The 72,089-nt window shown below is 37.8% G+C and overlaps 1 protein-coding gene across 1 annotated transcript; it reads right to left on the bottom strand.

Annotated features, from left to right (window-relative positions):
• Positions 1–19,046: 19,046 nt before the first annotated feature.
• Positions 19,047–55,902, bottom strand: LOC100979783 (peptidyl-prolyl cis-trans isomerase FKBP1A). The gene is made up of 2 exons (XM_034953869.3): positions 55,752–55,902; positions 19,047–20,638 (listed from the first exon to the last, which is right to left on the bottom strand). The coding sequence occupies exons 1-2, from the start codon at positions 55,900–55,902 to the stop codon at positions 20,196–20,198; spliced, it is 594 nt and encodes a 197-aa protein (XP_034809760.3). The 3' UTR covers positions 19,047–20,195.
• Between the last annotated feature and the right edge of the window lie 16,187 nt (positions 55,903–72,089).

Genomic DNA, 72,089 nt, shown 5'->3' with positions numbered 1-72,089 from the left:
TTATTTTTCAGAAATTAAAAAATATGCATCCTAGCCTTAAAGTTCTGTATAAAATGTCAGTTCTAAAAGTTTTTTTTTTTTTTGTGAAGCTCTTTATTAACTGGCTTTATACTTTGAAAATTCTCGCAATGATCTCTAAGTCTGGCTTAAAACTAGGACTGGCTTCATTTCCAACAAAAACAATAGTATTAGGGGAAAGAAACTAGGCTTTCCCGTAAAATTTCTTAATTGAAAGGAAGACAGGAGTTTCAGGAGCAGACAGAGTTTTTAGAAAGCGATATTTTGAATACAAGGAAGAAATATCCATTCCACAGACATTTAGGAGGAGCCAGCATGACATTAATATAACTCTTATTTCAGTGAAAGATAACTTAGTTCAACAAGTTTTATTATTTAATTATTTTACTTTCAGTATTGTGGTCGAAAAGAAAGTGTTATGTGTCAATGGAAGTATCAAAGACAATATAATCCTCTCCTACCAAAAAAGGCTTCTGGTATTCCAACCAGCACTCCATCAGTCAGCAATATTTGTTTCTTATGTGCTTCATTAGCAAGATGCTGTGCTAGATGCTGTGGGCAATAGAGCAAACTTTAAGGCACCATCCCTCCTCTCAAGGGGATGAATAAAGCAAACTTTTGATAGATAACTAAGAACACTTGGTGGTATACAATAAGTTTTCAAGAGCACAGAGGAGTGAAATTCCTCTGATAACAGAGAAGTGGTCAGAAGAGAGACTCATTGGTGGCTGAATTGTCCTGAGAACCTCAGGTTGGAGGACTGGAAGATCAGTCTTGAAGTGAGCAGGGTTAGATGGGTGATGGAGGGGGTTCCAGGAGAGAGTTCCTGGCTGGAGGAATGGGGGAACTGAGATGAACAGAAAAAGATAATCTCAAAGAACAGTAGTCTCTTGAGGGAATGAGGAAGATGAGCAAAGAAACGTGTCAAGGTGTGTGAGGTTTGGAGAACCCAGAAGGAAGCCTGGCTTTTGTCCCAGGTCTCTGAACAGATATGCCTTTGCATTCTTCAGAGAACTCTGTAATGTCCTTATATTCTTATCCTCCCTAAACGCCTTGCAAAACTTCTATGCTAATATTCATGACTAAAGAGGAAACATTGATAAGAGTTGCAGAAACTGACTGCACCTAGCCCACTGTTAGGGGGATGGGAAATGATTAGCCTCTGGCAGTTATCTAGAAAGTCCAGAAATACTGACTTTTTTTGTTGATGTTCTAGATGCCAGTGTTCTGGGGTAGGTGGAGCAGGTATTGCTGTCCACATAACTGAGCCTCAGAACTTCTTCCGGGGTTATGTGACTCATAAATCCAGCAACAAGAACTGACTTTTCCTGGCTGTCGTTTCAGGGTTCTTTTCAGAAAACCAAGCAGCTACTGGATACTGACCTTATTCTAAAGGCCAACAGAAGTGGAATAAGGTGCAATTTGGAATTCAATCAATATTGAAGGATGATGGTGACCTTTGGGAAATAGGATTCAGCAATGTCTTTTTAAATTCTGTTATTTGTACAAAATGCACACTTACAGACTTTAAAAAAAAATCCAATTCCAGATGAAAAACTTTTACACTGAATTTATTACATTTTTAAAAATACATAAACTCAGACTTTATTTTTTATTTTTTCTTATTTCCCTTGCTGCTGCCTATAGGATCTTGCACACTTGTGGCCAGTCACTCTAAAAGCAGCAAGCATGTCTCATGGGACTACAAACAGAGAGGCATGCATTTGTATTTTTGTGGTCCTAGGACATGGGACCAGTGCTCATGCTGTAGGGGTTTGTGCCCAGGAAGGCTTGAGGATGCCTGAGAAAAAGTGATTGGGTGTCTAAACTCCATGTCAAAATGTCGCTTCCTAAATATGCCATCTGAGTCCTTGAGAGTTGTAATTACTCATGGTGGCATTCTAGCCCTGTCCTCTTTCAGCCTTAATAAAAAAATCAACCAACAAGCAGTGAACATGAGACCTAAAACGTGCTCCTTTGTGTTGATTATTTCTTGGCAAATCATGTTTTAGAAGCTCATTAGCAGTATGTTTTATCAAAGAAATAAAAGAGTTTCACACTTTCTTTTCTCTCAATTATCCTGTGATATTTCTATTTCCTTTTGCTGATATCTCAGTGAGTAAATTTACTCCTGGACATTATTTTAACTCACTTTGATGCAAACTGACTGAGGGATAAGTAATTGTGAATTACTGAGGTCAAGCAGGAGGTTATGCATATAGCTTTTAAATGTTACTGACACATCTGCCATTTTCTTATGAGAAGTTTATTGTTGGACCGTGTTTTCTTAGTACTTTTAATTAATTTACCAATTCAATGTAAGGGTCTTGGGGAGAAATATGAAATATCCTTTAAGAAGTAAATTTTTGATTCTTTCCTTTACAAAGTTCTCAGAAAACATTGCTCTTTATAAATGTTGGCAAGGGGCTATACATTAGGTTCTTGAATTTGAACATTAAGAAAATACTGTAGTTTGATATTATGTTTCTTGTTTTGTTTTTGCTTTGTTGTTTTGTTTTACCTACACTTAGAGTCCTGGATTATATCTGGAAACCAAGAAGCCTGCCGTTATTTCTGTTGCCCTCTCAAATTCATTGTTTTCTTAGAGCTTGGTAACCATTATCATTGTTGTGTTTTTCCTTCACTGGAAACATCATTATCCCCGGGGATATTTGTTTATGATTTCATCCAGTGACTCCTTCCAGTGCATAAACGCTCTTAGTCAGTAGGTTGCCCTCTTCTGCTCTCATGTGCTGGTTACTACCCTGGGCAATGGAGCTATAGACATGGAGGAAGGGAGCATACTGTGGGACCAGAGGGCACAGGTAAGCAGACAGTACCCAGTAGTGGGAATCACCCTGGAGAAGGGTGCAGAGCCTGGCAGAGAAGAGCAGAAACACAAAGTGTAGACAGGAGGCTTTCCCGTGGAGGTGAGGTGGCTGGTGTGATGGGGCTGGGAGAAGAGGAAGAATAGACAAAGCCTAATCTCAGAAAAAGATGTAATACCTGAACTGAGTCTCAAATCAGAAAGACTTTGCTCAGTAGACAAGAGAAAAGGGCAGCCCACCTAGAAAGTGTAGAATATGGAAAGGTTTCAAAAGGTATTTTTGCTTGTTTGGGAAGCTTGTTGGCTTGAAATGATTGGATCACCCTACACAAGTGAGCACCTTGTCAAAGAAGAGAGTCAGGAGAAGGAAATAAAGGGTATTTAGTTAGGAAAAGAGGAAGTCAAATTGTCCCTGTTTGCAGACGACATGATTGTATATCTAGAAAACCCCATCATCTCAGCCCCAAATCTCCTTAAGCTGATAAGCAACCTCAGCAAAGTCTCAGGATACAAAATCAATGTGCAAAAATCACAAGCATTCTTATACACCAATAACAGACAAACAGAGAGCCAAATCATGAGTGAAATCCCATTCACAATTGCTTCAAAGGAATAAAACACCTAAGAATCCAACTTACAAGGGATGTGAAGCACCTCTTCAAGGAGAACTACAAACCACTGCTCAAGGAAATAAAAGAGGATACAAACAAACAGAAGAACATTCCATGCTCATGGATAGGAAGAAACAATATCATGACAATGGCCATACTGCCCAAGGTAATTTATAGATTCAATGCCATCCCCATCAAGCTACCAATGACTTTCTTCACAGAATTGGAAAAAACAACTTTAAAGTTCATATGGAACCAAAAAAGAGCCCACATTGCCAAGTCAATCCTAAGCCAAAAGAACAAAGCTGGAGGCATCACACTACCTGAATTCAAACTATACTACAAGGCTACAGTAACCAAAACAGCATGGTACTGGTACCAAAACAGAGATATAGATCAATGGAACAGAACAGAGCCCTCAGAAATAATGCTGCACATCTACAACTATCCAATCTTTGACAAACCTGAGAAAAACAAGAAATGGGGAAAAGATTTCCTATTTAATAAATGGTGCTGGGAAAACTGGCTAGCCATATGTAGAAAGCTGAAACTGGATCTCTTCCTTACACTTTACAGAAAAATTAATTCAAGATGGATTAAAGACTTAAATGTTAGACCTAAAACCATCAAAACCCTAGAAGAAAACCTAGGCATTGCCATTCGGGACATAGGCATGGGCAAGGACTTCATGTCTAAAACACCAAAAGCAATGGCAACAAAAGCCAAAATTGACAAATGGGATCTCATTAAACTAAAGAGCTCCTGCACAGCAAAAGAAACTACCATCAGAGTGAACAGGCAACCTACAGAATTGGAGAAAATTTTTGCAATCTACTCATCTGACAAAGGGCTGATATCCAGAATCTACAAAGAACTCAAACAAATTTACAAGAAAAAAACAAACAACCCCATCAACAAGTGGGTGAAGGATATGAACAGAAACTTTTCAGGAGAAGACATTTATGCAGCCAACAGACACGTGAAAAAATGCTCATCATCACTGGCCATCAGAGAAATGTAAATCAAAACCACAATGAGACACCATTTCACACCAGATAGAATGGCGATCATTAAAAATTCAGGAAACAACAGGTGCTGGAGAGGATGTGGAGAAATAGGAACACATTTACACTGTTGGTGGGACTGTAAACTAGTTCAACCATTGTGGAAGTCAGTGTGGCAATTCCTCAGGAGTCTAGAACTAGAAATACCATTTGACCCAGCCATCCCATTACTGGGTATATACCCAAAGGATTATAAATCATGCTGCTGTAAAGACACATGCACACATATGTTTATTGTGGCACTATTCACAATAGCAAAGACTTGGAACCAACCCAAATGTCCAACAATGATAGACTGGATTAAGAAAATGTGGCACATATACACCAGGGAATACTATGCAGCCATAAAAAATGATGAGTTCATGTCCTTTGTAGGGACATGGATGAAGCTGGAAACCATCATTCTCAGCAAACTGTCGCAAGGACAAAAAACCAAACACTGCATGTTCTCACTCATAGGTGGGAATTGAACAATGAGAACACTTGGACACAGGATGGGGAACATCACACACCGGGGCCTGTTGTGGGGTGGGGAGACAGGAGAGGGATAGCATTAGGAGATATACTTAATGTAAATGATGAGCTAATGGGTGCAGCACACCAACATGGCACATGTATGCATATGTATCAAACCTGCACATTGTGCACATGTACCCTAAAATTTAAAGTATAACAAAAAAAAAAGAAAAGAGTCAAACTCTGTAAAACATTTGAAGAGATTGATTCTGAGCCAAATATGAGTGACCATGGCCCATGATGCAACCCTCAGGAGACCCTGAGAACATGTGCCCAACATGGCCGGTGTGAGGCTTGGTTTTATACATTTCAGGGAGACATGAAACTTCAATCAAATACATTAAGAAATACATTGGTTTGGTTCAGAAAAGTGGGACAACTTGAAGCTGAGGAGCTTCCAGGTCATAGGTAGTTTTCAAATTTTTCTGGTTGACAATTTGTTGAGTTTATCTAAAGACCTGGAATCACTAGAAAGGAATATCTGGGTTAAGATAAAGGATTGTGGAGACCAAATTCTTATTGTGCAGAGGAAGCCTTCAGGTAACAGGCTTCAGAGAGAATAGATCATAAATGCTTCTTATCAGACTTAAGGTCTGTGTTGATCTTAGTGCCAGAGAGGTAAAATGAAGCATGTCCGACCCCTACTTCCTGTCATGGCCTTAACCAGTCTCTCAGGTTAAATTTTAAGAGTGTCCTGGCTGAGAAGGAAGTCCATTCAGATGTCTGGGGGGCCTTAGAGTTGTGTATTTGGTTTACAACCTTGTATTGGTGCACCTTACACAAGCAAGAGGCAGGACAAAGCCTTGGGGGCTCAGGGACAATACAAGTCAAAGCAGGTGACCTTTACATTTTCTGTTTTCAGGGCAAGTGGCCACTCTTTTTAGGCAAACCCATGACATCGCTCTTTCTGGGCAGCCTCTGAGACTGACAGAATATTCCAGTGAGAAAGAGGTAGTGATGAGAAAGAAGGGGTGAAAGGCAGTAAAGTCAAAGAGAGAGGAAAGAAAGCTGGACTCTGGGAAGCAGAGACATCAGAAGCAGACTGTTGGAGTAGGAAAGAAAATCTTTTCATTTGAACACAGAGGCTTATGTGAGGTCTATATTGAACATATTTTTACTTCTAATGGTACCGTGGAAGAGAAACCTGATAGGGGATGCTATGGTATTATGAGCAATGTTTCAGAGTGATTTTCTCTGGTGCCCTGGTCTTCCTCAGTCTTCTGACCTTCTGTGAACCCACCATGCTGGCCCCGTTCCTAGACCCACTCTCCTCTGCTCCATTTTGAGTTCTTTGAAGTCGGGCCTCTCCATTCATCTTGAAATCACAACCATAAGCCTGGCTCAGAAGTTCAGAAAGTCCTCCAAGGAATTGAAAGGACTTCAGGGATTCAGAAGCTAATTGAGAAAACAATTTTACATACAGGGTATTTTGACCACAATAAAACAGACCCATTGGAAATGGGCAAGAAGGCAGCATGAGCCAAAAGACACAAATTAGGTCCAATGAGCAGAAGCAGCAAGCTGAATCTTAGACTCTGGAAAGAGGCAGGTGATCATTTGGCATCTGGAATAATAAATGTGAAAAACAAGGATGAAGGAAATACTTCATTGGGAAATAGGATGAGGGGAATATGTTAGAGAGTAAAGAGAGATGAAGAGAGGCAGCTCAGGTTCCTGCAGGGGTGGAGGGAAAGAAGCATCCAGACACACCTCTGGAAATACACCAGGGGAGTCCAGACCCCCAACTTCCCACCCAAGTTTCCAACAGCAGGTTCTGTGTAACCTTCTACCCACACTTCCCTGGTGTTCAAATAATCTGGAGCTCTGTGATCAACCTCTGGCAGGAGATGAGAAAGCCTCAGAAATAAAACGATAATGCTTCCTGCATGACTCTGCAGATTTTGCTACCTGCAGCCACTGCCCTCAACTTCTCTGTCCTGCCTGGAGAGTACTGAGTGAAGGCCTCTGTGCCCTAGGCTTTTAATGGTAGCAATCGTTGCAAAGAGACAGGATATTTGAGTCTTTGCTCTGGTTTCTGTCCATTGTAGGTATGAATAGGGCTTTATAATATGAACTCATAAATGCTATGATCAAATTTTAAAAAAGATTTGTCCTTCACAGGCATTAAATATGCTGACACAAAAATGAGCAGAAGCTTTCAAAAGACCAGATCATAAACTCAGTGCTTTCTAAAGTGTTTAAGTTTCAACAAGAGTTATATATCAAGCTATTTTAAACATTTGTTTTATGTCCCCACCTTTTCTTTCAATTTTGCTACCATGATTTTTGTGCAAAATATGACAGAATGGATCATCAAGCTCTCAAAAGCATCATTAAGTAAAATGTAAAAGACAGGGTTTATCAGACTTAGTACTGAACAATATATATTGATATAAATATATATTCACTATTCCCAAACAATCTGTCTTGAGTATATCAGGGTTCTCATTTCACATTCTATGATGGGCCTTTCATCTCACTGGGTAAATCACTTATTTACTTTGATATCACTAACAAGACTATTGAGGATCCTTAAATTTGACTGAAGAACCTACCATATTTTTTCAATGATTCATCAAAAAAGAAAAAATTAGGAGATATACCTAATGTTAAATGACGAGTTAATGGGTGCAGCACACCAACATGGCACATGTATATATACATGTAACAAACCTGCATGTTGTGCACATGTACCCTAAAACTTGAAGTATAATAAAAAGAAAAAAAAAGAAAAAATTAAAAGGTATAGACATTGATAAATCTGTTTGCCTTGGCTCACAGTTGAAGGGTAGGGAGTGGCTTATCATTTGTCCAAATGCTAATGCAATGACAAGACAAGACCCACACAAGGTCTCCAGCATGAAAAAGAGATGAAAGTATAAATGATTGCAAATGTATTCATCTTGATTCAGGTATTGGGTTACTGCTTTTTTAGCTGCTGGGAGTTTCCACTTCAAGCTGGGGAGGATAAATTAAACAGATGTAGTTTGGAAAATGTAAATAAAAATCTAACCCATACAAAACTCTACATTTCAGATTTCTTATACCCTGATGGCTCTTCAGGGGTCATGTGCCTCAGTGGAAGGCAGGGCTTCAGCACCTAGGAGATAGTGAGGGCTCAACACATATCTGTTGAATGCCCTTCTCTTCTCTCCTTCTATTAATGGAAGAAAAAGTAAAATAAAAATGCATCCACCAGAATGAACTGTACATATGTTGCTTTTAGATAAAAGACCCATTACTGGTTTTAGAACCTATTTACATTTATATATGTATGTATATATTTATATAGGCAAATATATTCCATTCTACTAAATTTTAGAAGCATGAAATGCATTGCAATATAGTTGAGCAATGTGAAAATATTTGTGGCCCTATATGTCAAGCATTCTGAAAAAAGCTGTTGATTATTCTTTGAAGATTGAGTAAGACAGCAACCCTTCCCTGGAGATAGGATGAGATGAGATAAGGTATGACTTATATGCAGTCCATCCCTCTAAGGCAGTGATTTATGCCTTAATATGCATAGAAATCCAACCAGGGTGCTAGGAAACATGAAAGTCATCCACCTCCACCACTGGTTCCAGGTAATCCATTTCACTACATCTGGGGTTAGGCCCAGAAGTCTGCATTTTTAGTTGAAGCCTTAGGTGAAGGTGAAACCAGAGTTTTGTAACTTGTCCAGCAGTTTCCAAATCTATGTGCAATTAAAATTCTCTGGAGAACTTCATTAAAATTTCAGTGCTTGATCCTAACACCCAAAAATCATAAAGAATTGCTTCTGATGTAATATTTTTGAAAGATACTCAGATTATTTCAAAGTGCAGTCAGGGCCCAGAAGCACTGCCTTAGAGAACCAGAGGATTGAGATTAAGAAATTCTGGCAAATCAAAACAACAGTGAGGTATCGCCTTACTCCAGTTAGAATGGCTGTTATCAAAAGTAAAAAAATATAACAATTGTTGGAGAAGATATGGAGAAAAAGGAATCCCTTATACACTGTTGGTGGGAATGTCAATTAGTACAGCCATTATAGAAAACAGTATGGTGTCACCTCAAAAAATTAAAACTAGAACTACCATATAATCCATCAATTCTACTACTGTGTATGTATCCAAAAGAATTAAATCAACATGTCAAAGAGTTATCCGCACCTTCACGTTTATTTCAGCATTATTCACAACAGCCAACATATGGAATCAACCTAAGTATCGATCAGTGAATGAATGGATAAAGAAATTGATAAATTTATGCAATGAAATACTATTCAGCCATAAAATAGAATCAAATCCTGCAATTTGCAATAATGTAGATCAACCTGGAGAGCATCATGCTAAGTGAAATGAACCAGACACAGAAAAACTAATACTGCACGATCTCACTTACATGTTAGAGTCTATAAAGCTGATCTCACAAACTTAGAGAATAGGATAGTGTTTACCAGAGACTGGGTCGGGTAAGGAGGAGGGGGAAATGGAAATAGTTTGGTCAATGGGTACTACATTACAATGATATAGGAAGAATAAGTTCTGGTGTCCTATTTCACAGTAGGGTGACTATAGTTAATGATAATGTATTAAATATTTCAAAACATCTAGAAGACAAGATTTGGAATATTCTTACTACAAAGAAATTTTAAATATTTGAGGTGGCAGTCATGCTAATTACCCTGATTTGATCATTACACTGTGTATCCATGCATTGGAACATCATGCTATATCACATAATATGTACAATTACTACATATCAATTAAAAACATAGAAAGAGTGGAATAAAAATTCGATGTGAAAAGAAAAATAACAAGGGGATTTATCTTATAATACATATTATTATAGCATAATGGATATCTGCTGAAAATATAAGCAAAACTATTAAACAAAGTCAAATTGATGTATTTGCAAATATTGCTAATCTTTTTATATTGTTCATGGAAACATTTTATTCAGTCAATTTTTCTAAGTCATTGACTTGAGATCCCATATTTTTGAATGCCAAATACAACATTGAAAAGAAGACAAAGAAAAAAAGACCCTCTGGCAGATGGCTTCCCTGGACAGGACCTACCTTTCCAGATGTGACCAGGCTTCTTGAATCCCAAGTAGAGAGTCAACGTCCTTGTCACCATCACCATAGAAATCACCATCAGCAGGAGAGCAGCTACTTTTTATTCTACTTTGCCTTTTATATTCCAGGCACTTTCATGCTTTACTTAGAGATAATTTTGTTTAATCTCAACCATAGTCTCTGGAAGAGAGAAAGAAATCTTCATTTTAGACACGCATTCCAGGTGACTGCTATATATATTAACTTTGAGGGACATTCCCTCCCACTCCTTTTTTAAAAAAACACCACTAGTGTGTGTTTTATGCCGTTGTGATCTTTCTAAAACTAAGTCTGAGGATAGATTGCCTTGCTCTTCCCTCTCAGGGGCTACCCATCACCATGAAGTGGATCACTCTGTCCTGTCCTCAGAGACTATGGTTATGAGACTTCAGAGCATCATACCACCTGCTCTCTCTATGCTTTAAATTATTTCTCACAGCATCCCCTACTTTCCCTGTGGCCTCAGCTCCCTTGTCAATGTTCAACCTCCTCTCACAGCCATGCTTTCCATCCATTCTGCCCAGTGTCTGGATCCCCGAAAACTGTGGCCTGCTAGGTATGAGCGGAGAGCAGGTCCCAAACAAAAGCCCAGAGGTGGAGCTTCATGTGCCGTGTTATGTGTACGCTTGTGTGTATATATGTATGTGTGTGTATATATGTATTTATGTGCATGCTCATGTGTGCTGATGCCAGTGAGGAGCACTGATTGATGAAAATGGAAAGCCTGTCTTTGGAGAAGATTGATCTCCATGAATCCACTGAACAGTAATCACAAATTCCACTGGATAAGCAAATACTTTACTCTGACAATTGCTCTTTTCCACGTCTGATGCTGCCTGAGGGCCCGGGTAATGCGGCTTCTCACTGGCCTGGTGTTGCCTTTGTTTTGCAGGGAATATGTCCACTCCTTCTCCTAAATCTGTGATGGGAGTGGATGGCTAGGGCACAGTGGTCATGGGTTGTGAATGCTGCTCTTTTCAGGTGGATCCTAGGATGAACATGGAGCAACGCAAGTAATGTAGTCTCGGACAATTACAGACATCAAATTGAAAGCAATATTTAGGTTCATCCAATTAACCTCCTTCTACAAATAGAGAACCAGGTCCACCATGCTAATGGTATCATGGGACTAAGTCATGTTGCCCCCCTGCCTGCTGCACTTGTGTCCAGATAACAGGCAAGCTTTGTCCCAAAAGAGGTCCTTATTGAGGAAAGGAGATGAAAATGTTGCATTGGATCATGAGCTAATAATATTGGAATACACGCAACAGTTACTAAGTTCAAAGATCCTAGGGCTCTCAGGTCAAGGGAGGCTGGGCCACCGGGAAAGGTGGATTTTGACTTGTTCAGATTGTTTTCTACTGTAGTAGCCAGAGTTCCTCTGCATGTTTCCCTGTTATTCTTACACCGTTGAGTTCATGTGGTCCCTTTGTGTTTTGTTTTGTTTTGTTTTGAGACAGAGTCTCGCTCTGTTGCCCAGGCTGGAATGCAGTGGCGCGATCGATCTCCGCTCACTGCAAGCTCCACCTCCCGGGTTCACGCTATTCTCCTGCCTCAGCCTCCCGAGTAGCTGGGACTACAGGCGCCCGCCACCACGCCCGGCTAATTTTTTGTATTTTTTAGTAGAGACGGGGTTTCACCGTGTTAGCCAGGATGGTCTCGATCTCCTGACCTCGTGATCCGCCCGCCTTGGCCTCCCAAAGTGCTGGGATTACAGATGTGAGCCACTGCGCCCGGCCATGTGGTTGCTTTTTATAAAAACAAACTGGTTCCCATTCCTTCTGCATATTCTGAAATATTTTATCTAAATACTCAGAGAAACTCCGTTTTTTAAAAAATACTTTTCTTACTGGCTAAATGAGCTAGACTACTACTGTTTAGTAAAGGTAGCTTTATTCTTTGCAATCTTCTGGAAAAGAAAGCAAAGTATTCAGCTAGGAAAGTACATATAAATTTAAAAGGAAACAGAAATTCTATATTTTAAGGTGTGACACAGGTTGTCAAACTGTCTACTCCAATCGGAGCTCTGATCCTTTCTATTTAACTAATTTATTTATTTATTTGTTTATTTATTTGTTTATTTATTTTTGAGACAGGGTCTTGCTCTGTCACCCAGGCTGTAGTTCAGTGGCACAATCACAGCTCACTGCAGGCTCAATCTCCTGGGCTCAAGTGATTCTCTTACCTCGGCCTCCTGAATAGCTGGAATGACAGGCGCACGACACCATACCCAGCTACTTTCTTTTTAACGTTAGTAGAAATGAGGTCTCACTACATTGCCCAGGCTTGATTCTTTATTTTTCACACGAAATGTTGAATGTCATAAAGCCCCAGGTCTACACCAAAACACAAGATGGGTCCATCTAAGCCTGGGGATTGTGGAGGCAGAGAGAAATGGGGAATGACTGTAATGGGTATAGGGATTCCTTTTGGAGTGATGAAAATTCTAAAGTTATATTGTAGTGATGTTTGCACAACTATGAGAACATATTAAAAACTGTTAAATTCTACACTGTATATTGTTGAGCTGTATGGCATATAAATTACATCACAATAAAGCTTTTTTTTTTTTAAGGAGGTATCTTTGAGATTCACATGCATAGAGACCAACAGCACTAGGTTGAGACAAGCACTATTCATGTTTCTGATAAACTCCAGCAGTGTTTTATAACATCGTAATTTTCAGTAACTATTGTTGTATACCATTTCTCATCTACGAAGCTGCCTCCAAGTTGTAACTGACTTCATTTAGCCATTGTGCCTTTTCTATGTGAAGTAAATACATACAATACAAATTTCCCTCTTCTCCAAGTCACCCCAGATTTGAAACCAGAGGGAAGAAGTGATCGCATTTAACATAAGTGGTTGTTTCAACAGCTGATATATAGTTACACATTTTTAAGGGCAGATAGTTCCATCTACTTCCATATGTGAGTGTTCTCTTTTAACCAAATTTATTGTTTGGTTACAATAATATCATTTACCATTATTTCAAAATTATGGATGGATTGTAACAAACAGCAGATTGTAATGAGCTCACATAAATAATTGTTAGGTATTGCCATTAATTAAATGTTGCAGAATTCTTTTCTTTTTGTGTGTGTGCCTGCCTCATTGTGCCAAGAGATGGTATCTACTGTTTATTAAGCAACAGTAAATGCAAAGAAGTGATGGTGATAAATGGTTTTATAGAAATTCTCAATATTGTACTGTCACTTGTATGTGACTCGTGAGTTTGCATGAATAATGAATATGGTGAAATGGGATTTGTTACCCACATTTTAATTAAACGTAAGATGAAAGACCACAGAGAAGGGAATATTCAGTAGGGGTATGATTTATTTGAATTATCAGCCCTTTATATGGTGGGATTTGAGAAGCAGTGTGGTCTGCTTACTTTCATTTTGCTGTTTGGCCTGTGTCAGTGTGAAGCTCAATATCGCTGAAGCTGTTTTATCAATGGCAAGTTAATTAACCTCTCTGAAACAGTTTCCAAAGATTCAACAATAAAAATAAAGCAATAGCCTCCTGGAGTTGTTGTCAGGATTACATAAAATAATGTGTCCAAGATACCTATGACAGTATAGTAGGTGTCAAAAAAGGTGAGTTGGATTTCATTAGAAGGCTGATCCCAGGGGTGTTCTTTGTATGAGGTAATTTGTCTCTTCTACAAATTACAATGTACTTGAAAGACCATCATTAAGTCTTGTCTCCTTTTTGGGTCTTTAAGTCATTTTAATTCAAAAAGTACCCTAAAGAGTTCCCCTAAAATGTGGGGAAGCACACGCATTAATAAACCAGTGGTGATGGTGTAAATTAAAATATATTTTCTAGAAAATGATTTGGGTATAAATATATTTAGTATATATTACATGAAAAAGTGTATTTTAAAATATTTATTATAGGACATAACAAGACATGTTGATAAGGATTTAGGCTTAAATACGGTAACAACTGCATTGTTTGTAATGTAAACATGTAGGAATAGCTGAATATCCAACTATAGGGGAAGAGTTAAATACATTTCAGTAGCTCATTTAGCAGCCATGCGCTCTCTAGCCCCATGCCTTCCTTCACACTTAGAGCCAAAGCTGAGAGAGAAGGAATGTAGGAAACCACGCCTGCCATTGACTGGACCAAGCAGGAACCACAAATCAAGGTGTTAAGCACCCAGGAAGAACATTTTTGTAATAGTTATTGGGTTATTCTCAAGATTACTGCCTCTACTGGAGAGCTTCAGAAGCAGTGGAGACCTACACGTGTATCTACATCTATGTCTATGTCTATGTCAATATCGAGAGAGAGAGAGAGATGATGAAGACAGTTATGTATAAATTGATATATAAAAGCTTCCCTCAGATTTTATATTTATAAAACTATTTTGAAAGTTTTATTTATAAACTTTTTCCCAGTGTGTCTAAGATAAAACTGCTCTGAACTTTAAGACAGATTCCATATTGAGATATTATTTATTGATGCTTTGCAGACAACAGAGAAGACCTATGAGGTAGGCTACTGTAGACATCAGTCTATACACTGTTGATTCCACAGGTGTAATTATTGCTCCAAAGCTGCTACTAACTGCCCATGTACACAGAAAACATATCTGAGCTCCACACTGGTGAGAATCGTGCCATAGCCAGTTAAAATTATACTTTGTCCTGATGATTTGTTCTGAGTAATAGATATTTCTACCTAAATGTAAGATTAGAAATGGAAATAAAGGAGGGGTAGAATCAGTTATTTAGAAGTTGTTTTCTCCTCTGATATTTTCATTTACTTATCAATTTTAAATATATAAGGCATTTAAGGCACTAAAGCCATCAGTACCTTTCTGAGAATGAGTTTCAGAAATTCAGCTTCATAACAGCTACAAATAAACCTGTTCTGGGCAAATAAATTTTATTATGGCAACTAAATAGTGCTTCGGTGTTAATTTTATTTCCAAATTGATTCTCCCAATTCAGTATACTTATAACTAATTTGTCCTGCAGAAAGGTTATTTTTAATGTCTGTTTTGTATTATTCATGTAAATTTTCTATATTAATGTATACATTCATAAATACAAAAATACTCATATGACAAAATATTATACAAACATTAAACTGCACACAATAAGTGAAAATAACAGGATTAATGATTTAAGGGTAATATGTAAACTGTATAAAATACATCATGCATATACTGAGAAATGTTACAAGTAAACACACAAAAATAATAGCTATTGCCTTTACGAACAAATTATGTTTTTTAAAATGTTTATATCAATACTTTTTTCATTTTTCGTAATTTTGATAGTGAGTATATGGTAGTAAAAGCCAAATAAAATACAGGTACTTTCCTTTAGTTGTGTCGTGAGAATTAAGTATGATTTTTTATGTGACAATACCCATGATAGCACAATGCTCAATGAATGATGGGGCTCAATGAATGCTCCTTTTCTCAGATTATATTTGAAGAAAATCAGGATCATTTCTTTCTTCAACATATCTTTTCCACAGTCTTTCATAGTTCTTGAATTTTCACCATGGTGAATTTTCCTATTTGAGTCTTGAAGTTTTTAAATGATGAGCAATCCTATAGCAATTCAATTTATCCTGGGATGAATCCAGGATAGGAAAGAATCTCCAGCAACTTCTAGTTGATTTCTTGGCATCAAGAATGAGTTCCCCATCAGCCGAGGAAGAGTCTGACCAGACTTCCTTTCCCTCGGCTGTCAAGTCAGTGTTTAAAGATTACCCCTCCCCTAAGGGTACTCCTGAAACTGGCCTAAACAGTCCAAATTATCACCAAGAGAGAGCTTTCTTTGACTTAAATGGTTATCTCCTGCTAAAATGTAATTATTCTTCTAAAGTTCTCATGAACTTATTATAGGTCAGATGCACTTAAGTGCAAATGAATTGTAGCAGAGTAAAACTGGCCTGAAATGTTGTTGGGCCTTCGCTAGGGAGGGCATTAGAAAGTGGACACATTTCATTCCCCTTGGATTTCCTTCATATGCTGAAGTTGGAAAAGAGGCTTATTAACTTTAGAATAACTACTGTAATTTAAAATTACTACTCCATTTATACTTTCTGTAATCATCATGACAAGACTTCAGGGCAACTATTATTATTATTATTATCATTACTATTGTGAGTTTTTATATTGTTTTACTACCATCACAGAGACTGAGACATCAAGAGTTTGGAAAACTTATCCAAGTATTAAGTTCACGTCTCCTGTTGCTTAAACTCCCGGGTCCTCTAGGGGCAGAAGAGAAAATAGATAAAAGCAGTCATTCCTAGAACAGTTGCTGTTCTCCAGGATTCTCAATGTTGGCTACATCTTGCATGTGCAGCCCAGGAAGGCGCATGGGGAGAGTCCCTTGCTAACTCACACTCCCTAGGATGTCAGCTGCACACATCACACGCTTCTTTCATTGTTAAAATATGTGTAGGTCTCTCCTGGCTCCAGGCTCCTTCTTTATTTCTACACTAGTGAGAAAGTGTCCTGACATTGATCAAGAGCATTTATCATGCTAGAAGTTTCCAATGAGAATTTGGAAAAAAAATTAAATTAAACAGTGACTTTTGTTTGACCTTCTCCCTTCTCTGTGCTGATATTTTTGGATGACAAGTGGGGAAGATGGTTTTTATTTTTCAAGCTAAAATTCAAGGGTTTAAGTGGATCTCTGCACATGTAGTACATTGTTATCATACATACCTACATAATGTTTACATAATGTCTACATAATATCTACATACATATCTCCATAATGTTTTTGCCTGTGTGTGTGTCTTTATAGCTCTTGGTTTCTTTGTCTATTGTTGTATCTCTCTATGCTTTATTCTCTCTAGTATTTGCCTATCTAAGTCTATTATAAGAGGTGAACTGTTATAGTGAAAGGCAGACTCTGAAGCCAAAATTTCTGAATTTGAGTCCCAGATCTATGACTTCTATGCTGTGTGCTTAAAATAGTCTCTGTAACGTCACTGTTAGGTTATAGCTATTGTCATTATTATTAATCATTATTATTAATGTTTGTATCTACCTAAGCCAGCAGGCGTGACTCGCCAGAATTCTTATTTTTTTAAAAAATAAATACCTCTCTGCTTATACCTATTGTGGAACAGGAACCACTGTCACTCATGTGAAAATCAGTTAGACCTGTGATTTGATTTAACCTAGCTGCAGAAAAATAGAGGCAGCAGATTTGAATCGACTTTGTTTCCTTCCCTCAGTTGTATCTTATTAGTATGTCACATACTTCAATTTCAACTGTTCTGAAAGTCAGCTACCTATCTATGAGCAATCTTTCAGGGCTACTCTATGTAAATATCATATATGTGAAGTACCATATCTTTTAAGTTGGAGTTCCCAAACACTTTCTCCACATTGGTGGGGAATGATTCTTTGAATGGCTGACTGCTGACCACCCACAGGGGTCTGTTCCAGGCTGCCATGAAGTGCATGTAACCCACGCTACCTAGTAAGTCAGGTGACGATTGCTTTACTGTATTAATTCAACAAACAAATTAAATGCTAACAAAAAGAAGATTAAATTATAAGTTAAAATGTTTACTAACATAAAACAATACCCCAAATGAGGTGATACAAAAGCAGTCAAAACAAAACAAAAAGAGAACTTTCTTCCTATTCTAAATTATAGTTGACCCTTAACAATATGGGAATTAGGGGTGCCAACCCTCCTTGAGGTCCAAAATCCACATTAACTTTTGATTCCCCTAAAACATAACTATTTATAGCCTACTGTTGACCAGAAGCCTTACCAATAACATCAACAGTCAGTTGACATATGTAAGACTAGTATCTATTTATATTGTATGCATTCATGACATAGCTAATGTTTTCTTAATTTTTCAATATTTCTAGGCTATGTGGTTTGTCTAACAGTTTTTCTTCAAATTGCTGCAAATCTCAAAAAAAACAACCATATTTATTGAAAAAAGTATGTTTAAATGGACCTGTACATTTCAAAACCATGTTGTTCAAGGGTTAACTGTAATCTCTGCTCAGTCCAACACTATTTACCAGCACCAACACATTTAGGTGATAGTTTTCTTTTATATTTTAAACACTATCCACTGATGTGAAACTTGTCCCTTCTTTCTTTGTAAATGTTTATTTCTATTAAATATAGAAACAAGAATTTATATAACACATAGCATTAATAATAATAGTAACACCCATGTGGCTGCATAAATTTTATTGCTGCATAACAAACTACCCCAATACCTAGCACCAAGAAACAATCACATTATGCTGATGACTCTATGAGCAGGAATTTGGGCCTGATATAATGGGGATAGCTTGTCTTTGTGTGCCAATGTCTGGAGCTTCCTCTGGGAAGATTCAAAGCTTGGGAGTAACATAGCTTTGGTCTGAACTCAGAAGAATAATCAGTAATTTTAAAGACTGGTGCCTGGGCTGGGAGGACTCAAAGACTATAATTACTGAGTGGAGCACCTACAGAGGGTTTGGCTTCCAGACCTCCCAGCAGCCTCTAGGTCATCACACTTTTTGCACACAGCAGCTCAGAGGTCCCACAAGCTCTGTAGTGAACAGGGGAGAAGCTGCAGCTCATTTTCTGACCTCATCTTGGAGGTTTCAAAAAAAATGCTATTGGTTGAAGCAATCCCAAGTCTACCAAGTTTTAAGTGTAGGGGATCCATAACTCACTTTTTAATATGAGGAGTGAAAAAGTAAGAAGAGCTTGTTGGTTGGGAGATATTGTTGCAGATGTCTTAGTAGAATACCCACCATCCAGCTCACAAAACAGAGAAAGATCAGTCTGTCTGAATTATTCCATGATTAGTTTCTCTTCCCTTCCAGAGAGGTAACAACTTTTTCTGTGAATCTCCCCTTAGCTGTTTTTTAATCTCCAAATAATATATTATTTTGCTTTTTCATTTTTTTTTTTTTGAGAAAAGCCGGCATAAAGCACTTTTATTGCAATAATAAAACTTGAGACTCATAAATGGTGCTGGGGGAAGGGTGCAGCAACGATTTCTCACCAAATCACTACACAGGACAGCAAAGGGGTGAGAAGGGGCTGAGGGAGGAAAAGCCAGGAAACTGAGATCAGCAGAGGGAGCCAAGCATCAAAAAACAGGAGATGCTGAAGCTGCGATGACCAGCATCATTTTCTTAAGAGAACATTCAAGGATTTGTCATGATGGCTGGGCTTTCACTGGGTGTTAAGTCTACAAACAGCACCTTCAATTGAAACTGTCAATTAAATTTCTTAAGATTTAGGAAGTGGTGGAGCTTGGAAAGTTATGAGATTACAAAATTCCTGAAAGTCCATTAGAAAAACCACAGGATGAAAAAAAAAAAAAAGGCCACAAAGAAGGCTTCAGAGGTCCCTGCTGGCCCAGGGACAGATACCTGTAGTGTCCAGCATTGCAGTGAACATGATCTACTTTCAAAGGCAGAGGGTTTAAGGGGAGGGTGGGTGGGAATGGTGGAGGCAAAGGCTCTCCCCATCCCCACCTCAGTTTTAGGTAGGGCTTTTAATTTAACCCAAAGACATCTCTCAACTTGGAGAATAATTCAGTCCTCAACAGCGCCTCAAATCTGCTATGGCTTTGCAGCGCAGCAGCAAGAATGTTTAATATATAATAGATAAAAATTTCATCCAAAAAATTAAAATAAAATATTCTTGCAACCCCCCCCAACACCAATTCCTATTCTAACGTTAACCTACCACTTGTGCTGTTAATACTTGACCATGTACTTAATTGGAAACCTATATCCAAAAGACTGAAACTGAATCTTCACCCCAAAATGAAAACAAAATAAAATGAATAACTTGAGGTTTATGGCATATAGTTTAGGTAAACACACATACGAGGAGAAAGGGGAAGAGGAAACAGAGGTGTCGGAAGCAAAGCTGAGTGACAGAACACATTCAGTCAGGGCAGACGTCTATACAAAGTGGAGTGGAACATCAGGAAAAGCTCCATATGGATTCATGTGCACACGTCTGGAGGCACCAGATCCCTCCATGGCAGATCCAAGAACAGGGAGCTGAGGGAGGAGGCCATTCCTGTCATTCCAGTTTTAGAAGCTCCACATCGAAGACGAGAGTGGCATGTGGTGGGATGATGCCTGGGTGCCCAGTGGCACCATAGGCATAATCTGGAGATATAGTCAGTTTGGCTCTCTGACCCACACTCATCTGGGCAACCCCTTCTTCCCAGCCTCGGATCACCTCCTGCTTGCCTAGCATAAACTTAAAGGGCTTGTTTCTGTCCCGGGAGGAATCAAATTTCTTTCCATCTTCAAGCATCCCGGTGTAGTGCACCACGCAGGTCTGGCCGCGCTTGGGGAAGGTGCGCCCGTCTCCTGGGGAGATGGTTTCCACCTGCACTCCCATGGCGGCGGCGGACGCTGAGCGGGCGGGCAGCGCGACGGGCGGCGTGGACCAACAGCGACCTGGCGGCGGTTCCACGGCTCTGCCTAGTCCCTCGGCGCGTCGCCTGCGCACCTTTGCTTTTTCATTTATTAATCTGTGTTAACTTTGTTAAAATGGTGGATGGTAGTTTTAAAACATGCCTGCAAATTCTCTTTTGCATGCAAAAAAAGAGTTGGAGTCAAACCCTTGTTCTGTGAATATGAGCTGGTTTACAGACCTGCTTCCAATAAATTGAATGTGGAAGAAATGGACAGTGTGATTTCTAAGGCTAGTTCATAAAAGGTGATGAAACTTCCACCTATCTTTCTTGGAACATATGTTTTTGATGCCCAGAACTGTCATCTAAGAAGTCCAGCTATCCTGCAACCACTGTGCTAAAGACATCATGTAGAGAAACCACATAAAGATGGCTGAGATGACCAGCTATTCAGCTCTCAGCCATTTGAGTCTTTTAAGCCCAGATATCAGTCACGTGAGTAAGAGAGCTGTTGAGTTACTCAAGATCTAGTCATTGTTATAACTGCAACCTTATGAGAGCCCCTGGGCAAGAACCACTGAGCTAAGCCCAGGCAACCATCAGTACTGTGAGGGATAATAGTGGTAAATAATTGTTATTTTATTAGTTCATGTTTGGTCAAAATTCCTCTACAAAAACATTGGATCTGATACACACACACACACACACACACACACACACACACTATAATATATATAGGAGTAGATTTTTAAACTATTTTTTAAATTAACTCCATGTTAATTGGGCTTTTTAATTTTCTGTCTGTACTGGGGTAAATTTTTCAAGATTTTTTTTCTACACATTTCTCCATTTCATCTAGTTTTTCAAATGTATTTGGACAAATTTTTGTAAATTTGTATTTTCTTTGTCTTTTATAATTTTATTGGTATTTTCCTTTTACTTGATTGTGTAGCTAATGATTTTCACACATATTTAAAGAGCTTTGTTTACATTTATTTATGGATTCTATTTTTTAATCTCTCAAATTAATATTTATTTACATATTTATAATTTCCTTTCTTCTTATCTCATTTGCTTTACTCTTTCATTATTGTCTGAATTTTTCGGGTTTCATACACTTATTTTTACTCCTATTGATATAGCCATATAATGCTAAAATATTGGAGCTAGAGATAGGTATGTCACTATGGCATAGATTTCTTACTGTTTTCATTTTCAAACTTTAAACATTATGAATATTCAGTCTGTGTTTCACTTTATTTACAGATGTCTAATAGTATGTTATATTATTTCCAGATTTATTATCTTCTAAAAAATAGAATGTTGTAGTACATTGTCCTGTGGTCAGTCAAGAGTAATATTTTCTGGTATACTACATTTTAATAGTCAGATAATTCTATCCGCATTACTTTTATTCTTTGGAATTTATAGCAGTATTCTTTCGTGCTATCATCAATTTTCATAAATATTTCTCGTGTATTTGAAAGAAGGTATATTCTTTATAATTTGGGGTACAGATTTTGATGTATGTCTAAAAGATTCTTTTTTATTTCTGTTCCTATGTCTTCGATATCTTTAGTGATTTTATTTGCTGTTATTGAATGCCCTGAATTTGATTAAGGGAAGTTTATTAAAGTTTATTATTAATATGCTTTTATATATTTATTTTTACATCTTCTGTAATTTCTGCATTATGAAAATTATTTCTCCATCTTTGAACAAATAAATATTTAATATTTTCATTGTGATACTTTAACATTCCAAAAGGTCCTGTCTTTGATAACTCTTTTAGTCTCAATCTTCGTCATAGATCATGACGGAGAAACTACTTTCCTTTTGTTTTCTATGCCTCATATACCATTTTTTTAACCATTCTGTCTCTTTCCTTTATGTGTATTTCCTGCACAGTGTTTGATTTTACTTTCTAAGCAAATCTGAAAATGTTATTTTCAGTTGGTGAGTTTGACCCATTTACATTTATTAGTGTGATTAATATGCTTGCCTTCAGGTTTTTTAAATGTTTTCATGTTACAGTCTCTATATGAATATATGTATATACAGTAATAAACCTAGACACTCACACACAGACACACACAAAATCACACATATATTATATATATTATTTCACTATGTAATCTACGTGGTTTACCTTTGTTCATTTTTGGTTTTTATTTCTATATTTAGGAAGCTATTGTATCTAGATTTTTTTTTTTTTGAGACAGAGTCTCACTCTGTAACCCAGAATGGAGTGCAGTGGTGCAATCTCGGCCCACTGCAACCTTGGCCTCCCGGGTTCAAGCAATTCTCCTGTCTCAGCCTCCCAAGTAGCTGGGACTACAGGTGCATACACCACGCCTGGCTAATTTTTTGTATTTTTAGTAGAGGCGGTGTTTTACAATGTTAGCCAGGATGGCCTTGATCTCCTGACCTTGTGATCCACCTGCCTCAGCCTCCCAAAGTGCTGGGATTACAAGCGTGAGCCACTACACCCGGCTAGATGTTTTTTCATACATTATGTTCTTACAGATTTCATTTACACTAATATCCTTATAACCCTCTTTCTCTATTTCACTAGACCAATAGATGCGGACTAGTGGTTTCCTATTATGAGTAATATTGAAAAATGAGCAATAATGAATGCTCCTTATTTTCCTCCCTTAGCATCCAATTAGAGACTACATTTCTCCTCCAGTTAATACCTATAAGCAAACTAGGGAGCTTATTCTACTTTCAAGAGGACAGAACATTTGCTTTTTATGAGTATTTGGTCCTTCATATTTACACAGTAAGTATTTTTTCTTTGTCTCTTTGTTTTGAAATTAGTCCTCTCTTACACTTTCCTGCTTCTCTGAAGCCACTCAGAAGGGGAGACAGGTGGCAGGACGCACAAGGAATTTTGCCGCACTGGGTTGAAAAGCATCATGAAAGCATTTCAGGTTCTTTGGCAAGTGCCTCTGTTCCCTCCAAGGTAAATCGTGAAGAACACTAACAATCTCTATTAATGTTATTCAAATTGGTTTCGGTAGGCTGTTATTCCATATTATGTTAATTAGCTTGTTTTGAAATTTGTTTTCTAAATTAATCCCAAAAGCAGTGGGTTACGGAAGGATATATGAGAGCCTTTAAGACTCTGAGGAGTCTTAAATAGGCTAATGTATGTAGTGAATCTCCAAGAGTAGTATTTTGCATCCAGTATACCACAACGTTATATGACTATGAATCCCCTTTCTCCAGAGTACTCACTAACCTCTTCCCAAAGTAGTGTTTTATGAACATGGATTTGTAGAGGCTGGTCTCCATCAAGAGATTTAAGAGATGGCATGATAAAGCCACCTATTCTGTATTCCATCTGTGAAACAGCAGAACTCAGATATTCTATTGAGAGGAGGTAAATGATATTCTTTTCTGAACATTTATTTGTATCTTTTGATTTTTACTGGGGCTGAGTAACTTCTTGGAAAGTAAAATGCTCAAACCTTTTTAACCTTTTCTGTTTAAATATTGTCTCAATCAAGGTTTTGTGCTCCAAGCAAGAGAAACTGACTTTAATTGAGTTAAGCAAAACAAGAAATTTATTAAAAAGCCATTGTAACTCAAACACTGATGGTAGTCAGGAAGCTGCATTTGGTTAGCTAGCAGAAATCACAGAAGACCTGGATGCTCAAGAACGTAACACAACATCCGGTTGTTACTAGAAGTTGTCTGGGCAGTATGCAGCCACCACTAAGCGAGCACCACTGCTCCTGCACATTCATACACCATGAGTTCTAACCAGCCTGCGTCTCACTTAACTCCTGATTCTACATCTCACGGAGGAGTGTTCGGTTGGCAAAGTCTATGCTGCTATCTGTCCTTTATCTTTGCTGGTAGAGCTAAGAAGAGAGATGGCTTGGCTCCTGGAGCCTTATGATGGTGGAGGATGCCTGGCTTTCACCAAGGATGTGGTTCTGTATTTCCTCACAACTTTCTGTTTAAGCATTTGGACGCCAAATGAACAAACAAATATACAGTCAATTGTCCTCTGCGGATATATGCAACTATATCTGAAGGATTTGGGGGATCTGACAAAGGCCTTATTATAAGAAAAGGCAAGAAAACCCTCAGATAAATTTTATTAAGGAATATTATCAAGTAAACCAAATGCTACAACTATTCATGAACTTGGAGAGTACCACTGAGAATATTTGAGATGGAGGCTCCATGAGAAATTAGACTACATAGTTAAGTAGGTAGTAGTTCATAGTTATTGAGATATGGATGTATGTATTAACACATGTGTTAATATATCCATGTGTTAGTACATACATCCATATCCATTTTTCCACCCAGGGCTGTGAAATATAAAGAATAGTTTCTAGGGGCCAGACACGGTGGCTCACCCCTGCAATCCTAGCACTTTGGGAGGCTGAGGTGAGTGGATCATCTGAGGTCAGGAGTTCGAGACTAGCCTGGCCAACATGGTGAAACCCCATCTCTACTGAAAATACAAAAATTATCTGGGCGTGTTGCCATGCGCCTGTAATCTCAGCTACTCAGGAGGCTGTGGCAGGAGAATCACTTGAACCCGGGAGGCAGAGGTTGCAGTGAGCCAAGATTGCGCCATTGCACTCTAGCCTGGGCAACAAGAGTGAAACTCTGTCTCAAAAAACAAACAAAAGAAAATAAAACAGTTTTTAGAAAATGTATTCAGTCACTAATTCCCTCATTTATTTATTTACTTGTTAATCCAATTATTCAATCTGCGAATACTGTCAAGAAGATGAAAGACTATCTTTGAGGAGCTTGAAGGAGCTGACATGAAAGCACATCATTATAACAAGATCATACATGAAAGGATGTATTGAACAAACATTTATTGAGCACTGATTATGTGCTATGCATCTGGGGCATACCGATATTCAATACTTCGTGATGACTCTCAAAGAACGCCAGTTAATGATGGAAATAAATGCCTAAATAAGTGCAGTAATTACAGTCCTGTGTGGAAAGTGCAATAATAGGAATACAGACAATGTTAGCACAGAGATGATTTAATAGACTCTAATGCACATTAGAACAAGTACTTGGAAATTATTAAGTGCACTGGATGAAAAATAGTAATAATATTTTCTAATTTGTCAGGTTAAAAATTTGCTGATTCTAATTTTCTTTTCCCAGCAAATTGTCCCTTTATTGAAAACATTATTTGGCCTAATTCCCCATATTATAAAACACTTTACCATTAAATAGCCTTTAGTCAGCAACCTGGGATAACTTCAAGTTACCCTGGGAGAAGGAATTACATTCAGGAATTGCATTTGCGATTTGGTATTTATATTTGTGTTTAATGGAAAAGGAGGCAATGAAAGTATTTAAATAAATAATATGCTGTATTGTATTATTCTCAGTTTTCATATTGCCAAGTAGAGAAATAAAAGCCCAATTTCTTCTCAGTCTCAATTTGCTCACCTTATTCATGCATGGATTCATTTGTTTCTTCAATAAATACTTACGCTGTGTCAAGCCTATGCTGGACCCTGGTGTTACAAAGAAGAAAATAGCATAGACCTGGATTTGAGGTTCTTAAAAAATTACTGCAATATTAGGTGATTAAATACAATAAAAACAGTTTGTTTTAAGAATGAGCACATAGGGTTGGGTGTGGGGTTCACTCCTGCAATCCTAGCACTTTGGGAGGCCGGTGTGGGAGGATCACTTGAGCCCAGGAATTGCAGGGTGCATCGAGCTATGATCATGCCACTGTACTCCAGCCTAGGTGACAGAGTGAAACTCAAACCCTATCTCAACAACAACAGCAACAACAACAACAACAATGTGCACATAGGAAGCACAACTCTTCATGGAGGAGCCCACATTTGTAAGTTTATAGCAATAGAGCAGAACCATGATGACTTTTCATTGCAGAAGTCAGGAAAGGAAGAAGAACTTACAAAACTACAAGTAGGGGCAGTGTGTAAGGAGCAAGACAGATGCTTTTTTTAGTGAAACAATCACTTAACTGCATAAAATTATTTAAATATAACAAACCAAACCAAAACAAAAGCAACACTTAGTCTCTGGAAATTTTCATAAGGGCATACAGCAATTGAGACACAAATATTCAACAAAATCTACTAAATCTTTGTAAGAACAGTGAGTCTGTGTAACAAATTGCCTCCCAGGTCAGTGTAACAAAGCTCTATTCTGGGTGAGTGTGGCTAAAGACTCCAGGTTCCCACTCTTACCAGCTGCTGGTCTAGAGCTACAGTGGCAAGTGACTGTTGTCCCAGCTACTGTGGAGTCTGAGGCAGGAGGATCACTTGAGCCCAGGACTTTGAGGCTTCTGTGAGCTATGATTATGCCACTGCACTCCAGCCTCGGTGACAGAGGAAGACCTTGTCTCTAGTAAAACAAATCAAAATAAAATAGAGCTACAAACTGAACCCAAGAAGAGCTAGCACCAGCTTCCCTCACGCCACTCCAGCTCTGTCCTGAAAATTCTCTATTATTTGAGGCTGCTTTGGCCAAGAGTACTGAGGTTCCCACACAATTGTAGAATGGCAATGATAACTAAATTAATATACAGACTGAAAATATTCCTTATCAAAATTCCAGCTTCCATTTTATGCAGAAATTGACAAGCTGATCCTAAAATTCATTTGGAAATACAAGGGATGAAAAATAGACAAAACAATCCAGAAAAGGAAAAACAAAGTTGGGGGACTCACACTTCTTGATTTCGAAACTTTCTACAAAGCTACAATAATCAAAACAGTATAGTGCTGGTACAAGGATAGATCTATAGATCAATGGAATAGAAATCAAAGTCCAGGAATAAATTCATACAATCTGTGGTTGATTGATTTTCTACCAAGTGCCAAGACTATTCAATGTGGGTATAAATAATAGTTTCATCAAATGATACTGGGACAACTCAATATCCATATAAAAATGAAATAAGTTCGACCCCTTCCTCACATCATGCCCAAAAATTAACTCAAAATACATGATAAGCCAAAATGTAAAAGCCCAAAATATAAAACAGTCATAAGAAAATGTAGAAGTACATCCTCAGTATATTGGGTTAACATTATTTTTAGATATGACTGAAAATAATCCAAAACAACAGAAGAAAAAAATAGATAAATTGGATTACAGCAACATCAAAATGTTTGCTGCATCAACCAATACCATCAAGGATGTGTGTAAAGGATACTAACAGAATGTCAGAAAATATTTGCAAATCATGTATCTGAAAAGAGAATTATATCCAGGCTATATGAAAATATCTTAGGACTCAATAACAAATGATAAATAAGCCAAGTAAAAATAAAAATTTTTCTAAAGAAGATACACAAATGTCCCATAAGCACATAAAGAATGTTCAACATCATTTGTCATTAGAGAATAAGTTAAAATCACAATGATATACCACTTCACTCATACTAGAGTGATTATAATAAAAGACAGATATTAGCAAGTATTGGCAAGGCTGTGAAACTCTCATACATAGCTTCTGGAAGTGTAAAATGATATAGTCATTTTAGAAAATCCTTTGTCAGTTCTTTAAAATGTTAGATATTGAATTAGTACATGACCCGATAATTCTAGTCCTAGGTATATATCCAAGAGAAATGAAAATGTATATCCACATACAAACTTGTATATGGATGCTCACAGAAATTATTCATAGTAAAAGTGAAAGCAACCTAAGTCTTCATAAACTAATGGTTGGATGGACAAAATTTGGTATATCCATAAAATAGAATATTATTGGGTAACAAAAAGGAATGAAGTATTGATACATGTTACAACATGAATGAACCTTGAAAACATTATCCAAATTGAAAGAAGCCAGTTACCCAAAGAAAATGAATGTTATGTAATTCTGTTTATATGAAATAAGAACAGCAAATCTGTAGAGAAAGAAAATAGATTAGTGGTTATCAGGAGATAGGGGGACAATAGGGGGCATGGGGACGTGACTGCTAATGAGTAAGCATATTATTTTTGATGTTATTCTAAAATTAGATGATGATGATGGTCCCACAACTCCGTGTAAATATTAAAAACCTTTGCATTGCACAGTTTAAGTAGGTGAATTGTATGGCATGTGAATTATAACTTAATAAAGCTGTTGAAGGAAAAAAAAGAAACTTCTATGCATTATACCTTTTGTCAGGTACCTTACTTTGGGTGTGTACACGGATTACCTACATTTCCTCTACCCTCTGAGATGGATACAGATTGGAGGGAGGTGTCATGGTAACTAAAACAGTCCAGGCATCCCTGGCATTAGCACTTACTTATTCAAGTTGGGCCTTGTATTGCTCCAAAGTGGGAAATATTCCTGGGTAATATTTCTGGTTTATTCCATATGCCCACCAATAGGTTTGCTACTAAACATCCTCAATGCTGTGCCCTGGGCATGATGCTTCTATTCATTGCTGTCTCTCTTCCACAGGGCTCTGCTGACAGTCTTCTCTCTTGCTCCACTTGTCACACTGGGGGCTGCTGCTGTTACTCTGGGTGTGCCACACCATACAGGGTGCCTCTGCTGCTCTGCATTGCCTCTTTGGCCTTGTCAGATGCCACAGACCATGTCTGGTGTCTACTGCTGGTCCACTAGAACCTCACCAGACTCCCTGGCCACACATACAGTCTAAATCCCATTGTGATGTTCTGTGCTGCCAAGTATTGTGCTTTGGGATCAAAGTGTTGAGAAGGACAGTGTCTCTTTCAAATGTCATTCCATTGGGGTCAACTCTAGTGATTTCTCACTGTATTTGACACTTTAGTGCAAGAGCTCTCTCAGTTTTTAGAGTCATACGTTTCCCTGTACACATATTCATAGAGCTGGAGAGAGTGAGCAATAGCCAAGACATTGCTGAAATCACAATGTGGACCTCCTCAAGGCTATGCATGTACATTATTGCAAAGAATAAGGCTTTGTTCCTCAACCATCCCCTGGTAGTCACAGCTTTATTTTAATTAGAGCTGTTTCCATAAATCTAGCATAGAGATATGTGTCTGTCTACAGGACGTGTTCATGAGATGTGCCCAAAGCAATGGTAAATAAGGCTTGAGTTTTCTAGGAGGCAATTCAGTCCTTCTGCAAATAGATCCTCACCTCTGCTGCTACATTTGGTATGCACTTTTACCTTGGCATGCACCACGGTGCCCTGTGATTATTAATTTACTTCCACGTCTTGGTCTTCATGTCTCTCTGTAGATCTTTAAGGGCAGGGACAATACATTATTCAACTTTATTTAAAAACTCTAACATCTATCCTAGTGTTAGATACTGAGCAAACATGCAGCAAATGTGTCTTGTATAAATGAAACAAGTCATATTCCAATTTATTTGTTTTCCTCCTGGTTTTACTTAATGAAACTCATTGAACTAAAAATATCTAATCTTCATATTCCTCCAGCAAACTATGAGACTTAGACCATTTTAGATTATCGTTAAAATTTACTGAATTGCCTTTTTTGGTATTCATAAATGTATGAAAGTGACTTACCAATTAGTGATAATTATTATTAATTGCTTATTAATAGATTATAATTGGAGCCCAGCACATATTGTTACAGGCCTTATCACATTTCAGGCAACACTTCGATTTTAAAACAAACATTAAAAAAAATTCTTATTTGATGACTCTGAGGATAGACCTCCCACCATAAGCCTTTATCCATGCTAGAGTGGAATAGACAGATGCATCTCATTTACAGCGTAAGATAAAATTGCTCTTTGATATTCAGTACTCTGTGTGGGGAAAGCCTTTTTTTTCTTTTCTGAATTCCAGTAATTGTCTTGTTCGTAGTCCCTTGCTGCAGACCTTTGCCTCCTGCCAACTGCTTGCCAGACGTGGTCTCAATGTTAAGAAGGGAGAGGTTCCCAGAGAGCATAAGATATATATTGAAATCAAACATTTTTCTAAAACTATTGTTTTCCAATTTCCACTAAATCTACTTTTTGTGACCCTTCTTACTCAGTGGATTTCAAAACACTTAGCAAAAGAATAACTAAAATAAAAAGTCATTACTCACAGATGCTCTGCACACCTGAAGGGTAAAGTTGGTTTTTCTTTTGTGTGTTACTTATACCAATGACACACCATTTCTTTATTATTTTTGAGTTTCATTCTTTAGGTTAACTGGCTCCACTTTGATTTCTGCTGCTCAGCTATGACATAACAATTGAATTTAAGTATCAGCCTATTACTTACTCTGTATGTTTCAAAATTCAAGGTCAGAATAAAAAATTAGAAAACAAATGGGGACATCAAGGCTTTTTCTCTATCTCAGAGTAAATCATAGTCCATAAAAATTCTAAATTCACAGAAAATGTTCAAAACTCCTCTCTGCTGGCTACACTCTGTGTGACCTGGGCAAAGTTACTCAGCCTTTCTCTATCATGAGTTTCTAATCTGAAAAAAAAGAAAATAGTGCATTGTTTATAATACCTATGTTATAGGCTTGCTTGAAGAATAAATTGGTTGTGACGTTAGCAAGGTGGCAAACTAGAAAGATCCAGGCCCTCATTCCCCAATGAATATATTAAGGAAACAAATAGAGGCTGACTAAAACAACTTGCTGGGATTTCTGAAAATCAGTCAAAGATCTATACGACCAACTGAGAACTCAATCAAGAAAAAGCCGCCATGTTCAATACATTAGGAAATTTCATGTGTCCTATCCTACACTCTCTTCCGTGCGGTGTGCCATAGTTTGGGAAGTGGCAGCCCATTCTCTAATTCCCTCTGTGAACCACAGAGAGCAGAGAAGACCTAATTTTCAATGTCTTATCCTGTCTGGGGACTGCTTGAAGGATTGGTCTCTGTGTCACCTAACATGGAGCTCAGATAGCCAAAGAGTACAGCTTGAATCTTAGGCTAGTAAAAACCACTGGAAGCATCAAGCATGGCTCATAAAAGTGAGGAAAACTATAGACTTGTAGATGTTTGAGGCTAGAGCTTACTGACTTAGGAACACAACAGAACACCTAAGGCCCAGGGAAGGAACATAATAAGTAAGAGTCACATAGAAAATAAGAAATTTAAAAATAACTGTGTAGGGAGAGAAATCAGAAAAAAATAAAATATAAATAAAAGCAGACACACAGCCTAGCAAAGACACCTATCCAGAAAAGTCCTGAGAAGACCGCAAGTCTTCATATTGGGCCAATTACAAGTCTCAGAACATGCCCTGCTAATTAATAAAGCTTTCCCCTGCAGGGAGCCAATCTGCAATGAATAGGAGAGGTGGCTGTTCTTTCAAATTACCAATTTTCAGTTAAAGATTGCAAGCCCAACAACAACAACAAAAACACAAAAACAGGAAAAATCAACTCATTCAAAGGTACAGAATACATTTCGATAAGCAGTCCCTGAAGCAACACAGGCATTGGACCCACTAAACAAAGACTTTAAAATAACTATCTTAGATAAGTTCAACACGCTAAGCAAAAACACAGACCAATAACTAAAACAAATAGGAAAGTGATATGTAAACAAAATGAGATTATCAATACAGATAAAAATTATTGTATTTATTATTTTAAAAAGAACCAAAGAGAAATTCTAGAGCTGAAAAACAAAATACCTGAATGAAAAATTTTAATAGAAGTATTTAACAACTGATTTGAATAGGCAGAAGTAAGAAAAAACAGATTTGAAGTCAGGTCATATTAAATTATTGCATCTGAAGAGAAAAATAAATACACAGGAACATAAACAGAAAAAAAATCTCCATGACCACAGATTTTTAATAGAAATACAGTACAGAAAGAAGTAAAATCTGGCATTGACTATGTAAACTGGGAAAGAGAGGAAGTTAAGTCTAGAGTTTCTGTGAGTTAAGATAAGTTGTTATCAGCATGCAACACACTATTGTAACTATGAAATGTTCAATGCAAATCTTATGAAAACCATAAAAATACAATAGATACACAAAATATAAAGATAAAATAATCCAAACCCATCAATACAAAAAACCATCAAGACCTAAAGAATGACAAGGGAGAAAAAGAGTAAGAGAACTACACAAAAGACAAAACAATTCACTACTTGTAAGAGTAATTCCTTACATAGTAATCATGATTTTAAATATAAATGAACTAAACTCAAAAAAAAAAAAGATGTAGTGTGGCTGAATGTATTAAAAACTGAGATCCAACTGTTTACTGAATAAAAAGACTTAATGATAGATTTAGGGGCACACATAAGATGAAAGTGAAGAGATGGAGGAATGTATACTTGCAAGTGGTAACCAAAAAGAACGAAGAGTGGCCACACTTATATCAGACCAAAATAGACTTTAAGTCAAAAACAGTCACAAGCGACAAGAAGGTCACTGTATAATAATAAAATGGTCAACTCTAAAGGAACTTATAATAATCGTAAATACATATGCACCCAACATCAAATGACCTAAATATAGGTTGAGTATCCCTTATTTGAAATGCTTGGGACCAGAAGTGTTTCAAATTTGTTTTTCTTTTTCTTTTGTTTTGAAATATTTGCACATATATAATGAGATATCTTGGGAATGAGAACTAAGTCTATATATAAAATTCACTTATGTTTTATATATACCTTATACATATAACCTGAAAGTAATTTTATATAATATTTTAAATAATTTTGTATATGAAACAATGCTTATGTAGATTTAACCTTCAAAAATTTAAATTGTCACTATCTCAGCCACTCATCCAAAAAATCTGTGATTGTTTGGTATCACCATTATTCTTGACTGCTAATAAGCAATCATTTTCCTACACTTATTCACACAAAGGTACTTAACAGTATTAAATGTGACTGCAACTCATCACATGAGACCAGGTGTACAATTTTCCACTTATGGAATTATGTCAGTGCTCAAAAAGTTTTGAATTTGGGAGTATTTCAGATTTTGAATTTTTAGATTACAATGCTCAACCTGTATATAAAGCAAATATTAGCAAATCTTGGGAGAAATAGACAGCAATATAATAATAGTAAGAAACTTTCATGCTCTATAATGTATACATCATTTAGAAGGAAAATCAGTAAGAAAAAAGCAGAACTGGGTAATGCTATAGGCCAAATGAATCTAACAAACATATATAGAACTTTCTACCGAATGGCAGCAGAATATAGTTTATTCTCAAGTGCACACAGAACAGCCTGCAAGACAGATCATACACTATGACATGAGACAAGTCTTAACTCATTTAAAAGAATTTAAATTAATTAATACATCTTTTTATCATAATGGAATGAAAATAGAAATCAATAAAAGAAAGAAAAGTTATAATCGATGGAAATTAAACAATAATCTTCAACAACTATTCAGGCAAAGCAGAAATTAAAAAGTAAATTGAAGAATATCTCAATTTAAATAAAAAAACACAACATATCAAAACCTATGAAATGCAGCAAAATCATCACTCAGAGTTTACACCAAAAATGCCTACATTAATAAAGAAAAAAGATCTCAACTAAGCAGCTGAACTTTGTACCTCAAGAACTAGGAGAAAAAAACTAAACCACACATTAGCAGAAAAAAATAATAAAGATTAGAGGATATATAAGTGAAACAAGGATGGACAAACTAAGAGTTAATTTTTTGAAAAAATGTAAACTAAGAGTTAATTTTTTGAAAAAAAAATAAACAAATTGGCATTTAGCCAAAAGAACAAAGAAAAAAGAGAGAAGACTTATAAAATGAGAAATGAAAGATGAGACATTACAACTGATCTCACACAATAAAAAGAATCATAAAGGACTGTTATGAACAAGTATATGCCAACAAATTAGAAAACCTAGAAGTAAGAAATAGTTTCCTAGAAATGTACAATCTACTGAGACTAAATCAAGAAGAAATAGAAATCCTTAGCATACCAGTAACAAATAGGGAGATGGAGGCAGTAATAAAAAATGAATGAAAGAAAGAGAGAAGGAAGGAAGGGAAGGGAAGGGAACAAAGGGGAGGGGAGGGGGAGGGGGAAGAGGAGGGGGAGGGGGAGGGGGGAGGGGGAAGGGAGCCAGGGGCTAGATTGTTTCAAGGGTGAATTCTGCCAAACATTTAAAGAAAATTAACACCAATCATTTCTAAACACTTTCAGTATATGCAATAGAGAATAATTCTGAACTTATTTATAAGGTCAGAATCAACCCAACAGCAAAGCCAGGAAAAGACCCCACAAGTAAAGAAAACTACAGGTCAATACTTTTGAGGAATATTGATGCAAAACTCCTCAAGAATGCTAGCAAACAAAATATAGCAGCACATTAAAACAATCAAACACCATAACCAAGTAGAATTTATTCCCGAGATGCAAGGATGGTTCAACATGCACAAATTAATCAATGTGATACAACACCACATTAACAGAAAGAAGGATATCAATTACATAATCATTTCAATAGATGTAGAAAACATTTAGCAAAATTCAACACATTTTTATAATGAAAATTCTTAACAAACAGCATACAAGGAACTTACCTCAATACAAAAAAAGTCATTATGAAAAGCTCTTACTAGTATCACAATCAGTGATGAAACGCTGAAAACTTTTCTTATATGAAATAAGGCAAAGTCTATTCAAAGTAGCCTGCAAGTCATAACAAGGGTAATTAAGTAAGAAAAGTCATAAAGACCTCACAAAAAACTTTTTAAACCAATAAAATTGATTCAGTAAATTTGCCGGATACAAAATCAACATCAAAAAATCAATTGCATTACTATACAGTCCTTTAAACAAGGCAGAAGTTAGGGATGCTGATCCTCCATGCAGAAAATAAATTGTATATAACTTTTACTTCCTCAAAACATAACTACTAATAGCTTACTGTTAACCAAAGCCTTACCTACTGATAACATAGTCAATTAACACAAGAAAATGTTATTAAGACAATCATAAGAAAAATATATTTGCTATTCATTAAGTGGGAGTTGATCATCATAAAAATCTACATTCTTATCATCTTTATGTAGAGGAATCTAAAGAGAAGAAGAGTAATTGGTGTTGCTTTCTCAGGAAGTGGCAGAAGCAGAAGAAAATCTCCATATAAGTGGATCTGCACAGTTCAAACCCATGTTGTTCAAGGGTCAACTGTACACCAACAAGTAACTATCTGAGAAAAAAAACTAAGAAAACAATCCCATACATAATAGCTCTTAAATGAATAAAATGCTTGGGAATAAACAACCTAGGAGACTTGTTTACCGATAACTACAGGATCTTAATGGAAGAAATTTAAAAATACACAGATAATTGGAAGGCCATCTGTTGTTCATTTATTAGACTAATATTTTTAGGGTGTACATAATTCCCAAAGCGATCTTTAGATTCAATACAATTACTATCGAAATCCAAATGACATTTTTCAGAGAAATAGAAAAAATGTCCTAACATTATTATGGAACCACAAATGACCCTAAATACCCTAAAAATTTTTTTAGGAAGAACAAATACCCTGCAAATATCACATTCCCTGATTTTAAAATATATTACAAAGAGGCTGGGCATGGTGGCTTAAGCCTGTAATCCCAGCAATTTGGGAGGCCAAGGTGGGCGGATCACGAGGTCAGGAGATTGAGACCATCCTGGCTAACATGGCGAAATCCCATCTCTACTAAGAATACAAAAAAATAAAATTAGCTGAGTGTGGTGGCAGGCACCTGTAGTCCCAGCTACTTGGGAGGCTGAGGCAGGAGAATGGCATGAACCTGGGAGACGGAGCTTGCAGTGAGCCGAGATCACGCCACTGCACTCCAGCCTGGGTGACAGAGCAAGACTCTGTCTCAAAAAAAAAAAAAGTACAAAGCTACAATAATTAAAACAGTATGGTACTGGCATTAAAAAAATAAACAAATTGAACAGTGTAGAGAGCACAGAAATAAACCCATGGATATGCAGTCAACTGTTGTTCAAAAAGGGCGCCAATAATACACAATGGTGAAAAGATAGTCTCTCCAATGAACAATGTTTGGAAATTTTTTAATTCACATTTAAAATAATAAAACCCTAATCTTAAATTATATAGAAAACTAAACCCCAGATAGATTAAAGACCTAAACATAAACCTGGAAACAATAAAACCCTTAGAAGAATAATAGAGAAAATGTTGGAGACATTGGTCTTGGCCATGGTTTCTTGGACATTACTCAAAAGCACATAAAACAAATTAAAAATAGATAAATTGGACATCACAATGAAAAATTATGTGCAATCAACAAAGCAAAAATTATATAATCAGCACAGCAAAAAGCCAAATTATGGCACTGGAGAAAATATTGGCAGACCATATATCTTATAAGAGGTTAATATCCCAAATATGGGACAGTCTTCTACAACTCAATAGCAAAAAATAATATGCATCAATATCATCATCATCAGCAGCAGCACTTCATTTTTAAAAGGGCAAAAAACATGCATAGATATTTCTCTAAAGATGACTTACAGTTGGCCAATGCATATACAAAAAAGTGCTCAACCTCACTAATCATCTGGGAAATACAAATCAAAACTACAATAAGATATTACCTCATATGTGTTTTAATGACTATTATTAAAAAGAAGAAAATAGATAAATGTTGACAAAGTCATAGAGAAAAAAAAGAACACTGTACACTGATGGTAGAAATGTTACCTGTAACCACTATGGAAAAGACTAAGAAGCTTCTACATAAAATTAAACATAGAATTTCCATTTGATTCAGCAATTCTACTTTTGATTATACAGTTAACCCTTGAACAATATGTATTTGGATTTCACAGGTTTAAATTTAAATTTAAATTTCTTAAATATACGTTTCTTAAATGAAAACTTAAATGTAAATTTTCTTCTGCCTGTGCTACTATGAGACAGCAAGACCAAGCCCTCCTCTCCCTCTTCCTTCTCAACATACTCAATGTGGAGACAAAGATGAAGACCTTCATCATGATGATCAACTTTCGCTTAATGAATAGTAAATGCATTTTTTCTTCTTCATGATTTTCTTAATAACATTTAATCTAACTTACTTTATTGTAAGGATACAGTATAAAATTTATATAACATAAAATATATATTAATTGACTGTTTATGTTGTTGATTAGACTTCCAGTCAACAGTAGGCTATTAATAGTAAAGCTTTCGAGGAAGCAAGTTATATGTAGATTTTCGACTATATGGGGAATTGGAACCTCTAACCCTCATGTTATTCCAGGGACAACTGTATATCCAAAGTAATTGAAATCTGGATATTAAAGAGATTTCTGCACTTCTCTGTTGCTATAGTATTCACAATAGCCATAATATGAAAACAACCTAATGTTCATGAACAGATCAGTGGATAAACAAAGTGTAATATATACATACAATGGAATATTTACCTTTAAACAGAAGGAAACCCTGTCATTTATAACAACATAGACAAATCTGGAGGATATTGTGCTAAGTGAAATAAGTCAGATACAAAAAGATGAATACTGTATTATATAGCTTATATGTGAGTTGTGATTACCAGGGATTTAGGGGAGAGGAAAACAGGGAGGTGATAATCTAGCATTCACAGTTTCATAAAAGACTTATGATACAAGTCTGGGCACTGTGGCTCATGCCTGTAATCCCAGCACTTTGGGAGGCCAAGGCCAGCAGATCACTTGAGGTCAGGAGTTCGAGACCAGTCAACATGGTGAAGCCCTTTCTCTACTAAAAATATAAAAATATTAGCTGTGCATGGTGGTGCACACCTGTAATCTCAGCTACTCAGGAGGCTGAAGCAGGAAAATTGCTTGAACCCAGAAGGCAGAAGTTGCAGTGAGCCGAGAGCATGCCACTGCACTCTAGCCTGGGTAACAAGAGTGAGACTCAGACAAAAAAAAAAAAAAAAAAAAATACAGCATCAAAAGGACTAATATATTTAATATTGGAGTTGTAGAAGGTGAAGATAGAGAGAAAAGGACACAGAGTTTTTTGGTTTTTGTATTTTTGTTTTTTAATGTTCAAAACCTTCATGCACTTGAGCAAAGACATAGACCTACAATCTACAGATTTGAAAGGTTTATTAAATCTGAGTTGAATAAACTCAAAGACTGCAATACTGAAATGCATTACTATCCAACTGTTGAAAGATAACAACAAAGAAAATCTTGAAAGCAAAACAAGAAAAGTGACTCATCATGTATGATGGATTTCTCAGCAGAAAACTTATAGCCTAGAGACAATAGGCTGGCATATTAGAAGTATCAAAAGGAAAAACAAAACCTGTCAGCTGAGAACGTCATTTCCAATAAAAATTAGGGAGAAATTAAGACAACCTCAGATAAACAAAAATGTACAGATTTATGACCACTAGACCTTCCCTATAATAAATGTTAAAGTGAGTTACCATTCAAGTTAAAGTGAAAGAATGTTAGAGACTAACTCAAATCCTTAGAAAATTTGAAGTCTTGTATTAAAAATAAGTAATAGGCAAATATTAAAAGCAGTGCTATTTTATATTGGTTTGTAAATCCATGTTTTACATTGTTTCAAGACACAAGCATTAAATACAACTCTGTGATAATGAAGGCATAGCATATGAAGATGAAAGTAAAGACATCAGCAACATAAAGGAGAAAGTGGTGGGTGAGGGTAGGCCTGCAAAAGAGTAGAGCTTTTATATGTTATCAAAGCTAATTGATTATCAGTATAAAATAGGTTATTACTTTAGGATATCATATGCAATCTCCAGAGTAACTATTAAAAAATTTTATGGAATGCACACGAAAGAAAACGAAAAAGGAATCAAAACATGTTACTATAAAAATTAAACACAAAGAAAGGCACTAATGGAAGAAATGAGAGATCTAAAATGTTATAACACAAATAAAAAACAAATAACAAAACATCAAAAGTAAACTTTTCCTTCTCTGTAATAACTTTATCCGTGAATGAATTAAGCTCCCTAATAAAAAGACATAAACTGAGAGAATGAGGTTGTTTTAAAAAAGTAGCAGGATCCAACAATATGCTGTCTACAAGAAACTCAATTTAGATATAAGGATACACACATAGATTGAAAATTAAAGGATGAAAAAAGATATTTCCTGCAAATATAAATAAAAAAACCTCGGGATAGTAAACCATATTAGAAAAAATAGACTTTAAGTTAACAATTTTTATAAGAAACAAAATACATTACTGTCAGACATTACATACTGATAGTAGGGTCAATACACCAAGAAGGTATAACAATTAAAATGATTATGTACCACACATCAGAGGCCTTAAATGTATAAAGCAAACACTGCAGAATCAAAGGGAGAAACAGACAACTCTACGATCATAGAAGATACTTAACTACCCCACTTTCAATAATGGATAGAACAACCAGAGAGAATATAAATAAGGAAATACAGGACTCTAACAATAGTATAGACCAGTTGGACGTAACATACATATACCGAAAACTCTATCCAACAACAGAAGAATACAGACTTTTCTCAACTGTGCATGGAACATTCTCCATGATAGACCATATGTTAGACAACAAAATACAACTTAGTAAATTTTAAAAGATTGAAATAATATAAAATATTTTTCCAATTATAAGGGAATTAAAATAAAAATGAACAGCAGAAGAAAAATTGGAAAATTTACAAACATGTTGAAATTGTATAACACACTCAAACAATTAATGGGTTGAAGGAGAAATCAGATGGCTTCACTGGTGAAGTCTACAAAACATTTAAAGAAGAATCAGCATCAGTCTTTCTTGACTCTTCCAAAATGTCAGAAAAGAGAGAACACTACTGAACCCATTATATGAGGCAAACATTACTCTGATACCAAACCAAGAGAAAAACTGAACTCAGATCCATATTACTTAATAACTTAAGAATATTGACTCAAAAATCGTCAACAAAATACTAGTCAACCTAATTCAATCATTCAACAGCATATTAAAAGCAAAATACCAGAAATCAAATTCAGTAGCATATTAAAAAGATTATACACCATGTCCAGATGGGATTTATTGCTGGAAGGCAAGTATGGTTCAACATACAGGAACTAACCAGGCTGGACAAAGTAGTTGCTTGTCCCACCAAAGTAATCCTAGCACTTTAAAAGGCCAAGGTGGGAGAATCACTGGAGGCCAGGAGTTTGAGACCAGCCTGGGGAAAATAGTGAGACCCTGTTTCTACTAAAATAAAAAAAATTAAAAAATTAGCTTGGCATGGTGGCAAAACCCTGTAGTCTCAGGAAAAGCTGAAGCAGGAAGATCACTTGAGCCTAGGAGTTCAAGGTTGCAGTGAGCTATGATCATGCCTCTATACTTCAGCCTGGGTGACAGAGTGAGATGACAACACATCATCATTTCCATTGATTTAGATTCAATACTCTTTCACAGTGAAAGCACTCAATTTGTTAGGAATAGAAGAAAGCACCCCAACATAATCAAGTCCATATATAAAAAACTCACAACTAACATCATACTCAATGGTGAAAGACTGAATGCTTTTTCTGTAAGATCAGGAACAACACAATGATGCCTCTTTTTACCATTTCTATTTACACAGTCCTAGCCAGTGCTATTAGGCATAGGGAATCAAAGCATACAAATTGGAAATAAAGTAAAATTATTGCCATTTACAGATGAAATATTATGATATGTAGATAACCCTGAAAATTCCACCAAAATATATTAGAACTATAAATTAATTAAGCAAATTTGCAGGACACCAAATCAACACACAAAAACCAGTTGTGTTTCTATACGCTAACAGTAAACAGTCTGAAAGAAAATAAAAAATAAAATTATATTTGTTTGTAATCAAAAAAATTTATACTTAGGAATAAACTTAACCAAGGAGGTAAAAGATTCATACCCTGAAAACTATAAAATAGTGCAGAAAGAAATTAAAGACAAATAAATAGATATTGTGTTCATGGATTGGAAGATAGCATGTGAAGGTTTCAATACTACCCAAGTGACCTACACATTCAAAGCAATTTTTATAAAAATACAATAATGTTTTTTGAAGAAATAGAAAAATCAATTCTTAAATTTATGTGGAATCTCAAGGAACTTTGAACGGCTAAAACTATCTTGTGAAATACAACAACAACAACAACAACAAAATAGGAAGTGTCACTTTTCCTGGTTTCTATACTTATTATAAGGCCATAGTAACCAAAACAGTTTGGTAACAGCATCAAGACAGATATATAGAGCAATGGAATACAATGAACAGCCCCTAAATAAACCTTCACATACACAGTCAAATAATTTTTGACAAGCAGACCAATATCATTCAATGGGAAAAGGATACTCTTTTCAACTTACAATGTTAAGAAAATTATACATATATTCAGAAGAATGAAGTTGGACCCCTGTTTACATCACAAGCCAAAATTAACTCACAATGAATCAAAGATCTAAATATAAAAGGTAAAACTAGTAAAGTCTCACAAGAAAATAGGGGAAAACTTCATGATTTGGGATTTTTAATATTTTCTTGGATAAGACCCAAGAACACAAGCAAACAAGGAAACACACAGATAAATTAAACTACATGAAAATTTAAAACTTGTGTGAATCAAAGGACACTAACAACAGAGTGATAAATCAACCCATCTGTATTAGTCCATTCTCACACTGCTGTGAAGAAATAGCAGAGACTGGGTAATTTATAAAAAAGAGGTTTAATTGACCTACAGTTCAGCAGGGTTGGGGAGGCCTCAGGAAACTTATAATCATGGTGGAAGGCACCTCTTCACAGGGTGGCAGGAGAGAAAATGAGTGCTGGGAGAAGGGGGAAGACCCTTAAAAAAACATCAGATCTTGTGAGAACTCACTCACTGTCACGAGAACATTATGGGAGAAATCACCCCTATGATTCAATGATCTCCAACTGATTCCACCTTTGACAAGTGTAGATTATTACAACTCAACATGAAAACTGGGTGGGGACACGGAGCCTAACCATATCACCATGAAATGAGAGAAAACATTTGTGAATATATATCTGATACAGAATTATTATCCAGAATATATAAAAAACGACAACTCAATAATACAAAACCCCCAAGCAACCCAATTAAAAAATTGACAAAGAACATGACTAGATATTTCTCTAAATAGGATACACAAATGGCCAATAAACACATGAAAACTTGCTCAACATCACCAATCATCAGAGAAATGCAAATCAAAATCACAATAAGATACCACTTCACACCCATTAGGCTAACTATTAATAAAATATAAAATAAGTGCTTACAAGATGAGGAAAAACTGGGGGAGGAGCCAAGATGGCCGAATAGGAACAGCTCCGGTCTACAGCTCCCAGCATGAGCGACGCAGAAGACGGGTGATTTCTGTATTTCCATCTGAGGTACCGGGTTTATCTCACTAGGGAGTGCCAGACAGTGGGCGCAGGTGAGTGGGTGCGCGCACCTTGTGCAAGCCGAAGCAGGGCGAGGCATTGCCTCACTTGGGAAGCGCGAGGGGTCAGGGAGTTCCCTTTCCGAGTCAAAGAAAGGGGTGACGGACGCACCTGGAAAATCGGGTCACTCCCACCCAAATATTGTGCTTTTCAGACCGGCTTAAAAAACGGCGAACCACGAGATTATATCCCACACCTGGCTTGGAGGGTCCTACGCCCACGGAGTCTCGCTGATTGCTAGCACAGCAGTCTGAGATCAAACTGCAGGGCAGCAGCGAGGCTGGGGGAGGGGCGCCCGCCATTGCCCAGGCTTGCTGAGGTAAACAAAGCAGCCCGGAAGCTCGAACTGGGTGGAGCCCACCACAGCTCAAGGAGGCCTGCCTGCCTCTGTAGGCTCCACCTCTGGGGGCAGGGCACAGACAAACAAAAAGACAGCAGTAACCTCTGCAGACTTAAGTGTCCCTGTCTGACAGCTTTGAAGAGAGCAGTGGTTCTCCCAGCACGCAGCTGGAGATCTGAGAACCAGCAGACTGCCTCCTCAAGTGGGTCCCTGACCCCTGACCCCCGAGCAGCCTAACTGGGAGGCACCCCCCAGCAGGGGCACACTGACACCTCACGGCAGGGTATTCCAACAGACCTGCAGCTGAGGGTCCTGTCTGTTAGAAGGAAAACTAACAAACAGAAAGGACATCCACACCGAAAACCCATCTGTACATCACCATCATCAAAGACCAAAAGTAGATAAAACCACAAAGATAGGGGAAAAACAGAACAGAAAAACTGGAAACTCTAAAACGCAGAGCGCCTCTCCTCCTCCAAAGGAATGCAGTTCCTCACCAGCAACGGAACAAAGCTGGATGGAGAATGACCTTGACGAGCTGAGAGAAGGAGGCTTCAGACGATCAAATTACTCTGAGCTATGGGAGGACATTCAAACCAAAGGCAAAGAAGTTGAAAACTTTGAAAAAAATTTAGAAGAATGTATAACTAGAATAACCAATACAGAGAAGTGCTTAAAGGAGCTGATGGAGCTGAAAACCAAGCCTCGAGAACTACGTAAAGAATGCAGAAGCCTCAGGAGCCGATGCAATCAACTGGAAGAAAGGGTATCAGCAATGGAAGATGAAATGAATAAAATGAAGTGAGAAGGGAAGGTTAGAGAAAAAAGAATAAAAAGAAATGAGCAAAGCCTCCAAGAAATATGGGACTATGTGAAAAGACCAAATCTACGTCTGATTGGTGTACCTGAAAGTGATGGGGAGAATGGAACCAAGTTGGAAAACACTCTGCAGGATATTATCCAGGAGAACTTCCCCAATCTAGCAAGGCAGGCCAACGTTCAGATTCAGGAAATACAGAGAATGCCACAAAGATACTCCTCGAGAAGAGCAACTCCAAGACACGTAATTGTCAGATTCACCAAAGTTGAAATGAAGGAAAAAATGTTAAGGGCAGCCAGAGAGAAAGGTCGGGTTACCCTCAAAGGGAAGCCCATCAGACTTACAGCGGATCTCTCGGCAGAAACCCTACAAGCCAGAAGAGAGTGGGGGCCAATATTCAACATTCTTAAAGAAAAGAATTTTCAACCCAGAATTTCATATCCAGCCAAACTAAGCTTCATAAGTGAAGGAGAAATAAAATACTTTACAGACAAGCAGATGCTGAGAGATTTTGTCACCACCAGGCCTGCCCTAAAAGAGCTCCTGAAGGAAGCACTAAACATGGAAAGGAACAACCGGTACCAGCCGCTGCAAAATCATGCCAAAATGTAAAGACCATTGAGACTAGGAAGAAACTGCATCAACTAACGAGCAAAATCACCAGCTAACATCATAATGACAGGATCAAATTCACACATAACAATATTAACTTTAAATGTAAATGGACTAAATGCTCCAATTAAAAGACACAGACTGGCAAATTGGATAAAGAGTCAAGACCCATCAGTGTGCTGTATTCAGGAAACCCATCTCACATGCAGAGACACACATAGGCTCAAAATAAAAGGATGGAGGAAGATCTACCAAGCAAATGGAAAACAAAAAAAGGCAGGGGTTGCAATCCCAGTTTCTGATAAAACAGACTTTAAACCAACAAAGATCAAAAGAGATAAAGAAGGCCATTACATAATGGTAAAGGGATCAATTCAACAAGAAGAGCTAACTATCCTAAATATATATGCACCCAATACAGGAGCACCCAGATTCATAAAGCAAGTCCTGAGTGACCTACAAAGAGACTTAGACTCCCACACATTAATAATCGGAGACTTTAACACCACACTGTCAACATTAGACAGATCAACGAGACAGAAAGTCAACAAGGATACCCAGGAATTGAACTCAGCTCTGCACCAAGTGGACCTAATAGACATCTACAGAACTCTCCACCCCAAATCAACAGAATATACATTTTTTTCAGCACCACACCACACCTATTGCAAAATTGACCACATAGTTGGAAGTAAAGCTCTCCTCAGCAAATGTAAAAGAACAGAAATTATAACAAACTGTCTCTCAGACCACAGTACAATCAAACTAGAACTCAGGATTAAGAATCTCACTCAAAGCCGCTCAACTACATGGAAACTGAACAACCTGCTCCTGAATGACTACTGGGTACATGACGAAATGAAGGCAGAAATAAAGATGTTCTTTGAAACCAACGAGAACAAAGACACAACATACCAGAATCTCTGGGACGCATTCAAAGCAGTGTGTAGAGGGAAATTTATAGCACTAAATGCCCACAAGAGAAAGCAGGAAAGATCCAAAATTGACACCCTAACATCACAGTTAAAAGAACTAGAAAAGCAAGAGCAAACACATTCAAAAGCTAGCAGAAGGCAAGAAATAACTAAAATCAGAGCAGAACTGAAGGAAATAGAGACACAAAAAACCCTTCAAAAAATCAGTGAATCCAGGAGCTGGTTTTTTGAAAGGATCAACAAAATTGATAGACCGCTAGCAAGACTAATAAAGAAAAAAAGAGAGAAGAATCAAATAGACACAATAAAAAATGATAAAGGGGATATCACCAGCGATCCCACACAAATACAAACTACCATCAGAGAATACTACAAACACCTCTATGCAAATAAACTAGAAAATCTAGAAGAAATGGATACATTTCTCAACACATACACTCTCCCAAGACTAAACCAGGAAGAAGTTGAATCTCTGAATAGACCAATAACAGGAGCTGAAATTGTGGCAATAATCAATAGTTTACCAACCAGAAAGAGTCCAGGACCAGATGGATTCACAGCCGAATTCTACCAGAGGTACAAGGGGGAACTGGTACCATTCCTTCTGAAACTATTCCAATCAATAGAAAAAGAGGGAATCCTCCCTAACTCATTTTATGAGGCCAGCATCATTCTGATACCAAAGCCGGGCAGAGACACAACCAAAAAAGAGAATTTTAGACCAATATCCTTGATGAACATTGATGCAAAAATCCTCAATAAAATACTGGCAAAATGAATCCAGCAGCACATCAAAAAGCTTATCCACCATGATCAAGTGGGCTTCATCCCTGGGATGCAAGGCTGGTTCAATATACGCAAATCAATAAATGTAATCCAGCATATAAACAGAGCCAAAGACAAAAACCACATGATTATCTCAATAGATGCAGAAAAAGCCTTTGACAAAATTCAACAACCCTTCATGCTAAAAACTCTCAATAAATTAGGTATTGATGGGACGTATTTCAAAATAATAAGAGCTATCTATGACAAATCCACAGCCAATATCATACTGAATGGGCAAAAACTGGAAGCATTCCCTTTGAAAACTGGCACAAGACAGGGATGCCCTCTCTCACCACTCCTATTCAACATAGTGTTGGAAGTTCTGGCCAGGGCAATTAGGCAGGAGAAGGAAATAAAGGGTATTCAATTAGGCAAAGAGGAAGTCAAATTGCCCCTGTTTGCAGATGACATGATTGTATATCTAGAACACCCCATTGTCTCAGCCCAAAATCTCCTTAAGCTGATAAGCAACTTCAGCAAAGTCTCAGGATACAAAATCAATGTACAAAAATCACAAGCATTCTTATACACCAACAACAGACAAACAGAGAGCCAAATCATGAGTGAACTCCCATTCACAATTGCTTCAAACAGAATAAAATACCTAGGAATCCAACTTACAAGGGATGTGAAGGACCTCTTCAAGGAGAACTACAAACCACTGCTCAAGGAAATAAAAGAGGATACAAACAAATGGAAGAACATTCCATGCTCATGGGTAGGAAGAATCAATATTGTGAAAATGGCCATACTGCCCAAGGTAATTTACAGATTCAATGCCATCCCCATAAAGCTACCAATGATTTTCTTCACAGAATTGGAAAAAACTACTTTAAACTTCATATGGAACCAAAAAAGAGCCCGCATCACCAAGTCAATCCTAAGCCAAAAGAACAAAGCTGGAGGCATCACACTACCTGAATTCAAACTATACTACAAGGCTACAGTAACCAAAGTAGCATGGTACTGGTACCAAAACAGAGATATAGATCAATGGAACAGAACAGAGCCCTCAGAAATAACGCCACATATCTACAACTATCTGATCTTTGACAAACCTGAGAAAAACAAGCAATGGGGAAAGGATTCCCTATTTAATAAATGGTGCTGGGAAAACTGGCTAGCCATATGTAGAAAGCTGAAACTGGATCCCTTCCTTACACCTTATACAAAAATCAATTCAAGATGGATTAAAGATTTAAACGTTAGACCTAAAACCATAAAAACGCTAGAAGAAAACCTAGGCATTACCATTCAGGACATAGGCATGGGCAAGGACTTCATGTCCAAAACACCAAAAGCAATGGCAACAAAAGCCAAAATTGACAAATGGGATCTCATTAAACTAAAGAGCTTCTGCACAGCAAAAGAAACTACCATCAGAGTGAACAGGCAACCTACAAAATGGGAGAAAATTTTCACAACCTACTCATCTGACAAAGGGCTGATATCCAGAATCTACAATGAACTCAAACAAATTTACAAGAAAAAAACAACCCCATCAAAAAGTGGGTGAAGGACATGAACAGACACTTCTCAAAAGAAGACATTTATGCAGCCAAAAAACACATGAAAAAATGTTCATCATCACTGGCCATCAGAGAAATGCAAATCAAAACAACAATGAGATACCATCTCACACCAGTTAGAATGGCAATCATTAAAAAGTCAGGAAACAACAGGTGCTGGAGAGGATGTGGAGAAATAGGAACACTTTTACACCGTTGGTGGGACTGTAAACTAGTTCAACCATTGTGGAAGTCAGTGTGGCAATTCCTCAGGGATCTAGAACTAGAAATACCATTTGACCCAGCCATCCCATTACTGGGTATATACCCAAAGGACTATAAATCATGCTGCTATAAAGACACATGCACACATATGTTTATTGTGGCATTATTCACAATAGCAAAGACTTGGAACCAACCCAAAGGTCCAACAATGAAAGACTGGATTAAGAAAATGTGGCACATATACACCATGGAATACTATGCAGCCATAAAAAATGATGAGTTCATGTCCTTTGTAGGGACATGGATGAAATTGGAAATCATCATTCTCAGTAAACTATCGCAAGAACAAAAAACCAAACACCGCATATTCTCACTCATAGGTGGGAATTGAACAATGAGATCACATGGACACAGGAAGGGGCATATCACACTCCGGGGACTGTGGTGGGGTGGGGGGAGGGGGGAGGGATAGCATTGGGAGATATACCTAATGCTAGATGACGAGTTAGTGGGTGCAGCGCACCAGCATGGCACATGTATACATATGTAACTAACCTGCACAATGTGCACATGTACCCTAAAACTTAAAGTATAAAAAAAAAAAAAAGATGAGGAAAAACTGAACTCTTGTTTGTTGTTGATAGGCAGGTAAAATAATGCAGCTACTGTGGAAAACAGTGTGGTGGTTTCTCAAAAAAGTAAAAATAGAATTACCTTGAACATCAATATAAATTTAATTATGAGAATTTCCATTTCTGTATATATGTTCAAAATAATTGAAAGCAGAAACTAAAAAAGATACTTGTGCACCCATGTTTGTAACAGCATTACTCAAGTACTCAAAAGGTTGAAGTAACCCAAGTGTTCATTGACAGATGAGTTGATAAACAAAATGTGTTTTTTGTTTGTTTGTTTGTTTGTTTTTTGAGACAGAGTCTCGTTCTATCACCCAGGCTGGAGTGCAGTGGTGCAATCTAGGCTCACTGCAAGCTCCGCCTCCCGGGTTCAGGCCATTCTCCTAACTCAGCCTCCTAAGTAGCTGGGACTACAGGCGCCGGCCACCAAGCCCAGCTAATTTTTTGTATTTTTAGTACAGACAGGGTTTCACCCTGTTAGCCAGGATGGTCTCGATCTCCTGACCTCGTGATCCGCCCGCCTCGGCCTCCCAAAGTGCTGGGATTACAGGCGTGAGGCACCGTGACCGACCAACAAAATGTGTTTTAAACATACAATGGAATATTGTAAGGGCTTAAAAAGGAAAGAAATTCTGACACATGCTACAGTATAGATGAACCTTGAAGATATTACACTAACTGAAATAAGTCAGTCACCAAAGGACAAATACTCTGTGACTGCACTTACATAATGTATGTAGGGCAGCCAATTTCATCAAGTTAGAAAGTATAATGGTGATACCCAGGGGGAAATTGAGAAATGGAGTTATATGATCTTAATGGGTAGGGAGACTGGGTCTGGGGAGACAAAAATGTTCTATGGTGGTGCCGGTTGCACAAAAATGTGAATGTACTTAATGCCCCTGAACTGTAACTTAATATGTTTAAAAAAAGTTGTTAAATGAATTAATTTGATTAACATTAGAAAGTGCATACAAAAGCACCCAAAGTATTAAAAAATGCTTTATTAAGCATTTATCATTATTTTATTATTACTAACAATTATAAATAAATAAGAAAAACACTCCCAAAGAAACAAGAGAAAAAATGGAAAAAGCATGACAATATGATGGAAAATAAATACAAAAAAATGAAGGAAGGGAGGGAGGGAGGGAGGGAGGGAGGGAAGTAGGCAAATAGGCACTAGGAGGAGCAAACAGTGCCGAACAAAACAGAAGAGAATAAAAAGTCCAAGAATAAAATGTGGTGAGAATTAATTTGGAACCGGGTCATACTGGAGAGCTTAGAGAACAATTTAAAGAACATATATCTAGTGAATAGAATTTTTAAACAATTTAAATTTAAATAATTTTTAAAAGACAAGGGTTACTTGTTTGGGAAATGTTCCACAGATTAAGGACAAAGGAGCGAAGATCTGTTAGCTCTTTCTCTGGGGGTGGAGGGTGAGTGGAGTTAGAAATAAGTTTGCACAGGATTAGAGCCAGAGCAAAAGTGAGGAAGTGAAGAGAACAAATATAACCTCTTCTATTTGTTTTTAGGAGTTTGTAAAAATGAAGCAGAAAAATAGCAGAGAGAGATTTAACCAATGTTAACCATGCAGTTCTTCCTTATTTCTAGGAACGTGGCCATGTGACTGATTCTGGCTAAAGAAATGTGAAGAAAAACAATACATGTCACTCCCAGACTAAAGCATTTAATTATCTGTCCCTGACTCTCCATCCCGCTCTATGAATGCTGTAATGAATCCAGAGCCTTGTATTGAGAAAATGATATAATATAATGATGATGCCTTTGTTCACCTGCATCCCTGAGGGGTTTTGGTGAGGAGATTTCCCACCCCAGCCAACTTTCTTTGGGCACCTAGCATGCATAAAAAATAGTCCTTTGATTTTGATAAGCTATTGAATTTGGAGGTTTTATTTTACTGCAGCCTAACTTAGACTAACCTGAATAATACATTATCTACCATAATCTTTTCATCATCAAAAGAGAAATTCACAGCAGTGCCCAGTTTCAGGTGAAGATTTCTGTCAGAGAGACAATTCATACGTACTGTGTAATAAATTTCTTTTTCAAGCTTAGAGAAAGAGATGAAGAAGAGAGACTGCCAATGGCTCTGTGGAGATACAGCTAAGGACCACTGTGAAATTTTTGTTTGTAAAATGCTTCTAGTGAAATGTTCAGAGTTTTAACCTTTTGTATTCACAGATATAAATCAATTTTCTGGTTTATTTTTGTTATGTAACCATTATTGGGTTTGTACTATGAAAATGTAGCTCCTCCCATTGTAAGTAGAAGTAAAAGAAGAAATGTCAAATATGCTTTGGAAAAAGCTGTGTTTGTTCTATTTGTAGCCTGACCTATGAAAGGTCCCAGGAATGTGATTATCATGTAGAATAGCAGTTCCACTGTATTCAGCATGATTTTTTTCCATGAGAGTTTTGTTAATTTACCAGTTTTCTAATGGCAAACCAATTACTCTGTCATTAAGGCATATCTCAATATTGATAGATGAAATGATAGAAAAGGTAATATCCTTATAAATAAAGACCATCTACCAATCCAAAAGAAAGCCATTAAGACACCAGTATATGTATATTGGAAAGCTAACAAACTCACTCTTTCGGCCTCCTATGTAGCTAATTAGAAGTAATCAGAAGTCACAGGTTGGAACTTGAAGAAGCTTTTGCAATGGAGTAGACTAACTGATAGGTATAGCTGGCCTTGTGCCCTTCACATTGCATTCTTCCATCTTCTGTCTTTATGCACACCAGATAGGATGCTAAGTGGCATGGGTAACATGTAGTGACTAGTACAGAGACTATGATAAGCACAGCAGATAAGAAAAACAGAAATCGGTTGAGTCTTTAAAAACATGAGTGTAATGCCACATTGTATCCGGTTTGCTTACACCCAGATCTCTGATTTAGTGATAATTCAACCGCTTAAGTTACTTTTGATCCTATTTTCTGTTACTCACAGTCAAATATCCTAAGCAAAAATTATCATGTAACAAATGCTATTCCAAGCCCTGTAATATATTTTTTTCAGTTTGAAATTTTGAAGCCACCTATAGGGATATCATTCCCTACTATAAAGATGAAGAAACTACCCAAGTGTGGGCAAGGGTGGCATTCATATCCCAGGATCAGGAGCAGACAGTCCTGTATCTGAATTCCAGTTGCTGTATCTGATTCATGTATGGCTTATTGGACTTTTTGTCTCATAGCTTCCCAAAGAAGCTGGGTCACAAGCGTCCAGTCTTCTCTTTCAGCGGGGGACATTATGCTCTCCAAACCAGAAACCTTTCACTATCACCTGTTAGATCTCTTTCCTGCCAGCCTTTAGTTGTGTGATTTGGGACAAGTAACTGATTCCCTCCAAGTCTTTGTTTGCATGCTGAGTTATCAAAAAGATTAAACGCTCTTCTAGCTCCTGACATAACATAAACGCTAACATATAGAGAGAGCACTTACCTATATGCCAGACACTGATGAAACATGCTCTATAGATTGACTCATGCAATTTCCCCAACAGCCCTAAGGGATAATTACTATTGTTATCTTGAGTTTACAGATAAATAGAAGCAGGAAGAGTGTAAGTGACTTGCCTGTGATTGTTGTGGTATCATAGAAAAGGGATCCTAGCCCAGAAAACCTGTACCCAGAGTCTATCCTCTACCCCCTCTGCCATACCTACATTTGTTTCTGTAGCCTCATGCTGCATTTCATTCCATCTAGTGAATGGCCACATACTGCCAAGAGACCATACCACCTTCCTGTCCCAGTAGAACACTGTCTGCGGGACTCACTTCCCTTGTAGTGTGCACATCATCCCAAATGCACACATGTTGCCGTAAGTCTTACCTGACCATTTTTTGCAGCGCAGTCACACAGTACATCACTCTCTCCCAACCCCCAAACTAATTATGCTACGAGTCACAGCCCTCATTGCATACACCAAGTTAAATAACTAATTATATAATCCCAGCAAGCGATCCTATTACAGTTCCAGCCAAGCACCTCATTACAGCTTTCCAGCCCAATATCTCATTACATGGCCTGGATACATCCGATTGCCTGCAGAGATACCTGTCTCATTACACCTTTGTGAGAAGCCCATGTATAAACCTAGGGCTTTGGACATTAGTATCATTAGACCTGTTCTGTCACAGCCCATTTCACACCAGTTCTTGACAACCCATTCACGTGAGCTCCTGAGAGGCAGGCCTTGTCCCACACTCGGGCTCCAGGGGAATAAAATTAGAAAAGTCCTCAGAAAGCATGTGTTTAGACTCAAACTAGAAAGTCGGCAACACTGTGTCCATGGGTAGTTGTCAAGATTGAAGAATCTTCTTCTGCTAAACATAAATAATGCCTGCTATCATTTCTTCTGATATTTCTTCTAAAACACCCACATATAACATGTTCCCTTGAATGAAGAACAAAAAAAAACAGAGAAAAAAGAATCACCAGTAATACCACTATTCTAATAAAGTAACAAACTTCATGTTGTAAATTGTTTTGGCTATTGATAATAATAATGTGTGTGGTAAGGCAGAATTATGGCTCCCAAAAAGGCTCCACAGTCAAAAACGTATGACTGTGAATATGTTACCCTAAGTGGAAAAGGGAACTTTGAGGATGTAGTTAAGGAGACTGATCAGTTGACGTTAAAATAGGAAGATTTTTCAGAGTTCTCTCGGGAGGTCCCATGTAATCACTTGAGCCTTTAAAAGCAGGAGAGCCCAGCACTTTGGGAAGCCAAGGCAAGATGATCCCTTGAGCCCACGAGTTTGAGAGCAGCCTGAGAAACATAGCAAGACCCCATATGTACAAAAAACATTTAAAAATTAGCTGGGTGCACTGGTACATGCCTGTGATCTCAGCTACTCACTTGAGTCTGGGAGACCAAGGCTATAGTGAACTGTGACTGTGCCACTGTGATTATGCCATAATGCCACTGCACTCCAGCCAGAGGCAAAACCCCGTGACAGAGCAAAACCCTGTCTAAAAGAAGGAGTAATTCAGACAGTTGAGTGAGAGTGTGAGTTAAGAAGCCCAAGAAGGGTTCCATTTGCTTTTGCAGGCTTGAAGAGGGAGGGATCCATGTGTCAGGGCAACAGAGACCTCAATCCTACAACTACAATGAACTGAATTTTGCCAACAACTTGAGTTTAAAGGTAATTCTTCTTCACAGCCTGCAGAAAGAAATGCAAGTCTGCAGTCTTCCAGCACCTTGATTTTGGCCTTGTAAAACCCTGAATAGAGAATTGAATATATTGTGGTAGACTTCTGATTTATACAATTATTATATAATAAGTGGGTATTATTTTAAGCTGATAAAATTGTAATACATTATCAATCAACAGAAAACTAATACACTATACATGATTTTTAAAAATCAAATTATACTATGCATCATATTTTAAGATCTGTTCCTATAAGAATATATTGAAAGTAGTTTACATATCAAATAGTTTGCACATGGACAAAATATTTAATATCTGTATGATATTTACTTTTTTGTCTGGATTATAATTTATGCAAATGATCATCTATTTGAGGACATAGAGATTATTGTTATTTTTGCCATTAAAACTATGGTATGGTGAGAAAACTATTTTTGTACATCTGTCTTTGTAAACCCAATGGAAGAATATGTGTAATCACTGTTTAAATTTTACATGAATATATAGATGGAATGCATAGCTAACACAAACAAACCATGGCTATATAAATAGTCCATCATTTATATGTATAAAAAACTTATAAGTTAGGTCTCTGAATCTTCTTATACACACAAATGCACGTTTGTGGATACCAAATGAATCTGAATCAATTTATTTGTCTTAGTTCAATCCTCAAGTTCCTGACACTTTGCCTTTAATAACTGAAGTTTTTCTATGGATTATATGCTCTAAATAACTTAAACAGTTAAAACAAAGCATGCTTTTTGAGCATGTACTATATGTAGGTCCTGGTTTTGGTAGGTTGAAAAGAGAAGTATCACAGCTGTTCACAGCGGCAGAGATGGCTATCTGACACCAAAACACACCTGCTCCTTTTCCATTAAAAAGTGTGCTTTCTGAGAAGAGACTGCACAGCCATGAACCTTATTCCCCAGAGGGCTGTGCATCTTCTTGAGCACAGGTAGCAGATTCTTGGCCAATGGGAAGGTGAGCAGAATGATAAGGGTTACTTCTTGGCTAAGGCACACCTGCTTCATCCTCTCTTCATGTGCTTGCTGGGTGCAGGAGATCCAGCAGAGGACCTTAGACCATGAGGGAATTGCAAAGTGCACAGATGTACAAAGCCTGGGCTACTGAGTCACTATTTGGTGCTTTTATGTACTTGGTGCATTACTGCTAGTCCCCATGGATAATAAATAGTACTATAATTGTTTATTCTTACATAGTACACTCACATATAGTTTTACATTACAAACCTAGTCCACATACATAGAAGCACATATTAAGAATTCCTTAATCAACTATCGAACATCTATTATTGACTGTACAATAAAACCTAATCCACACGGATGTTGATCCATACTGTAAATCCTTAATATTACATAGTTCATACACTCGTTCATCGGACATAGCACATTTTAGTCAAGAAGTCCCTTGCCGACGTGGATGTCCCCTACCAATTTTTGGACTCTTAATCTACCAACCTCTGAGAAATCATCATCCCGCTAGGGAGTGCTACCCTCCTCGCTCCAGGCCCATGATACTTAGGGGTGACTATACTGAAACTATACCAGGCATCTGGTTCTTACTTTAGGGCCATAGAACTAAGATCGCCCACATGTTCCCTTAAATAAGACATCTCAATGGACTAATGACTACCACCCTATGAACCAGTCACGGGAGCACTGTCATGCATTTGGTATTTTTAACTTTGGGGGATGCTGTCACTCACCATCGCGGAAGGCCTGGTCCCTGCCAAATCCACTGTAGGCAAACTCGGATTTAATTACTGACGAATCAATTGTAGAAGCTGAGCTTATGTTGAATATTCCGGGCTGGCATAATAACCAAAAGATGTTAATTAATTCATGCTTGAAGGACATAACAGTGAATCAATAGGGACTCACGTACGCACGTGTGTACACTCACGCACGCACGTACGTACGTACGTGCGTTCGCTCAATTTGTTTTCTTTTCTTTTTTTTTTTTGAGACGGAGTCTCCCTCTGTCGCCCAGGCTGGAGTGCAGTGGCGCGATCTCGGCTCACTGCAAGCTCCGCCTCCCGAGTTCACTCCATTCTCCTTCCTCAGCCTCCAGAATAGCTGGGACTACAGGCGCCCGCCACCACGCCCAGCGAATTTCTGTATTTTTACTAGAGACGGGGTTTCACTGTGTTAGCCAGAATGGTCTCGCCACGCTCCATTTCAAGAACTATTTCCGATTAGATCCGCAAACCACCCCCATCTCTGACTTTACCGTCAACGTAGGTAAACATACCCTTACCAAACCCCAAAAACAAGAGACTAAAATGCAACCCAGTCAGAGCCCAGAAATCATATTTTAACCACGAACACCCCAACAGCTACCCCTCGATTGATGTAATTTTCCTAAAAAATCTTAGGACCCTCCTACTAAATTAATCTTCCATTTTGTATAATAAATATACTAACTAAATATCTGCCCTACTACTAATACCTTGAGCATATCCCTCTGAAAGTGCTGCCCCATATATCATATCCCAAATCAGTCATACTCTAATTATGAGTAATCCTCTCAGCCAAACCTCTGTCAATTCAACTTTAAAGACCCTGAATTTCCAGAACTGTAAACGACTATTTATACTTACTTCTTTCTTTATCATATTTTCATTTTTACACTTAAGTGTTTATGCAGTTAATGCAGTTTAATTATTCAAAGCAAGACATTGAAAACGTCTAGGTGGGTCTGCACAACCCCCAAAAAAGATAGGTTTGGTCCTGGCCTTTTTATTAGCTCTCAGTAAGATTACACATGCAAGCATCCCCACTCCAGTGAAAATGCCCTCTAGATCACCGGGATCAAAAGAGCAGGTATCAAGCACGCACAAATGCAGCTCAAAACACTTTGCTCAACTATACCCCCACGGGAAACAGCAGTGATAAATCTTTAGCAATAAACGAAAGTTTCACCAAGCTATACTAATATTTAGAGTTGGTCAATTTCTTGCCAGTCACCGTGGCCATTCAAATGACCCAAGCCGATAGAGCTCCACGTAAAGAGTGTTTAAGGTCTACCCTCAATAAAGCTAAACTCCATCTAAGTTGTAAAAAAAAAAAAAAAAAAAAAAAAAAAAAAAAAAAAAACTCCAGCTGTAGCAATAGCCATGTGTGTTTGGGCTTTTTATGCGCATGAATAATGTTTTTTTTTTGTTTTGTTTTGTTTTTTTGAGACGGAGTCTTTCTCTGTCGCCCAGGCTGGAGTGCAGTGACGCGATCTCTGCTCACTACAATCTCCGCCTCCTGGGTTCACGCCATTCTCCTGCCTCAGCCTCCAGAGTAGCTGGGACCACAGGCGCCCGCCGCCATGCCCGGCTAGTTTTTTGTATTTTTTAGTAGAGACGAGGTTTCACCGTGTTAGCCAGGATGGTCTGGATCTCCTGACCTCGTGATCTGCCCTCCTCGGCCTCCCAAAGTGCTAGGATTACAAGCGTGAGCCACCGTGCCTGGCTGAATAATCTATTTTCATTGTGTTATTTTTGGGTTTTGGAGTTTATAGGATACAAGAGATAGCATTACTTTTTTAAACAAAATATTTATTTGTTTATTTTTCTTGAAACAGAATCTTGCTCTGTCCCCCAAGCTGGAGTGTAGTGTCACAATCACGGCTCACTGAAGCTTCTGCCTCCCGGGTTCAAGTAATCCTCTCACTTCAGCCTCCTGAGTAGCTGGGATTACAGGGATGCACCACCCCACCCGCTAATTTTTGTATTTTACTAAAATACAAAAATACAAAAAGTAGAGACAGGGTTTTGTCATATTGGTCAGACTAGTCTAGAATTCCTGACCTCGAGGGATCTGCCCACCTTGGCCTCCATAACTGCTGGGATTACAGCTGTGAGCCACGGTGCCAAGCCAAGATAGCATTACTTTAGCTAATGTATTTTCACCCTTTTTTGAGCATAAGAAATTGTGAATACAAAGTTAGCAAATAAGAAGTAACTAAGGATCAGTTACTTGCTAAATGTGTATGTGTGTGTGTGTGTGTGTGTGTGTGTGCTAAAGCTGATCATCTTTATAATTACAGAGAGTTGAGAAAAGAATCAGAGGATTATCATTGGACAGGATCTCACAAAGATTGTGATCACCAATTATACAAGTGATTACTGACAACCTCTTCTCTTTTAGGCCATATGTTGGGTTCCAGGATACAGACATTATATGGAAAGACAATTCGAGCATCCTCCCACCCTAGATCTAGCGGGGCAAAGTACACTAGGATCAAATGCTAACAATTTAAGAATTTACTTGGCATGATTCAGAAAAGCGACATTATATCTCATTTTCCTCAGGGGAATGTTAAGCTTTTCTTTTTTTTTTTTTTTTAAATCTCAGAAAGAGTACATTTGATAGGAGACTCAAGAACAAATGAAAATTAAATGACAGGGTGGGCCTGGCAGGGAGGCCCAACCAGAAAACTGATAAAGCATCATGAACAAAACATGAGAGCAGAAATGTGTATTTTTGCTATTGAAATGTTGAAGAAAATCTGCCTCATTTAAGGGAAGAATATTGAAGATAAATATAATGAAAGATGTGGTATACTGGGATTACTTTAAGTGGAAAAATAAATTTGATATCAAAAAAGCAAAAGTTTTTCAGACCATAACCAGTATTTCAATTAAAGAGAAAACAAAAGAGGATTTTTAACCAGGAACTAAATAAAGATGGCCATCACCTTTACTAATATTTAATGTATTTGTTAACAATATTTGCTGTTGAATTTACTAGAAAAAAAATTGTAGGCATTAAAATAAAAAAGAAAAAATATGAAACTACATGTGCTTATGATATGAACATGATTATATATTTTGAAAACCCCAAAAAGTTCATGGAAAAAGTACTCATTGGGCAGGAAAAAGTACAAGACAGAGCTGGAACCTCTTATCAAACCAGGCCAGAAAGAAGCTGTCAAAAACTACTACCAAAAGGAGGCAGAACCCAGCCTGAATGAACTTTAACTTCCAGTTATAGGTTGATTTGAACATCTATGGGTACGATAACAACATTAGATTAAACTCATTAGATATGTGAGTCCATAACCTTCTGATGATACTTTGAAAGCAACTTTTATTGGACATCTTTCAAGAGTTCCAAGAAAGCCACTCATTATTCTTGAAATTTGGCAAATAAAGGGAAAGAAGCAAGCATTTATCCAGATTTTCCAGCTTGAACTATAACTTATAATAATTGAATAGTTTATTAAAAGTTTCTTTTAAAGAAGCATTCTACCTAATAAGTAAAACAGAAATATTAAAGTTTGAATATTGCAGCTTGCAATGCTAAATCAATGAATAGATTTCACTAATCATTGTCAATGACTGCTAATAAAAAGATAAACATACATTATGAGTTTCCTGAATTATCAATACTACCTATAAAGTAGGCTTACCAATGAATAAATGAATACGTTAATTAATTAATCTGGCTACCTATTTGCAGAAACTAAGAGACAGAGGAATGTATAAAATACTACCATGAATAGCCACTCTTTGAAATTTTGACTGCCAGGAATTCTATGAAACAAATAACCAAATCTTCAACAAAAGATTGCATTGTTGAAAACATAAATGAGGAAATATTAGTCACGTCCATATGTAAATACACAAATTTAACACTAAATATTTAATAATAGTAAGAAATTATTGTTAATTTTGTTTTGGTGAGATAATATTGTGGTTTTGCTAACAAGAAGAGCTTTTATCTATTAGAAATACATAGCTACATATTAATTGGTGAATGGTATGATGCCTGGATTTGCTTCACAGTTATTCTAGGGGCAGAATGAATAAGTGGAGATATAGAGAAAATAAGATTTGCCATGAGTGAGTTGGCCTTTATTGAAGCCAGGTCCATGAAGATTCATTGCACAATTTATCTTTTGTATGTTTGAAAATGTTTTGACTATTTTTTTAATTGCAAGTGTTATTTAAACACTACTCAAAGCTCAATAGTCAAGATTTCAAAGGATGTAGTGAAACACGTTATTGTATGTACCGTTTGCTAAGGTATAAACTGTAAAATGCTTTTAGGAAAAAATTTATTATTAGAATTAACAGTGTTAAAAGATGTATGCCATTGACCTAATGATGTCCGGAACAGGGATCTAGTCTAAAGTTGAAATTAGAAATACATATAAGAACATATGCCCCAAACAGTTTATTAAAGTAAAATATAGGGGCAACTAAGACATTCAATAATATTAAAAAATAAGTAATTATGTCTATTGCATTGAATATCACATTGATATATCTGATTTTTTTAAGAGCTTTCACGGCAAGGGAGGCTCAACTCATGATAAAATGCAAACTTACGTAAACTGGGCTCAAAATGATATTATGTGATTGCATCTGTGTAGGAAATACATTTGTATTCAATCATCCATTCATGATTGATTCAACTCACATTCATTAAGTGCCTTCTATGAGCTGGATGTTGTAAAAGCTACTGGGGATACAGTGAGAAGAATGACAGACATGGTTTTCACTTTCAATGAATGTAGTAATTGGCTGGTTTGTTGACTTGTTTCTATGGCAAAAGATTGGACACAATCATAAGGAAAACACAGATCTTTCAAAAATGTTGCCAAGAAATGGCTAGACAATTTCAAAAAGTAAGTATTATGAAATATGTTACCTGAAAACAACTATGGAGGTACTCAGGAGAAATATTTCCATAACCCCTCTAAAATGGTTGTGGTTAATCTAACACTAGGACTTAATGGATAAGTAAGAGTTAATGAGCTAAATGGAGTATAGAGTGAATAAAAGGACAAAGCATCTAGAAAAAAATGTCAGAACAAACAAAAGAAAGAAGGTCATTGAAGTTAAAACAGTCTAGTGTAGTGAAAGATGTGGTCACCTCTGATTGTAGCTTGCGACTCACTGGCCAGGAAGGCAGGTTCCAGGAGTCTTTTGGCATGGGGTTGAGGTCTGAGAACAGGGTTCTGACTTATCCTAGGGAAATGGAAAACCGCTGAAGGAATGGGCTCTAGAGCAGGGATGTCATAGGAATCTGGTGGATTTAAACTTTGCTCTTTATACTTTTTGTAACTGGCAAATTCAGAAAAAAATAAAGTTAGAGGAATTTAGATCTGAAATTCTGGGCCAACACCAGTGTAAGTTCTTCAGTGGAGGTAACAAATAAGAAAATGGCGTTTAAGGAAGATTAAAGAAACACCAGGGAATGAGTCAGTTACAAAGAAGAAAAATAAATCCTGGAAGAAAAGTTCATAGTATCCATATATAAGAAATGTGAAGGATCTGAGTAAAAGAGCTGACAGGGTGATAAAAGAATAGGTGAATTTGAGATCCTTAAAGAAGTGACAAGACAGTGACAAGTAAGCTGTGAATACCTGAGAGGGAGGACTCCAAATGACTGAGAAGGCTGAGACAGGAGAGGATCATGCTATGACTTATTAGAAGGAAAGAAGCATTTGCATTGACAACTAACCACCTGAGATACACAGGTTGTCCAGCGTATTTTTGAAAAGTGTTATTAAGTGCCTTTAAGTCACTTCTGACTGAAATGAAGATCACGTCCCCCTCCCACACACAAACACAGTGCAGTGTTTGTGATATACTTGTTAATTTGCTCATGCCATAAACATGCAATTATCAACTTTTGGGAGCCAAAGACTCTACAACGGTTAAGTTCTTCAAGGAGATTGAGAGCTATTGAAGTCTAGATTTTGAGGATCAAAGTGGCCATTTAAAAAATGTTGTGACAAGTAATTAAGTGAGCCATGGTAAGGATTTTCAAAGATATTCACATGGGAACAACACACGCAGCTCAAAATGCAACACAAAGAAATAAATTGCTATTTATTTCCTTCTAGATCATTTTTATGAATTCTATGGTGGAGCACTCTTAAATAAAGTAGAGCCCTTCATCATAGGTGGAATTCCTACTAAATAAAAATTATTTTTAAAGGTGAAGATACTACATTATATTAGAGCAAAAATAGGTGCTCTGGACATGAGTGCAATGGCTTTCTGTGCATTCATCTTTGCATACATTTTAAATGGACAGCTGTCAAATTCCTTGCATATGCTGAATTCAAATTTTAGAACACTAGTTGATGAATCAACATTTTAGGTTCTCTCAGGCTGACACTTTTCGGCTTATCCATTGATTTGATAGTTATTTTCTCATCTGTTAGCACAGTAGTGTTTTTTGAATGTTATTGCATCCCACCTAGTGGAAACTGGAAAAATAAAAGTGCTGATATCAACAGTAAGAACTCTGGGTCTCTTAATGGAATACAATGGAGACTCACAGTCATCTGTTATGCTGGTCAGAGCAATCCTTAGCTTCTATCAAATCAACATCAGTAAATTTTAGTCATTAAAGAAAAAAATAAAAGTAATGATGGAAATTAATATTCAAGTTTGACATGCCATTAAACATATTAGGCTATTTTTAACTTCCTGTAACTGAAAGTTGTGGTTATAATGAATGACAATCGCTTGCTTTTCTCCATTTAATAATTGTTCACCTTTATGGTAACATATTTTGAGGTAGTGAAAGAGGGAATTGCATGTTCAGAACTTCAGGTGTTTTTGTCCATTTTTTTCCATTTTAAACTCATAACAATCTTTTGAAGGGATAATTTTCATCACGATTTCATTGATGAAAAAAACAAAGTTTATTGACATTAATAAACTAGACATTTAAAATAATTTGTGAATGGCAGAGGTGAGAGTCAAATCACATCCTAACTGTATATCTATATCCACATATAAATTCAGGCTAACAAGTTCCCTTAAAATTTTATATAAAAATATAAATGTATTTTTTTCTGGAAAACTGTAGAAAAAACAGGATTTAGCTAATGAAAATCTGCAATTGCCTTTCCCTGTTGTTATCATTAGCCACTCTTTCAACCTCAATTCCCCAGAAATCAGAGCTTGAGATTATGGCCTAGTTCTGATTGTTGATGGAGCATATGATTTCCAGAGGCAGAAATAAGAGATGAGAAGTGATGCAAGCATGGGGGGGCGTGGATGAGGCAGGGGCTGATATGAGTATGAGTGAAAGATATGGTCACCTCTGTAAGTGTTCTGATCCTCAGACCTTCAGAGCAGACACATTATGAGACTCAGGATGGTCCCTATGGAGAAAGTGGATTCATTTAACCACAGGCTCCCATCTCCATTGGTCAAAGGTTTACCTGTGAGGACTTAGGGACCCCTGTCCCATGCTACTTGCAGGTTATAAATGCATGGGCACCAAACCGACATCCAATGTGGGAGACAAGCAGGACTTAGCCAGGCCCTGGGGCAAGGCCTTAGCAGGTGGTTCCTGTTTGAAGTTAGAGCCCACACAGGACTGGTGTCTGTAGTGATGCCTAGGAGCAGAGAGAGACCAGGCCAAGATGAAACAACTTGGTGCACAAGAGGTGACTGACATATGCGTACATAGGTAGGTGCATAATACATTTATATGTGTGCACATATTATGATCATCCTTTATCCATCCATTTAATAACGATTTTTTAAAACCTGCAATGTGGCCAGGTGCGGTGGCTCACGCCTGTAATCCAGCACTTTGGGAGGCCCAGGTGGGTGAGTCACAAGGTCAGGAGTTTGAGACTAGCCTGGCCAATATGGTGAAACCCCGTCTCCACTAAATACAAAAAAATTAGTTTCGTGTTGTGTTGGGCGCCTGTAGTCCCAGCTACTCGGGAGGCTGGGGCAGCAGAATCGCTTGAACCCGGGAGGCAAATGTTACAGTGAGCCGAGATTGTGCCACTGCACTCCAGCCTGGGTGACAAGAGTGAGACTCCACCTCTAAAAAAAAAAAAAACCCTGCAATGTAACTAATTTTGTACTAAGAAATAGGAACAGTGTGTGTGTGTGTGTGTGTGTGTGTGTATGTATTTTTAAATTCATATACACACACAGTCAGAGCCATCAAAGACATAACGTATCCTGAGAAAAGGAGATGGATGAGGACCAGCACTAATGATGCTGTCAATGTTCTAGTAGAATTATGTGAGTGGTCCTCGAGGCACATAGGTGGTCAGTTCTCCTTGTAGGGAAGCTCAGGAGAAAGAAGCTGATGTTTCCAGACAAAGGACACTGGAGTGTACAGAGACAACATCATGATAAAGCTGTTTTCTATAGATGTGAGAGACTAACACAAACCTAAAACCTAGAACCAAAGGTGATAGGTAGGCAAATGGTATCATTTCCTTTTCCTTTTCATCCTGTGGTAGAGAATGTTCTCCTAGTAAGTGAGCTGGTGGATTGGAGAAAGATCCCTAATAACAGGAAAATCATTAGGAAGTAATGATAATTTGGACAAGATGTAATTGGACTCCACAATGAGTGGCTGAGGTTAGGGTAGGGTTTGAGAGAGGAATGGAAATTCAGGAGCTATTTCACTGGAAGAACAAATAGGAAACAGAGACTAATAAGTGAAGGGAGGAAGAGAGAGAAAGTCACAGATATTTGCAATAAGCCTCTCCTAGGTAACTGCATAAATTAAATAGTGATGCCATTTAACAAAGGTGACACACAGGTGAAGAAGTTTAAAGGTAAGGGAATCAATGACATTTGGTTTTTGTGTGTGATGTTTGAGGGACTTTATGTGGTATGTGTGTGTGTGTGTGTTTGTGTGTGCGTGTGTCTGAGTATTGTCCAAATGGAGATCGCAGATTAAAAATTGCTCCAGATTCCAGACAAATCTGGGTTTGTTGAAGTCTGGGACAGGATGCATGAATGCAACAAAGGTACAAAAGTTGGGAAGAAAGACTGAGAACAGGATGTGGAATACCCAAGGCAGCAGAGGAGGGGCTGGCAGGGGATTTTCTTTCTAGAGAGAAGACACAAGGAAGGGTGGTTGTGGAAACCCAAGGAAGAAGAAAGTCTTAAGATGCTACAGTTAGCATTCCCAATGCCATTTAGAGATCCAGATAGATCTTGTAGAGGTGTGCTTGGATTTTAGCAGTTGCAATCACTGACGACCCAGGGTAACACTGAAGGGATGTGACAGTAGGCTGAACACAGTGAATTTCTGTTTGGGGCAGGTGGGAGAAGGCGAGGGCACAGCAGAGTAGCACGCATTCAGTAGGCACAACATTGATAGAACCGAAGGAGTAAAGGAGGAAACAGAAAAAAGTTGGTTTTCTTTAAAAAAATTTAACACATTGGCCTGCTGAAAAGTCTCAGGCATAGAGGGAAAGACTTAAAGTTTTAGGAGAGCAGTGAATAATTAACAGGGCAAGATTTTAAAGTAGGGTTGAGAAGGTGCAGCTAGTGTTTTTGTTTTTCAATTGTTTACTTTTTGTCTTGGCTCTGTCATGAATCAGTTGTGTGCACTTAATGTGTTCATGTCTCTTTATCTCACTCAGAAAGCAAAAGTTTGAATTACATGATCTGTGAGACTTATTCTAGACCTAAATAAATATACTTTAAGCATGCAAAATCATCACACTTTATGAGAAAACTGTGTGGGCTTCTGCTATAATTTGTACCTTTCCTTGGCCAACTTCAAATATGTTGGCTGTTTTGATCAGGGCATGGGCAATGAGAGTCCACTGGGGCCTTAATGGACAGTCTTAATCAAGAAAGGTTGTCACCTTCTGGATCTTCATATTCATCACCTCATGACCTCCCCTTGCCTTCCCAGGGGGATAGATCCTAGAAATTACTGTCATCGAAATTTAGCAGGAAACTCATTGTTTTCAAGGACACCTATATTGTTTAGAAAGACACTTATATTCTAATGCAAACAAGCTGTCCAGGGCATGCTTAATTTTATTTTGTATGACATATGGCATCATGACTATATTTTAAAAAGATCTGGAGAATGCTCTCTGCAAGCTTAAGCATAAAACAAAATGGCTCCATGGCTCCCAGGACTGTGGGCGACTGCATGTAATTAATGAAGAGGAGGCTAATTAGGACCAGGGGTTACAGCAGGTGATGATTTTCTCCAGCTGCCCTTGGCACCTGCTGACAAGTTGTGGTGACCCTTTGCTCCTCCGACTATCATCTGAGAATTTGTAGTCTCAGATTGCCCCATTAAAAAACAGAGAATGAAGAAACCACCACCCTGTTAGGTCATCTTTAACAAGCTTTCACCAGAGACAAGAGGCCCAAGTCTTGCTGCAGAAACTCTAATGACTTCCCCATTCATTGCATATGCTTAGCAGAGTGGATTCTATAGTAGGCCAGAGAAAGCAATATTAGGATAACGATGCTTGCACTTTTAGCGCCCACTTCAGTCTGTTTCCATGTCAAAGGAAGTCTCCAAGTTTATAAGATTATGGTGATTTTATCACAGGTGCCCAAGCTCCCCTTTAGAACTCTACCACTCAACATATCCACTTTGGTATGACCATTATTATAGCCAGGATAATGTTCTTTTAAGTCTCTTTTAATTTCAGAAAGGAGTGTGCTCATTTAAACTAAATAAGTAGCTAATTTTAGACTTAGAAACTTGGAGAGCCAGAAGCAGAGAAGTAAACGTGTAGAATGAAATATTCTAAATATATTAAAAGTCCACATATGGTCTGAAGTCCTTAGCATTCTGTTAGTAATAAAAGAAACACAAATAAAACTACTTAAGTAGAAATAAGAATATACTGAGTTATTTAATAAAACAGAAGAATAGTAGGAATATTACAGACAGGGACAGGAACTTAATTGTACCTCTCTATATCTTACCTCTGCTCCAATTGTAACCAGACCCAGGTTTGGCTCCCCATCGCTGGAAAGCTGAACACAAGAGGTAAGGATTGGGGGAAGGAAAAGCAGGTTGTAATCAGAGAGCCCACAAATCGAGAAGATAGCCGCAAATCGAGAAGACAGCCGCAAATCGAGAAGATAGCAAAGTAGTATTCTTTTTTTTTTTTTTTGAGACGGAGTCTTGTTCTGTCGCCCAGTCGTGAGTGCAGTGGAGCGACCTTGGATCACTGCAAACTCCGCCTCCCGGGTCCCGGGTTCACGCCATTCTCCTGCTTCAGCCTCCCGAGTAGCTGAGACTACAGGCGCCCGCCACCATGCCCGGCTAATTTTTTGTATTTTTTAGTAGAGGCAGGGTTTCACCGGGTTAGCCAGGATAGTCACCGTGCCCTGCCCAAAGTAGTATTCTTAAGTAGCATCTTAAATTTTAAAATTCACCATAGGGTTTTTAAAGAAAAACCTCGTGTGGGAGACAGGCGGGAGTGGTGCCCCATGCAGGGTCTGTGTGACCTGTTGTGACTAATTGCCTTGTCCAGAGGTCTGGCTGGCATTATCTTGACTTTAGCCTGATGGTGGTGTACTAAGTGTTTGGAACTCTCTCTAAGTGGGAGGATTCCTCAATGAGGGCTCCATGTCTGGTTTGTTTCAAGATGAACCTCTGGGATTTCTAAGCACGAGCGTAATTAGATAAGCATGCATGGCTGGAGGGGAGTGTCTAGAGAATGAAAGAATGAAGAGGTGAGGGGAAAGAATGAAGAAACGGAGTGAGTGGTTTTCAAAACTGAAGTCCTTGGTTATGCTTTCCACTTGAGGTTTCATTCTTTAATATTCACTTGTAGCCTTTGAAGGAGAAAGACAGTTTGAAAAATTATGCCAGGAAAGTGCCAAGGAGGCACCCACGAAAGCTGAGAAAATTAAGCTATTGAAACCTATTTCAGGGAAAGTGAGGGCCCAGTGGGAAATGGGCATTGTTCAAGCAGAAAAAGCTGCAAGCATGTCAATGAAGGAGCGAAAAGCCAAGTTCACTTTTATCTATGTGGAGGTCCTATAATTACCAGTCCTCACTAGATCCAACTAGTATTGAGGTGGTACAGTGTCCTCAAAACAGGGGATGTGCAGGGGATGTGTGCGAGAGGAGAACTATACATATGCATTGCATATGGTTAAGGTAGAAAAGAAAGAGTAATTGTATTTGGCATGTCTGGGAGATGCAACATAAATTAGATGGTGCTAGCTTTGAGCCTTGAAAGACAACCATGTGATCACAAAGGTGAAGTAGGCCTCCATGCAGATGAAATAACACAGAGAGTAATGCACGATTATGGGAAATGCACCTGGCTCAGCACAAAATGGAATAGGTAAGATGTTGGGGTCTCCATGACACAAGCTGAAGGAAAAAGTTCTCCTCTGGCATCCTTGCCTTCTATGCCTGGGAATTTGGTATTAATCTCAAGTTAAATGGGAAGACCTTAAAGGATTTTAGCCAGATTTAGCTCTTTCAAATTTTTATTTAGGTAACTTTATTGAATGTCAACTTGGAAAAAGGTAGAGAGGAAGCCATAGAGATGGAGACACACTGGGAAAGAATTTTAAATTCAAATTCATCATCAACTTATATTTTATATTTTAGAGAAAGGAAAATGGGAGAAATTTATAACATTTATTGCATTTTACAAGTTATTTTGGCTGGTCCCTTATCAATCATGCAAAATACTTGAGTAGTTAAAATGGCTTCAATTTTTTTTCAGTCGTTCAAATATTATTTTTTCTTATTAGGTGCTTGAGTGACATGAGTCTCTTAATCATTTAAAAATTAAAGCATCATCAACCAGCACTGTAGAATTAAGAATATAAGGCATCCCATTCTGCCCTGCATATTCAAGGTAAGTGTGATTGGAGCCTCACTTCATACTGGGTTTCATTCCTTTCATCTCCTGTGTCCCAGGGGGGACAAGACAACATAGGAAGAGAAAAACAAAAACAAAACAATAGAGTGGAAAAAAAAAGGAAATAAAATTACTGGGCCTTACATATCTATAATTCAGACTGCAAAAGAGTCATTCCATTCTTCAGAAGAAAAATAAATAGTGGACTTTGTTTTATATTTAGAAAACTGTGTCATATAACATTTAGCAGGCTGAATTTATATTGTCTTTATAACTAATACTTTAAATATATTTGCCATCGGGTCTTCCATTAATTATATAGTCAATGCAACCAAATAGCTGGATTTTATACAATAAAAATTTCTACAATTTTATGCCATTTCTTATATCACAGTGTGATAATCAGCTGTGTGATCTAAGATTCTTGGCCTAGGAGTCATTGTAACTGGTCTCACCTCAGTTCTTCCTCTAATTTGCTATGTGAATTTTTAGTAATTTCACCCCACTCATTTTCTAATCTACAAAAGAAGTAATCTGTATAAAGTCTCTTCTAGCACGGAAATTCGCGAATTTGTACCACCAATTTTTTGAGGATATGTAATATTTCTGAAAACTAAAAGCACATGCTGGCCTCTGACAGACAAAGAAAACGATTCTTCCACAAGCCCACTTTGTTTAAAAACAGCCTGATTCCAGACAGGGGCGTTAATGGGGTTATTTTAAAGTTAGTCAGCCTCTATGCCTTTTCTTCCAAACGACCAGCTGTTACTGTTATTTTGATGCTTGAGTTTTCTTGTTTCTTAATCATGGCTCTGTTTACACTGTTTCTTGAGGAGCAACCTCTTAAAATGATACTATCTACAATTTCATTGCCACATCACTCAAACTCAATGGATAGCTTTGTAGCAACATCTCTTGTGTCACAAACTATTTTTCAGGAAGAAAAGCAGGTTTTTAGACTGGGAAAGGGCATCTGGCTTCTTGACAAGTATACTATAACATGGTATTTAAAGCCAGATTCCAGTATAATATCAACAGAGGTCATTCTCATTTTGAATGAAATAAATAAAAAAGCTCAGCATGCTTAAACCAACATATTGAATTAGGAACGCTAACAGATACTCATTTTATGTCCCTTCTTATATCTTCTCAGGTAAAAATACTATCTGTGTTCCATTGATTAAATAATTTGTATTTACTGGCCATTAATTGAAAATGATCTCCAGTTTATCCCATTGTATTATTGCTTTTCAAATTTCAAATCTAATGTCCATCCATCGTAGAGTTCTTCCACAGACATCCTAAGATACAAATGGATCAAATCCAATATCACTTATAATTTATAAAAAACTAAATTAAAACATAATAAATCTGGATGGAAAGCAGCCAAGATGGCAGAATAGGAACGGCTCCGGTCTACAGCCCCCAGCATGAGAGATGCAGAAGACGGGTGATTTCTGCATTCCCATCTGAGGTACCAGGTTCATCTCACTAGGGAGTGCCAGACAGTGGGCACAGGACAGTGGGTGCAGCGCACCATGTGCCAGCCAAAGCAGGGTGAGGCATTGCTTCACTCGGGAAGCTCAAGGAGTCAGGGAGTTCCCTTCCTAGTCAAAGAAAGGGGTGACAGAAGGCACCTGGAAAATCGGGTCACTCCCACCCTAATACTGCGCTTTTCCGACGGGCTTAAAAAACGGCGCACCAGGAGATATCCCGCACCTGGCTCGGAGAGTCCTACGCCCATGGAGTCTCCCTGATTGCTAGCACAGCAGTCTGAGATCAAACTGCAAGGTGGCAGCCAGGCTGGGGGAGGGGCGCCTGCCATTGCCCAGGCTTGCTTAGGTAAATAAAGCAGCCGGGAAATCGAACTGGGTGGAGCCCACCACCACTCAAGAAGGCCTGCCTGCCTCTGTAGGCTCCACCTCTGGGGGCAGGGCACAGACAAACAAAAAGACAGCAGTAACTTCTGCAGACTTAAATGTCCCTGTCTGACAGCTTTAAAGAGAGCAGTGGTTCTCCCAGCACGCAGCTAGAGATCTGAGAACGAGCAGACTGCCTCCTTAAGTGGGTCCCTGACCCCTGACCCCTGAGCAGCCTCACTAGGAGGCACCCCCCAGTAGGGGCAGACTGACACCTCACACGGCCGGGTACTCCTCTGAGACAAAACTTCCAGAGGAACGATCAGACAGCAGCATTCACGGTTCACAAAAATCCGCTGTTCAGCAGCCACCGCTGCTGTTACCCAGGCAAACAGGGTCTGGAGTGGACCTCTAGCAAACTCCAACAGACCTGCAGCTGAGGGTCCTGTCTGTTAGAAGGAAAACTAACAAACACAAAGGACATCCACACCAAAAACCCATCTGTACATCACCATCATCAAAGGCCAAAAGTAGATAAAACCACAAAGATAGGGAAAAAACAGAACAGAAAAACTGGAAACTCTAAAACGCAGAGCGCCTCTCCTCCTCCAAAGGAATGCAGTTCCTCACCAGCAACGGAACAAAGCTGGATGGAGAATGACCTTGACAAGCTGAGAGAAGAAGGCTTCAGACGATCAAATTACTCTGAACTACGGGAGGACATTCAAACCAAAGGCAAAGAAGTTGAAAACTTTGAAAAAAATTTAGAAGAATGTATAACTAGAATAACCAATACAGAGAAGTGCTTAAAGGAGCTGATGGAGCTGAAAACCAAGCCTCGAGAACTACGTGAAGAATGCAGAAGCCTCAGGAGCCAATGCGATCAACTGGAAGAAAGGGTATCAGTGATGGAAGATGAAATGAATGAAATGAAGTGAGAAGGGAAGTTTAGAGAAAAAAGAATAAAAAGAAACAAACAAAGCCTCCAAGAAATATGGGACTATGTGAAAAGACCAAATCTAAGTCTGATTGGTGTACCTGAAAGTGATGGGGAGAATGGAACCAAGTTGGAAAACACTCTGCAGGATATTATCCAGGAGAACTTCCCCAATCTAGCAAGGCAGGCCAACATTCAGATTCAGGAAATATGGAGAACACCACAAAGATACTCCTCGAGAAGAGCAACTCCAAGACACATAATTGTCAGATTCACCAAAGTTGAAATGAAGGAAAAAATGTTAAGGGCAGCCAGAGAGAAAGGTCGGGTTACCCACAAAGGGAAGCCCATCAGACTAACAGCGGGTCTCTCGGCAGAAACTCTACAAGCCAGAAGAGAGTGGGGGCCAATATTCAACATTCTTAAAGAAATGAATTTTCAACCCAGAATTTCATATCCAGCCAAACTAAGCTTCATAAGTGAAGGAGAAATAAAATCCTTTACAGACAAGCAAATGCTGAGAGATTTTGTCACCACCAGGCCTGCCCTAAAAGAGCTCCTGAAGGAAGCACTAAACATGGAAAGCAACAACTGATACTAGCCACTGCAAAATCATGCCAAATTGTAAAGACCATCGAGGATAGGAAGAAACTGCATCAAC

Source organism: Pan paniscus, chromosome 13, assembly GCF_029289425.2.
Source record: "Pan paniscus chromosome 13, NHGRI_mPanPan1-v2.0_pri, whole genome shotgun sequence".
NCBI lineage: Eukaryota > Metazoa > Chordata > Mammalia > Primates > Hominidae > Pan > Pan paniscus.
This window is presented reverse-complemented; position numbering and strand designations above follow the sequence as displayed.

Excerpts from the sequence above, each read along its gene's own strand:
- LOC100979783 (XM_034953869.3), bottom strand. The coding sequence starts at position 55,902 with ATGTCCTTCAAGCATGAATTAATTAACATCTTTTGGTTATTATGCCAG. Across the intron at positions 20,639-55,751 it reads GGACCAGGCCTTCCGCGATG|CAAAGGTGCGCAGGCGACGC; the intron begins GTGAGTGACAGC and ends TAAATGAAAAAG.